Below are 72,089 nucleotides of genomic sequence, written 5' to 3'. Positions count from 1 at the left end.
GTCAGGAGAAACCACCAGACAGCCTCTGTGAAAGAGCATTTGTTACATGCAATGCCTGCTACGTTTACACCCATGTATTGTTGTTTAGCATTTCTCTTTAGAAATTAAAACCTTTTCAACTGTATCCAGGTATGAGACAGAAGGAAATGGACTCCTTCACTTGCTAATTATATTGGGGAAGCTGTATGATTAACCTTGTGGAGGAAAGAAGATAGTGCTGGTACATGGCAAAGCACTGGTAGAACTAACTGTGGATCTTGGGTTTTCAATGGAAGCCACCCTTATTGGCAATTGATTTTTTTTTTTAAATCTTTTTTAATATTTTCTTCTCATGGAAATGTCAGATGTTTTCCAGAGTCTGGGATATAGAGGCTTGATTTATTAGAAAAGGTCAAGAATGTGAAATTTTCCAACTACATTTTTCCCAGTGAATGTGAATGAATGGATCACTGTAGCCAGTGAATTGAAAGAACACAGTTCTACATGTAGTTGCAGTATCAGAGGCCCTTTTTCTTCAGCCTTCAGAAAGAAATTATTTGGGTGTTATTTATGCTCAAAAGATTCCCCATCCGCTCCCCTCTTCCCCCCAAGCTTTTTCCAGTCTGTAGCTGAAAGCTGTGAAAATCTCCACTTTTCATGTAAGAAAAGAAACAGAGTCATAGAACCACAGAGAGGCCTGGGTTGAAAAGGACCACAATGCTCATCCAGTTCCAACCCCCTGCTATGTACAGGTCACCAACCAGCAGACCAGGCTGCCCAGAGTCACGTCCAGCCTGGCTTTGAATGCCTCCAGGGATGGGGCATCCACAGCCTCCTTGGGCAACCTGTTCCAGTGTGTAGGATAGGGAAGAGCTCATCCAAAATAATAATGAATTTAAAAATTGAGGTTTTAAGACAAACCTGAGATGTGACAGTTGTCTAGCCTTGAGTTTGGACACAGGGATGTTGATGCACTTATCATTAAAACCAGATTTCCAAAGAGATGTTTTAAAACAAACAAACAAAAAAAAGCCCCAACAACTCAGAGTGTTTAAAAATAAAAAAAAAAAAAAAGATTTGCAAAAAAAAATCTGTTTTTAGGTACAAGTAATCATTTTCTTAAGAGTCGTTTTGTATTAATTAGTTTATTCATTCTGTCAGGGGCAACTGTTCCTAATAGATAGTGAATGGTTATAGTCGTTAACAAAATAGATCTCTGCCAATGTTGTTAACAATGCTACGTGTGCTGTTCTGACTGGTGAAGGCATACCTGCAGGATGGAGCTAGCTGTATGGAACAGCTATAGCACTAGCTGACCACGCACCATCTTATTAAATCAACAGAAATGATTCAAAAACCTTAAGCAACAGAGCATGCTTACACTCAGTGCCCACCCTGTCAGCATCATTTGGTGCTAACTGATGGCTTCTGGTAGCAGTCATGAAGGATAAAGGTGGCAACAGCACAGACACTGAACCATCCCTGCATTTCAAAAGCAGCATCCCGAGGCAGGATTCAGGCACCTGGTCAGTGTACTGACTTTGCCACATGTGAATGCCTGCTCTCAGCCTACTGGGCTACAGTAAAATAGCAGAAGTGCAGTTGGTTTTTCTTTTGAAAGACCAACCTGTTTCACTGAAATAGTTTTGAGAGAAACAATTAGGTGGTGCTGGGTTGGGACAGGTTGAGTGCTCCCTTCTGTGAGCACCGTGCATGTTGGAGCAATTGAATTGCACAAGGCACCAGTAGATTTCATATGCTGGTTTCACCTTACCCTGAGGAAGACCCTGTTACTGTGTGAGGAAGAAAGGGACCAGAAAACTGCAGCTAAAGCCAAGGGGAAGATCCATCAAAGGCAGGTCACTCAGCAGCTGCAGTGCCAGCAGGTGTGACATCACCCCTGGGTGTGTGAAAAGGAGCTTTCTGAAAACTGTGACACCTGAGAGCTTCAGTATGTAGAGCAGGAGCTGAAGGGAGGAGAATCCTCACCTGGAGCAAGTGGCTAATCAAAAGAGAAGATGGCAAAGCCCACTTTGAGCAGGAGGTGGGGGTGGTGACATCTCCTTTAGTCTAGCATCACACTGGGACATTTCTGATGCAGGGTTGCTTCTGCAAAGGCTATGCTGCAGCAGCAAGGCCCTGGCTGCTGAGAGGAGTGAAGGCAGCTCTGAAACTGGAGAAGCTCTGTGCAGCATCGAGGGCACCATGTATGAACCACAGCAAGCAGGCAGCATGAGAACTGCTTCCCTTCTCTTCCCAAGAACTGGGGCTGCATAAGCACAAGGCACAGAAGTGCCTTAGGATGAATTTGGTTGGATTGCTGGCCACTAGGCTGAGGCTTCTGGTCTCTGGCTTGCAATCCTGAGCCTTGTGACACAACTAGTTAGGAATTACAAGCTGATATCGTGTTATCTTTATCATGTGTTTTATGTTCAAAGCTGAATCGCAGTGTAACATTGACTTCTGGGCAATGATCTCTGAGTAGAATGAACAGTTTGTGACCTATCATCTGTGGCTTGTACATGGAGAAAACTATAGGAGGTATTTCCTACTGGAAATAAATTTTTCTTTCAAGACACAGGCACGATCACTCAAAAGGCACTGCATGATTGTAGTGTGGTCACAGGGAGGTTAGATGCAATTGGTTTTGTCTTGCTCTTGCTAGTGACGTTTTTTATGGTATCATCTTATCTCTGATTTCTTTTACAACATATATACTCTAAGTATATTCTTGAAACCCAGAGGAAAAAATCACATTGACGTATAAATGCTATCGAATGATCTCTGACCAATTATTAATTCCTGGGTAGCAATTGAAACTGTGTAATAATTTAGGTTGACTGGGAACTTTGAAGGCCATCTGATATAAACCTTTATGGAAAGCAGTGTTGCTTTTGTCTCCTCTTGGGTGAAACAGACTGTAGTATCTGCCTAATGCTTTCCCAAATGTTGAGTTGTAATCACACGTTCTCTATTGGCAGTCACGTAGGAGGTTCTGAAGCACCAGAGCCTTCTGAAATAAATATCCACCAGTACCAGAAATAAATATCCCACTATCCCTTGTGGAAGTTACAGAGGGCTGAGCTCTTTCTGCATGACCTCTGCAAGGATGTTGGTAGTGCTGGCATTTGGATAACGCATGGAGACTGCTGTCATACTCTGGAGTTGGAATGGCTTATTTAAGGACTACATGTAATCAGTGTATTTACTCCAAGGTGATCAGCAGGAGAATATAAGCATGGGGCTTGTTTGCTATGAACAATTAAACTGACCTAAGCATCTTCAGAGTGTTTTGAAGCCACAGTGCACTCCAGAGCATCACCACATCTGGTTGGGCGAATTCTTCTTCATCTTTGCCATTGATTAAAACATTTTCCCACTCCTGTTTTTGAATAGGTTTGGAGTTAAAGGGAGGTGTGGCTTAATTTAGTAATCTTTTCTCACATTTGTGACCTGAATCAGAATTCAGGTTCTGACTGGTGAATGGGAAGGTTGTGTAGTTAGTTGTTTCTATTGAGCTACATGATGGAATTCCCTCCTTAGAATCTATTCTTTATTTGCCGTAGCAATATCAGTACTAAACCAGATATAGCATCTATTTACATTGATAGTGTACACAGTCCTCTGCTTTTTTTCTGGTGGATTTTTTTTTTTTTTTTCCTAAGCAATTAGGATTTCCCTTGGATCCTACTTGTTTCACAAGAACATCTCCCCTCATATTTTCTTCATGCACTTCAACTTTCACGTATACCTGAATCTGACAGCTTGAACCTGGGGAGTTCGGGTCATTACAGATCATGAAGTTTGTTTGACCCATTCTAGTTACCTGCTATGCTTTCTCAAGATGCTCTCTTCAGTCAAGAAAGACAGGAAGCACTGAGAGTTTTTGCTTCTATATGTCAATAGAATACTTCCAAATTTGTTTTCTGTAGTTGTTGCAAAGGGATTGTTTCAAGAGTGATAATAAATAAAAAATAGTGGTTTACTGTTTATCTTCCTGAAGCCCTCCTAATAGGTAAAGGCATGAAATGTTGATGCGTATTTCTGTGTGAATGACAGATAACAGAAAGAACCAGTGGTTGTACTTGCTATGCCGAATTGTATTTTTAAAAGAAAAATCTCTAGGACTGAAGAAAACAATGTGATTTGTCATAACAGAAGTTTCAATATTTTTTACTTTTCTCTACCTCTGGAAGTATGACATGGATTGGAAGATGTGGTGCATTTTTTGTTTGCTCATTCCTGTTTTCTTGTGCAAAAATAGTGCAACTGCTCTTTTATCTTCTTTTTTTTTTAATGACTTATTCACAATGAAAGTGTATTTTTTTTTTTTTTTTTTCCCAATTAAGAACTGGCCTGCAATTGTACTGAACCAAGAAAGGATCTCTTTTTGGTGACTATTTTCACAGCAGCACAAAATGAGATATGGCTCTCATGGTCAATGGAAAAATGTTGGGTGGTGTTTGGTTGTGATAAAGCTATAAATAAGCTAATTTATATGATGATTTATTCATGTTCAATTACAATGGTTTATTTATTTATTTATTTATTTATTTATTCTTCTTGAATCCTTGCAACCTTAAGGGCTGATGGGATATTTTGTAAGTCCTGCTGAAAACAGATAGCAGTTCAAAGGGAGAAAATAAATATAGAGTCACATTTCCTGAAATATAACTCTGAAAGAATTCAGGCACCATTCCAGGACCATCTTACAGAAATGTGTCTCTTCAGATATTATCACAATATTTCACTGGGAGTAGTGTGAATACAAAAACAAGCTTTTTGAGTAATGCCACAGCTCAAACAAAGGGTGATGTAATATACTACACTTTCTAAATCGATCTAGGTTCAAATGTTCAGGAGTAATTTGTCTGATGGTGTCAGGCATCAATCTATTCCTTCCTTGGAGCAAAGTTTATTGAAAGTGTGAGCATTGCATTGTTCAATCTGTAGAATTAAGAAAAGACTGAACCTCATTATTAAGACTGCATTGATAAGGAAACTATAATAACTGGAAAGATATCTACTTATTGGTACCTGTAGAGCTGCTGCTAGCATTTTGGTGATTCACAGTGGAATGTGTGGGGTGCTTTATGTGTGTTGGTTACTCTGAAAGCGTGGTTACAAACTCTGTTACACACAAAGTACCTTTCATTATTTTTTTGCTGTCTTTTATCTATAAAGACCAGAAACTGTGGTCACAGCACTCACAGGTGTACTAGCTGATGTTCTCTTGTGTTCCTTTTCTCCTGTAAGTAGTATTGATAGTTTACCTTTCAAGGCTCTTTACTTCTGTGCTGTGCAAAATGACACAGATAGTTATTGTTAGTAAAGGTGACGTGCTGGTAGCAGTAGGAAACCTTAAATAAGCTTACTGACGCATGTGTTTTCTGTGATTTTTTTGATGCATTTCTTCTAAAAAACATCGATTTTGTAAAAACAGTATGAACTACGGAACTGTTATGGGCAAAGAGTAGAAAGAAGTGCAGGCGCAAGCATGTGCAGAGAGGCTGCAGCACAGAGCAGAGCTCCACATGAAGCTGATATCTTCTCCGTTAACCCAGACCTATAGGAGGACCCTGGGAGCAAGCTGGGGCTGCCAGTGTATCAGATAGCAAGTTACTTTAGCAAACATTCATTTAAAAGCCACAGTAACCGACCCAGGGCAGTAATCCTGCAACTAGGCTTCAACTGACCAAGTGCATTCTTCTTATGTGCCCACAGCAGTATTCTCCTGGGGTTCCTTTTCTTTCATCACGGCTTCTTGGTGATGAAGTGGTTGAATGCCCAGACAGTGCTCTCTTAATTTCCAGTTTTCTCAGAGAACATTTTAATGTTTGTAGCTCAGATTTTGAAGGAAAGACAGATTTTGGAATGACTCCTGCAGCAGCCGTTAAGAGGAGAGCATTGGTGTGGCTGCAGTAGGCAACCACAGGCTGAGTCAGTACCATATTTATTTTCCACTCTGATTGATAAGAGCTTGAATCAAGGTATTCAAAGTTCAAATCATTCAAATCGTTCTACACACTAATACTGTAGTTGGCACTCGGGAGTCTGCAAGAGAGTTTAAAGGAGAGTGTGTCTCAACATGGAAATGAAGTGCCCACAAGATGATATAGTTGTGCAGGGAGATTTGTCATGTGGAGAGGGTAAACAAATCTTAAGAACAAGGCAAAAACAGCTTATATTAATGGGCAAAGCAATGCAAAACATCATGGCACTAAGCCTTGCGGTGACAATGATATTAAAGAAGCTCAGATGAGCTGCAAGATGCATGAGGCTCCTGGTTAATGAATGACAGCACTAATACCACAAGGTGTAAAGGGCATAAGTGTGTGTGTCTTAGGTGAATGTGTAAAAACTGTACCAGGTTTTGGAGCTGCTTCTAATAATAATAACTTCCAGCTATTGTACAGGATTCCAAACCCCATCCAGGAGCTTGGGGCCATGCTCACCAACCATCCTCTGGGACAGAACCTTTCCCAACCCCCACCTGACCCTCCCCTGATGCAGATCCATTACCTGAGCATTTATTACATTTTGCTGCCCTATCTGTATATGCTGTTCTGTAAAGCTCATCCTGGAGGGGACACAGTTGTACATCCAGTTTTACATGAGCAAGTGTACCAGATGGCTTTGTGATAATCTTATTAGGAATAAATAATACAGGTTGAATGTTGTTAGGGGCTATCTAAATGTGTATATATAATTTATGAAAATGTATAGTAGAGTATATGTAGAGACAGCATCAGAATTCATGAAAAACCACTTTTATCTAATCAGAAGAGTAATCAGAAACCATCTGTAATTTCTGTATATATACATATATTATTGCCAGTCACTTTGAAGAGCTTCTATGAAATGGTTTCGTCAGCTAATCAAATTACACCATGCCATGATATGTATATTAGTATATACATCTTCTTGCCTCCAAATTCTTGAAAACAAATGTGTTGAGAACATGATGTGCAGGGATACATGCAGGTTTTCATGTATGCTTAATTCTGACTTAGCTAATTAGACCTTATATTCTCACCTTCAAGTGTCATTATGTGAATGAAAGTGACCTATAATTACTGTGGAAGGCAGCAACACAGCAGCTGGGGACACGTGCTAGAGGTTTGCACTAGTGAAAAAGTATGATAAACAAAATTTCTATTACACATTTCTATTTTCCAGCTCATTTTATGGAGCTTCAATAAGCCAATGTGGATATTGCAACAAAATATTAATAGTTGCTCTTTTGTATGTTACTAGTTTTTCATTGTTTTAAGTGGAAACCAGTAACTCCTACTCTTTTTTTTTCCTTTTTCCTTTTTTTTTTTTTTTTTTTTTTTTTTAGATTTTATTATAGACTTAATATAGTTTAAATATATACAGATTCGGCACATTAGCATGCTGACTGCTAAACCATAGTGTCAAGATTGATATATATTCTGGTCTAGTTCCAAATTAATTTCAACGGGTGCAAGAATGCATATAATTAGTGTTGGACACCAAGAATAGGCAGAAAATGAAAAAGTAGCACTTTTATTAACTCTCTGAAATTATTTAAACTGCTTGTGAAAACAGTAGCAGTTTTCTTAACTCAAAGGTACGCTACTGTAGCTAAAATTTGCTGTGCCATCTGGTGCATGAGCACACAAGTAGGCATGAATAGGCCCTACTTGTGGTGTTGCCAGCCTCACCTCTGCTAAAGCAGGCAGAGAACTTGTATCCACGTGGGAAAGTCTCCACCATTATGTCAAAGCCTGTCAGCCACACTTCCTGTGACGAGCTGGGATTGATAATGCTTTTCCAGTTCTGCCCTCTCCAAAAATTTACAGTGTATCTTTTATGGTTGTGACTTAACCCAAGGTTTTTTTTTGTGTGTGTTATTTTTAAAGATATAAGGCTCTAGTTAGCTGTCAGATTAACGTATCTGAATATGCATGCACATTTTCAGGACAGATCTGTAAGTGCTCAGCAGGTGAAATGGGTTTCACCTTAGGGGCGGTTGGGACAGGCATCTGATGGGGCAAGGCCAGAAAGCAGCATGGCTCTGTTGACCTCTGTCAAAGCCTTTGGATTTGCTCACTGGTCTGAAAACAGGAAACTCCTGGTCAGATAGTTTCTGCTAGGATATATCCTTCAGAAATCCTAGCACACAGATCTCTAGTTTGAAGGGTCTCTGCACCCTGATGCTGCAGGAGATGCTGGTGGAGCATTTTGTGCAGTCTGACAGGAGGACAGATGCAGGAAATGCACAAAGAAAGATTCTGGTGATCCAGAGGAATTGTGATGGCAATATGAAAAAATTCATTGGAAAGAGAATAACTTGGAAGACCTTATGCATTCAGCCTGTTGGGCTCCCTTCTATTATTTTAATTCCATCAATCATATCTCACAGAAAAAAACTAAAACTTGGAAGCCTCTACTTTTAAATGGCTTTATAAAAGTTTGGGATGCTTTGAAGAAATAGAGCAGAGGTTTGGCTGATTACAGCAGCGATAAGTACTGAAGGCCTTGGGTGGCTGCTGCCATGACAGCTGTATGTACTGCTTTGTCAAGACCTAAAATAACTCAGCTATGATTGTACTCACTTCTGCTGAGTAGAAAACCAATAAAACATGTAGTGATTTTATTTCCTGGCCCAGACTTACAGGTTGCCATCTATTCAGTGAAACAGTTTACAGTTTGTTTGCAGTTAGAATATTTTCCTTCCTTACATAAGAAAAAAAAAAAAAAAAAAAAAAAAAAAAAAGACAGAATTTACTGTCAATTTTTACACTTTATTGCTGTCTTGTGTTATTGCCTCTTTTTTGGCTCAATAGCAGCCATTATAGGGGTGTAAAGGGAAAACGGTGACTTTTAAAGCACGCACTGCATGTACTGGGCTTTCCTTTTAAGAGTTTATTCTCTCAGTTCCAAAATAGATGTCGTAGTTGGTTCCTTATTGACTAAGATCCCAACCTACGTTAGATAACATTTGTTCTGATTGTCTATCTGCGCTCTTTCATCTCCAGTGCAATAAGCAAGCAAAGAAATCTGAAAGATTATATTTCTGTGAGGAAGGAAGGTACCTAGGCTACTTGAATATTTGACTGAGTGGGTGGTAGAGCTGATAATGTGCCATTGCATGGCTGTCAATGGAGGCACACACCAACTTACTGGCCATGCAGGCGTGAGTGTCTGATAACTTTGCTGTCAGCCAAGCTAGGTGCAATTTGAGTATCGTATGCTGACAATAATTTAACAGTAGGAGCAATATTGCTTGATGTTGTGTATCGAGTGTAAACTGAAATGTAGTGAAATTCTTCTGTTATTTAAAAAGAAAGAAAGTGAGATCTTAGCTCCCAGTTCTTTTAATATAATTTCCTTACATGTCAAATTAGAGCTCGATGTCCCAGAGCATTGTTGAAGCAGGATAAACCAAGAGGAGGCTGAAAATGTTTGATAATACATTACAAAGAGATAAAAGGTACTAGAAAACTTACTATTTGTCTTGGAAGAAATAATTAGAGCAAATTAGTCTAGTTTAATTATTACAGTAATTTAAGTGACTTGTGTATTTTTGCTGTAATTATAGCACCACTAAAGCTGCAAATCCTGAAAAATAAATAGTGCCTTATTGAAGGCAGCTGTTGAGGCAATTACTGTGGAGCTAGCATTGGAGAGCAGTTCAATTCAATCAGGATAGATTGCTAGCTAGTATTTCAGTTCAGCATTTTGTGATACCGATTCACAATATGAGTGCACTTCTGCAAAGGAGTTCCTGTAGGAAACCAGAGCAGCTCTGCATCCTTGCACAGACCAACAACGTGTGCTGCAGGGAAAGCTGCTGGTATCCTTGGTGGAGCAGTTAGCAAGAGTGAATTCATCTCAGCTAACTTTTTATTTCCATAAAGCCACTTTGGTTACCTTCGAGGATATTTTGTGGCAATGAGCAGGGCATTATTTAATAATCTGATTATTTTTTCTTTATGTTGTTTGAGGAATTGTTCTGGCTGGTGAATTGGTTTCCCATCCTGCTGACTGGCAACAGAATTTTGGGGCCTCAGGGGGGCTTGTTCTCAGTCATCAGCAAGCAGTGGTCCCATCTCCCAGAAGCAAAGAAGGAAGCCTATTTTATTTATGTATTTATTTTCCAGAGGCCTTGAAAAAGGTTGTGATAGCCCTAACCAGGTGGTTGCTATTTCGTGCCAGACTCTGACCCCAAAGCCCGGAGATGCTTGTGATGCATAGAAAGAGCATGAGCTGGAACTCTAAGAGAATGCATTTGGTTTCTTTCTCCACATGGCTCATCTACACTATCCTGCCAGGTGGCTTGATTTTTAACTCCATTTCTACTCATTTCTACCCTCGTTTCTGATTTGGGAGGGATGAACAGTACCCACCAGCTTCAAAAGGATACTAATGCTAATCCCCGGTTTGAATCTCTTCTGCTTATGAGAAAGCCAGATGTGATCAGGTGGGGAAGTCACCTAATGCCAAGGCAGCCAGCCCCATTGGTTCTTCTTGAGCTGTGAGACCCATTCTTTGGTGTCTTCTCTGAATGCAGCTGAATGCATTTTACCTATATTCAAGAAATCGCTAGGAGAAAGGAACAAGGGTGAGCTGCAAACTTTTAATGGTTGTTAATGGCTGGGTCTTTGCAATGCAAATGTAGAGACCAGCCTGAACATTACACAGTCAAGTCGGCCTCAGAAGGTACATTCCATGTAGGTACATTCCAAGGTAGGAAATGAAAGGAACGCGTTCGGCTTTTCATTAAATAAATAATAGTCATTTTTTCTACACTACCTCTGCTACAAGCTTCCCCCCCTCGCTTGAGAGGTTTTATGCCTATAAAGGGGTTGTTCTGGGATTTAGATCACTTGATGCAAACATATTCGAAGCCTGCTAAATGCTCTTAAAGAGGCTAAAATGATCTCGGTGTTCGAAGTCCTAATTTTCTGTAAATATACGACAAGTGAGAAACTGAAACAGTGTAACGTGACTCTGGAGTAGAAGTCAGGAACTTAGATACTTTTTGCATTTGCCACCATCAGATACTGTATTTCTTTAAGAAATAAAAGAAAATAGTTGGCTAAATATAGGCCTGTGATGCCTAAGGACTGTATTGTAGAAAGCTGTAAAACTAGATAAGTGGGAAAATAAAAATTGAAACAGTACATAGATTCCAGTTCAAGCTTCAGGTCTAGCAGAGTGGAGCTATTTTTTATGGCACGTGTCTAATGAATTAGAGTCTCCTTTTCAAGAACTGTGTTCTTTATCTCACTGCAGCACACCTTTCGATTGGATTTTCAGGCCTTTAAAAATGCAGATTCAGGGTTATCGTGTTGCTTCCAGTCTTACCCAATTTGCCAGGGTATTGTTCAGTACATTAAATAAAGATTGGAAGTGCTCGCTGACATCAGTCATTAGTGCCTGGCTCTCTTTTTGCAAGTTCCAAGTGCTGCCCTGCAGAAGGAAGGGATAATGAATTACTACACGGGATGTGTTGCGCCTTCAGGACAACTTGCATGAAACATTTTCTCCAGTGCTCCCCATAGGTTTTTCTCATCCCCTCCCTTTCTAGTTTCCCTCTTTGGGGTGACAGTCATACCTGCTGCTATTACTGTCTCATAGTCCTTAATGAAGAGCAAATAAATGGATGTGCTGTAGTGTCACTGAATCACAGTGTCCTAAGTTGGAAGGGACCAATGGAGTTTGCAAAGTGATCCCATCAATTAGTAAGACTTCCACCAGACATTTGAGGTCCCTGACACTGATGTTGCAAAATTAAGCTTGAAGTTTCAGGGTTAACTAATAAATATTGGTCTTGAAGTTTTATTTCACTGAAGGAATTGTTGTGTGTTTACTGTAATGGTGATTCATGGTGATGGCTTTCTGTATCCCAAGAGAACAGCATATGATCTAAATAGATTGGTAAAGCATGTCTACAATTAAAGTTGATGGGAATAAACTGCTGTCAGAGGGAGTAGTAATCTCTAGTGACTGTGCTTAAAAATCATCTAAAAGCTGCTCTTTGCTTTCAAATTCTGTAGTAAAACAGCCAAGTAGGCAACATCTCGTAGGACGATCAGTGTACCTACAGGCCTGAATTTAATGCAATTTCCCTGTAAAGTAAGGAAATTGGAAATACAGGGTAAAAAAGACCATGTACGTCCAAATCAGTCACATATTAGTTTGACTCGCGCTAATGGCCCATTATGTTTCCTCAAGGTACTGCCTGTAGTTCAAAAAGGCAGGAGGTATTGAGATCTTTTGCTTCTGTACTTCAGTGAAATGCTTTCAAATTGAATTATTTTTATTGCAATGGAATTGTTTCAGGAGCAACAAAGGCTAAAATAAAACTTCTTTACGATGAGGATGACATAGCATTGGAACACACAGCCCAGGGAGGTTGTGGAGTCTCCTTCTCTGGAGATGTTCAGGACCTGCCTGGATACCTGGATACTTGTGTGACCTGGTGTAGGGAACCTGCTTTGGCAGGGGGTTGGACTCAATGATCTCCGGAGGTCCCTTCCAACCCCTATGATTCTGCAATCTTGTGATTCTGTGAAAAAAACTCATATCAGATGTTTTTCCTCCTGAAGCACTGCTCACAGGTGAGCATTAAATTATTATTATTTTGTCATGTTTCTAACATGCACAGGCAGAAACAGTGGCTATTGCTGAATATTTTACTATTGCTGAGTGTTTTACTTCTATCTTAGGAGATAATTCTGGATTTGGAATGTCTTTCTTAAATAAGCACAGCCATTTTGTCTATTTTTTGTGTGTCCCTAACTATGGAAGAGTCGTGTTATGTGGTCAAATGTCCAAGGACAGTTTTCTCTTAAAAAGTGAATTAAAAGGAATGAATATTAGAGCAGAGTGTTTTGCTGAGCATATTTTTGACAAAAAGTTCTGATAAATAGGCAAACTTATACGATGATTTAATCATGTTTAATTGTAGCTTTTTCTTTAATCATTGTAGCTTTGAGGTCTGGAGTGTTATTTTGGATGTTCTGCTGGAAACGTATGGTAGTCAAAAGAAAAAGTGAATAAACAGGTGTTTTGTTTTGGTACTAGACCTCAAAGAACATAGGCTGCATTCTAGGACTGTTTTACATAAACATTTCTCTTCAGATATTACAATAAAAGTTAATGGGGTGGTATGATAACAAGCTTTGTGAGCAATACCTGAGACATTCTCCTGTGGATGAATAATAATTTTTCCTTTCTAGTGTCATACCAATTTTGGCATTTTACTTATTATTCTCCCATCGAGATTACTTTACATTCCTTTTGGATATGTATCACCACCTGCAACTTCTTCCAATACATCTTTTCACTTTATGAGGTTCTTGTCAAAGAATCTCCAAATTTCTGTCCTTACTTTTCCTTTTCACACTTCCAATGACACAGCACTATGGTGAAACTATTAGAAAGGACAAAATATAAACGTGGTAACACTGGGAGGATCTTCTCCTGCATCATTTTGGTGATGCTTTTGGGGATATAAATGTCATATTATGTTCCTAATCTTGAAAAACTTTCCAGCAAAATTGCCCCTTTACAGGTCCCTTCATTACAGAAAACGAGATTTCAATAATAGTTACAAAACAGCCTTCTTGGAATAAAATTAGGCAAAATTGCCCCTTTGTCAAAAGATGTAATGTGCTGAATTCATTAGCTTTTGTATTTCCTTCATGACAAATTGGGAGTGCTATGCAAAGTTTTGTATTATTATAGTAACAACTTCTTTTGATTTAATATCAATATTTTTTTTTTTAAATGAGTTTGAGATAATTATATCTGTACACAAAAGTATCACTGAAAAGTATTTTTTTCAACTGTCATAAACTTTATGGACAGTACAAGGTTGCACTGGCAGTCAAGTGATTCCCTCACTTGAGCAAAGTTTGAATGCGTGAGATACGCTGTTAGATCTGTAGTTGGTAAACGACCAATTCTTTATCAGTACTTCATTAATAACAAAGTTCAATATTAACTTGTAAGATCAACTATTTGCCAAATCTTGGCAGAGGGCATGCTAATGTTTTGGGTTTTTTTAGGTGTTTTCCTTAGGATGGTAGTCACTATGAAAGTATTTCCCAGCTTAACTTGGTCTGGCGTAACCCTTAACTCTCCTATTCATTCAAGGACAGAGGCAGAAAGAGCGAACAAAGTCAAATTAAATGCTGTGAAGCATTTGATGGGCTGCCTTTTCTCTTGGTGATGTTTGTTTCTCAACGCTCTGACATCGTGGGTGCAGCTAACAGCCCAAAAAGATGCTTAAGATGCTTACAACAACTGGAAATTATTAGAAGCAGCTCCAAAACCTGGTACAGTTTTTACACATTCACCTAAGACACACACACTTATGCCCTTTACACCTTGTGGTATTAGTGCTGTCATTCATTAACCAGGAGCCTCATGCATCTTGCAGCTCATCTGAGCTTCTTTAATATCATTGTCACCGCAAGGCTCAGTGCCATGATGTTTTGCATTGCTTTGCCCATTAATATAAGCTGTTTTTTGCCTTGTTCTTAAGATTTGTTTACCCTCTCCACATGACAAATCTCCCTTCACAAATATATCATCTCATGGCCACTTTATTTCCATTTTTTATCATTTATTTCCATAAGACACACTTTCCTTTAAACACTCTTGCAAGCTACACTATTAGCGTATCAAATCTTCTTAACACTGAATTTTTTGTCACAGACTGTCATTAATATCAATCAACAGAGTGGAAAAACATGATAGTTACTCAGTATAGGATAGCCTACTGCAATAACCAGTGCTCTCCTCTTCAAAATGAGAGCTGAGCTCCCATCCTGCCTCCAGCTAAATGCTCCTGGCCCTTAATTAACTCCATGCTGCAATGAAGGCCTGAACAGGGTCATGATCTGGGGTGAACTATTCAACCATGTGTCCCATAAAATCAACTGTAGACAATGCAATGCCTCCTATAAGAGAAAAGATAGGTAAGACACAGAGAGAGAATGGAAGGGCAGGAGCAGGAGAATCAGCCAAGCCAAGGAAGAACCTGGTCCCGTTATTTTCATTGTAGTATTGGCAGCCCCCAAAGCTTTGTTCCAAGTCTTGCAATATTTAATGTTTTCATTTAGACTCCCACACAATATTACCAGTGATTATAGGAATATAATTTTTTTGGCTTTTTTTTTTTTTTTTAAGCAAATTGTGGTGATTAGAGAGAAAACTGTAAGAATTATCTGAACAGAAACTTTAAGGGTTTGTAAGGATGGGAGCTGAGCACTTACTTAATACTGTATCAAAATGGGAGCTGAAGAAATTGCAATTCTGGACTCATATTATGCATGTTTTTCAGTTTTTTATTATTAACTCTTCGCCTTTTTAAGATAAAGATCCTAAGCCTTTAATAGTTTTGTTTTGTATTGTGGACATCTATAATTTTTACTGAAAAAAAAACAAAAAAAACCCCACCACCACCACCACCAACAACAACAAAACCAAAACACCTGCAAAGAGTATAATGCATCTGAATAAGTAAGAAAGCTGGTTAGGAATCAGTACATGATATATAGTATTATAATACTTTATAATATAGGTGTATAAGTGTATATATTATAATACAGTATATAATCACGATGGCTTTGCTTTGTTTCCTGCTCAATAGCAGCAAGAAACACAGATGCTGGCTGGAGGACCAGCTGCAGGTAGGGCAAGGGAAGTCATAGAAACAGTGAGCAGACAAGTTTTGACTGAAAACAAAAATACTCAGAGGGGCCAAAACAGTAATTTCATTCAGTAGTTGCTTTCAGAATTGTCTTTTCCTCACTCTAAAGGCATGGAGACTGCCAAGCTTCTACCTTTCAGTAATGCCTTCATTTAATGAGCAGACAGCATTTCTTGAAAAAGTATCTAATCTGTGTTAGGTTAGTTTTACTCTGTGCATTCAGATATTTGAGGAGAGGTGGAGGACCTGAAGAAGTTGGGGGGAATAATGGCATAGGGACAGCTATTGAGCCTTGTGTGCCCATGAAAGCTCTCAGTTATCCCCTTTGGAGCATCCCAGGGATAAAAGCAGAGCAGCTTGGATGTGTTTGAACTTCTGTGTGCCATCAGCATCTAGCAATTAGCTGGAAACATTGATTTTCCTTTTTCCATTTTCATTTATAGGTGGCAAGGGATATCCTAAAATTCATATTCCAGCTGCAGATGACCAGTTCAAATAATTTGCCTGTAGGATGATTTGGATTTCTAAATATCACTAATGCAATCCCATGACTGTTGAAAGAATGAAGAAGACAACAGGTTTTGATCAAATAACCATGTAAAACTTATTTTGGTATTTCCATGTTTTGAAGCATGAATAGCCAGAGAAAATATGGTTTCCTTCAGGCAAGGTTGAAATTCCTTTCTCAGCTGCAAAGACAGATAATGAACATCAACGATGTGTAAGATTTGGCTCTTCTAGGATGTACCAGTTACTAGTTTGAAGAATAGCAGTTACTAATTTACAGATATAACCAAGTGATTTATATTAGTGATTATGGTTCAGACTATTGTGATGCTTGTTCAATTTACAGTGGGTGCTTTTTCTGTTTCTCCTTTCTATCTTCACTAACTGTGGACAAGCAAGAAGTATTATTAAAATATTTTGTAACTGATTTGAGGTCTTATCAGCTATCAGATCGTCACAGGCACATGAGAAGCAAGTTCTGCTCTGACTACAGTAAAATGTTCAGCAGTGATTGCTATATTGCTGTAATTTAGAGATTCACAACAAGTTATTTGCTTGCTTACAATAAGAAATGCAGAATTTCTTCCTCTTTCTACAGTGTACGTTCAGCTGGAAGTGCTATCATTGTAGTCACTATTTTGGCTTTTACTGGGCTGGAGCTTGAAATAACAACTCATAAATAACTCTTGGATTCAGCTTCAGGGTATGTTTGTTGTCTTTGTCATAATTTGTTGGCTCAGAGGTGTTATTAGAACCAGGATTATGGCCCACAGTTTAGGCATGCAGAGACTTACTTAGCTATGAAAGGGCAGAGTTTATACAATGTCTAATTGCATTGATCTTAGAACTAGACATACTTTGAAAATGAACTTCAAGCATGTTCTGCTTCTTCATGACAGTGAAATTATTCTACTGAAGTTATTTCTCTGTCTGGTTAATAAACAAAGTAAAAATCTTTTGGCTGCCAAATGCTATAAAATGAAAACTACTTCTATTTGAGACCAAGTTCTCACACGATGTTATCTCTAACTGTGATGCACTTCAGGAAAAGGAGACAGCTCTGAAGGAATTCGTATCTGTATTCTTCAAAGTCCACTGAGAAAATAAATGTTTGCAATGTATTTCCCAAGGCTTTCTCAGTTCTTTCTCTTGACCATGTTTACATTAATCTCAGTTCAGTACATGATGAACATTCTAGGGTAAGTATACTTTATTTTTTCTTTTTATTTTTTCTTGCTCAGTTCATCTTTAGAATTGGCTACTTTTTTATTATTGTTATCATTGTTTTCTTCTAGATATAGGAAGGTTTTTTTTGTCCTTTTTGGAAACCTGTAACAAGTTGTACAACTTAACTGTGGCATGCCTTCATGCTCAGGTCTGCAGCTGCAGTAACAATCTCCTAGGGAGCTCAGGTAAGACTTTTGCCTAGAAATTTCCATAAAAGAGCTGTCTCACACAGGCTTTCAAAGTCTCTGCTGAATATTGTGTTCACTGAAGCTTTAAAGAGGAGAAAGATGATGCCTATGTTGTGACAAGCATTTGGTTTCTAATAGACATTAATGAACTTTCTGAAAGTATTTTCTCTGCCATCCCTTTCCCTACAGAACTTGGGGCTGCCAGTAGAGGACCAGAGGGTGGTGGTGCAGTAAGCAAACTGTACAGTGAACACATCAGTTGTTCCATGCCTTTACTGATGTCTTAGCAAAGTGCTGAAGAAGTGATTAAGATGTGCAGTGAACTTTTTCAGGTTGAATTCAAGCTCATAATGCTTACTTTGTTTGGTAGTTTTGAGAGAAGATGAGAGGCTTTATCCAGATTTCTATGTCCCCATCTGATAAAGACGATAAGGTACAATACATAAAAAATGAAGAATTATCAACCTAACTTTTCCTCTACTCTTATTTAAACACTTCCCAGGTCATTTAATAATTTCATACCTATCAAACCAGAGAGAGCATGCATTGACTTAGTCTCAGAGTATAAGACAGTGTTGTCTAAACAGGGTTTGCTTATCTGCAGCTTCTGCTTTAACACTGTGCATTTATTCACAGAGCCCCACATAACTCACAGAGCCCCCCATTTTCTCTACAATAGTTGGAAATGTGCTGTAATATTTCACTTAGCACTTTTTGTGGGTTGGGTCTGTTATATTGGAGTTTCTAAAGTCTTATCTTTTTAAGTGTGAAGAGGACTTTATCTATCTGTATCTCTATATAGACATTTTCATTTGAACACTGCAATAGGTCTGTTGTGATTTCAGTGCCTAATAAGATGATTGTGGAGGGCAGGAATATCATCCATGTGATCTGCTTGTTAATTGATGGATGGATTGTATGGTGGGTTCCCAGGAATCCTCGAAGAGCTATGCTGAATTTGGATGGGTTTTCTGCTTGTGTGCATCTGCCTCATTAGTTTGCCAACGTGTCCTGAAATTCTTGGGAGGAAAGTCATTACCAGTACAAGCTGACTTACTGCAGCAGAGTTACAGCAGGAACAGGTTGGGTCTCCTGCCAACAAACCTTGCAGTCGTGTCACACGGAATCTGAGACTCACCAAAATGTTGATTTGGCCAAATTATTTGACTTTTGCTCACTTAGGATATCTGTTTTTGTTCTTTTTCCTCAAGAAAAAGTTAGCTATTACCCTATGTGTGCAAGACCTGTAGTGTTCATATATATGCAGATATATTTAGATAGAAACAATAGCATATCTGTGCCTTGCTGTTTGGAGATGCCCTGTACGTGATCCCTATGTTGCTGTTCCCGAGAAAGAAGCTCAAGCATGGGAGCAGCTATGGGACACTTCAATAATAAGTCTTAATGGAATAGCAGTACAGTGATTCTTTGGAAAGACCAGACCCTATGCAGTTCTCTAGGTAAAAAGCTGCACACATTGCTAATCAAACCATTCTAAGCATCTGCAGAATCATCAACTTCATCATCCATATGGAAGAAAAAAACATGAAGCACACAGATGATGAATGTGGTCTAATCACTACCTGATATCCAGCTAATAAGTAACTGAGCTGGGAGCGGAGAACAGACTATGGGTCTTTGCTCTGAACAGGCATTTGCACTTCAGTACACAGAACAGTGATAAGGACTGATATCTCCTACTGAAGGAAGACAGTTGTACCTTTCAGATCTCCTTTCAGAGAAGGGAGAAGACACAGCTGGCAACTGCCTTGTAATGTGCAGAACGTAAATCAAGCAAGTTTCTTTTTTCCCAGGCTTGGGGGATGAGTATTTCAGAATGGGATTTGCCACAGCTGCTTCTAAAAAGTATTTGGCCTTCTTTATTCCTTGACCATGGCCATGACTTCACTGAAGAGCTCCCATCTGGCTGAAGTGATATTTCAGAGTTGTTTCACCTATGTAAATATTACACGCAGGGAATACAGGAGAACCAGCATGTTCCTCTTGGATCTTTGATAGATGTCCTTCCATGACAGTTCCTGCTTCTTGGATTTCAATACTCCATTTTGACCTGAAAGCTCTGTTGTTGATATCCGTTGTAGACAAATTAAAACACATTAGGCTGGGAAACCTGCTTGGTTAACCCTCTTGAGAGACCTCACTGTTCAGTGCTTTTATGTTCTCAAATTGCACAGAAAATGTGTACTAGTTGATTGATAATACCAGATTGTAGCACTATGAATTCAGGAAAGCACTTAAACAAATGGCTGTGTAGATGGCTGTGTGATTGCAGACATGTTTAAATGAAACACATGGCCATATGCTTTGCTGGACTAAGTACTTTCCTGGAACAACTAAATTCAATTTGGAAAACAGAGATAAACAAACAAGACCTCCAGAATCATTGCTGTCTTCATAATTCGCATGACACTGTTGTGTCTCAGTGTGCACTCATAAAGAAATACATTTTGCAATATTAAGAGGGATGTTAGAATTAGATTTCTAGAGCTTGTTTGCACATGTGCAGACGTACATGGTGTTGTTACAGTGGAATGGAGAGGCTAAGATACCTGAATACCAGGCTGCACGTTAAAAGCAGTCATTGAGAGTGGTGGCATTCATCTGTGTAGAGGAGAATGGTTCCAAGAGAACCATCTTGCCTTCTAAGAACCGACTTGGGAAAAAAAGAGCCATTTACTTTTGTGCGGTCACTTCTCTTACTTGCATTTGCCAGAGGGAAGGGAAATGTTTAGGAAATGGAGTAAATTTATGTTGCAGGAGACACCCAGCACTTACACATTTCTAACGATACAGCAGCATTTGGATTTATTATCTTAAGTAAACTGATACCATTAATTCATTATGATGACAAGAGTCACAGTGATTAGTCTCCTGCATATTCAAGCTGCTAAGTAAATTGGGTACCTTTAAAAATTAAAGTTTTGCTTGCCAACAGGAGTAGCTAGTGAGGATGTTTCAACCTTGAACATTGAAAGAAGTCTCAGCCCAGCAGGAGATCATTGCTTTGCATCCTACCTCTTCAGTCAGGGGCGCTCACTTGAGGTTCTGTCTGCTGTAAGATAAAGTGATTGATTCATCTTCACACTTAGAATTCTTATCATATTTCTCTCAAGTTCTGATGCAATTTGCTATTTTCCCATAAGGAATTTCAGTGGTCACCTGCTTTATCTAGGGCTGTACCCCTCTTTGCTTGTGGTCGTGGCTGTGAGCGCTGGTGCCCTACCGTCACTGTCAAGAAATGGCCATGCTGAGGCTTACAAAGGTTCACAAGCCTTAGCAAGTCGTAGGTCAAGTGCAGGAGTTGAGGGCATCCATCACAATTTGTGAACAATTCAAATCTATCTCAGCCACCTTCACTTGACTGAGAAATAATTTCTAAGTACTCTTAACAGTGTGAACCAAAATGTTTAGTTTGGAAAGTAGAGATTTAATGTCATGATTATATCTGTTGTAACAGAAAGTCAAAATTCAATTAAATATTAAGGCTGCATACTATGATTGAAGATTCTTCCCTGTAAACTCTCTTCTAGGCTAATATTTCGTCTTTCTACTGTTGTTTTGACATTTACTGCTATGATCCCATCAAATCTGTTTATATTAATATTAGCATTAGTTATTCACTGTTAATTACTGAAAATGTTAAATGATCATAAATTTGATTATCTATTAATGATTATTTTAGTAAGTCTTTTTCCTCATTTGAGAACCTTTAATGACTTCATACAATGCTTAAAGCAGAAATGATAGACAAGGAATGTGAAGCATCAAGCGTCTGCTAACAATGATATGAAAAAAGTACAGTAAAGCCATTAAATCATGCAATATGGTCAAACTTATTGGCATTTTATTGCTGCTTTTCTCTCATTTACAGAACCTGCTGAGTGATACAGAACCAAAATATTATTAATTAACCAGCTATTACTTGGCTACGATAACCACAGTAACTAATTTTAGCTCAGAAAGTTTCTGCAACCTGCCTGTAATTATGTATGTGCCTGCCATTGGTAGATTGGTTGGCAAACAATGCAATGAACTGATAACAGCAGAGAATAAAACATTGGTTTTGAGACTGAGCTTTACAACCAGGATCAGCAGATGAAGGAAGCAGAGGGGCTTTAAGGTACGTCATCCCATTTATTCTATCTGTGTTACTGCAGACCTTCCCTTTGCTGCTGAGCCCAAGTCGCACAGCAAAAGTTGCATTTATGAATTATAAATTATAAATCCTTGTTTTAGAAGCCTCAGGTTGTGGAGGAGACCTTGAGAATGAAAAAGCTGAAATACAATGCTGCGGATGTTTGCAGGGTTGTGGGGAGAGTTGGACGAAAAGAATTTTAATATTCTTCTTTATTCTTAATATTTAATATTTTGGTTTTCAGAAAAATAAGCTTTACTTGTTAGGGCTCCCAGCTGATGAGTATTCTGACAATGCTACAGGAAACCCAGAGGAGGAACTGCTGGAATATAATTTTCTCATTGTAGAAACAGGCCTTAAATATGTGCTTTTAACTATACAGGGAAGTGGTAGGTTTTAAATGTGTTACTTCCCTTAGGAGGTAACTATAATCATAACAATAGCTACTAATTTTGATATTAATGGAGAAAATGTGAATAGCACTATGTTATTTTAAAAAGCTTAGATAATAATCACTGTAGAATCACAGATAGGTTTGAGTTGTAAGGGATCTTAAAGCCCATCCAGTTCCAACCCCTGCTATGGACAGGGACACCTCCTAGCAGCTCAGGCTGCCCAGAGCCCCATCCTGCCTGGTCCTGAGCACACCCACAGTGCCAGGGCCTCACTGCCCTCATAGTAAAGACTTATTTTTCCTAATATCTAAATAAATTTACCCACTTTTAGCTTAAAGCCATTACTCACTGCCTCATCACTATATGACTTTTTACAAAGTCGCACTCCAGCTTTCTTGTAGGCTCTCTTTTAAGTAGCAGAAGGCCACAGTAAAGTATCCCCAGGCTGAACAAACCCAAATCTCAGCTTGTCTTCATAGGAGAGGTGCTCCAGCCTCTTTGTGGCCCTCCATACAGGACGGTACATTTATCTAAGTATCAGCTTTATTGTTCTGGAGATTGCTGGTGTTTCTTTACTGTTTTTATTGTCTGTTCATTCTGGTGGCTGTGGGATTTCCAGGAATAAGGGTGGTGCTGGGGTAATAAATTATACTTGTAGGAAATGATCAGCAACGAAGGAAGTGCATTAGATTAACAGTGTCTTTTTTACAAAATCAAACCAAACAACAAGCAAAAAGCCAAAAACTCATCCCAGAAGTTTTTCTAAAGTATTTTTCTTTTAAGTCCTCACTAAAGCTCTTGAGAGTGCTTTCAGGTGCTAGTGCAATGTGCACACATAGCTGCATTTTCTTACTTGGACTAAAAAGAAGATGTTTCTCTGTATTTAATGCTGTTTTATAAAGTTAAATATTCTTAACCAACTGTGAAATGCAGTTGCTGCTGCCAATGTATATCGATCTGCATGATGGAGAACAGTTTTAATTAGTTTTCCTGCTGGTGTGCAGTTCAACATTAATGGTCTTGTGTTGCTCTTTCTGGTGCTTCAGTAAAATGTAAGAAACTTCATAAATAACCTCAGGAGAAAATTCATATTTGCGTATTTAGAAGTGCTTTAGTGGGAACAAAACACATTTCTCAGTGGTTGACCATGAGTGTAATAATGCAGTAATCTGTGTGAATTATCTGGAATAGGAGATTTATTTTTAATCCTAGGATTAGGAGGTATGGTTTAAAACCTAAATAATGTATGAAAATATAAGAACTGAGAACTAATACTGTAGCTTATAGAGTTTTTCAAGCTATTGCTTTTGTTTTTCTCATGCCAATGATGTTCCTCTTGACCTAGATGGGCAAGAGGAAATTCAGTGGCCTGGAAATCACTCTCATTGCCCTCTTCTGCCTGGTGGTGGTGGTGGCCATTGTCCTCATTGTGCTTTTAGCAACAGGAGTACCTGCAGTCAGAACTACAGGTAAGTATTTCTCACCTCCAGGACCAGAGGCAAAATCCTCAATGGTAACTGCTCAGCTCTGCTTGCTGAGATGTTCACAAGTCCCATAGTACTCCTGTTGGAATTGCCTGTTGGCATCATTTAAGTCGTTGTTGAGATTAAACTTTTCAAAGAGTATGAATGTTCAAGAAGGGGGAAAAAGAGTGAGCGTTTCTCTGCTGTGTTTTTAAGTCCAATTAGTTTCAGTGTTGCATTTATATAATAGAGTCACAAAATGGCCTGGGTTGAAAAGGACCTCAAAATCATCTGGTTCCAACCCTCTGCTATGTGCAGGGTCACCACTCACCAGACCAAGCTGCCCAGAGCCACGTCCAGCCTGGCCTTGAATGCCTGCAGGGATGGGGCATCCACAGCCTCCTTGGGCAACCTGTTCCAGTGCCTCACCACCCTCTGTGTGAAAAACTTCCTCCTGATATCCAACCTAAACCTCCCCTCAGTCTGTAACCATTCCCCCTTGTCTTATCACTACCAAACCATGTAAACAGGCATTTCCCATCTTGCTTATACTCTTAAATGAACCTTAAGGTGCGTTTATATGATGCTCTAACTCAAACTTCTTTGGATGAGCAGTATTTCACGGGATGGAGCTCTCATAAGAGCAGTTACACAGCACTATTCAGATGAAAGAAAGCCCTTCTGATTGTAATTCAGCATAAATTTCTAAGGAAGCAGCACAGACTGGATAACAAGACCTACTGAAAACTGAATTACTATATATCTTCACAATTACAATAATTTATGTCACCCATTTGTACAAAAAAAACAAAAGTGAAGCTCTGCTACCTTTATCAGGAATAGTCCTGTGCAGCTTTTCAAAGTTAAGGTAAATCATAGTAGCAATAGCTTAAACTCATTTGAGCCTGTATTCATGGTTAGAGGATCAAGGTGGTAAGAAAGTCAGCAGAACAACTTAATGATAATCCGGATATTAATATATTTTGGAAATAACCTGTTATTTTATTTCCCTAACAGAATTTACACCAGAATGTCCGAACATATTAACAGTGGAGAGAATTGACTGCATCCCGGATCAAACAGCAACAAAGGTCTGAGAACATTATAATAAAAACAATTAGAAAATAGGCTTTTCCACATAAAATCCTATGTTTGATTATGGAAATGTACCTTTTCTCTAACATACTGATGGTCCTCATAAATTTTATTTGTCTGTGAATGCCTGAATACTTCACATATAACTTCTGTATGACAAATTTTAGCCCGTTGTCATAAGGCCAGACTTTTTTCTAGCCACTGCAGCACTTTATTGTCAAGGGTTGAAAACCCCTGTCAGTATACTCCCCAGCAATTTGGCTTGTTGATAAGAGAGAACAAAATTAGGCAAACAAGGAGGGGTTAGAAATACATACTGTTTTTAACAACTTTGCCTAAGCAATTTCTTTTTTTCTGATGGCCAACTGCAAGCATTTACAGCAAAGCATGTTTTAGAAATAGCACATTGAGATTCACTGCATGAGATTTTTATAATGCTGTCAGTTTCCTCTCTGAACTGATCTGAATCTCACTATCTCACTTACTCTCTTTCTTGAATGTAGTCTCTCATCTGAGCAAGCATAGAAAATTCTTGTGGTGGTTGCTATAGAAAGGTTATTTTTGTTAGCTTTCTAATCATCATTAATATTCATTTTAATAATAGATGTTTTCATTTTCTGATGGAAGATGATGGGTGCCTGGCCTCTTTTTTTTCTTAGTAGGGTGCAGCTTGAGAGAAAATATAGTGAGTACATCATGATGTGTGATGCTAATGCCATTCACAGAGATATAAAAATGATTAACCAACCTTCTCTATCTCTCTGTGAATTCCTAGTCTAATTGCAGAAGTGACAGTTGTTAATGATGCTGTCATGCCATGAGTTGTATTATGATATGTAGTTCAATACAGCCTTGCGGGTTAACGGAGTAGTAAAGGCTCAACTCACAGCATGCTTCTCTTCTCTTTGGTTCCTTGCTCCAGGAGCAAGCACACCACGATAGGTGTCATGCAGATCACTTTAATCTTTAATTACTACCTTAGGATTAGCCACCCTATATTAAGCACTACACTTATCACAAGTGAAGAAAATAGTTTTGCTCTGGTTGCAATTGCAAGCCGCACTGTAAATCTGCTCTTCCGTTTTACCCTTTGTGATCAGGAATAATTAAAAACAATCACAATAAAGTCACCAGAAAACAAAAAACAAAAACCAACCACGTCTATAGATGCAGGTTTGAACACCGAGGTTCTTGCTCTGGAATTAGAGGTAAAATAAATGATTCCTGAATCTGCTCTTTCCGTAGTGAATTCTGGGCAGCAAATTTCAGAAGATTAGAGATAAACATCACCTTTAATCTTTGCCCTGAAGAAAGCTGCTGGGTGCATGCATCTCACAATCTAGAGTCCTGTTTTTTCTGCAAGCACTTTTGTTACCCTTCTTCAGGTTTATTCTAGTATTACATCCGGCAGAGCTCTAAAACTACAGGTATTTGACAAGGAAAGGACTCTGTGGTGGTTTCTAATAGTTGTTTTAAGAATAAAAAGCAACTGGGAGCATGATACTTTGCCTGAGCTCAGGTAGCAGCTTAGTGTCTCTCTTGATGTCTTTATTTGCTGAGGTATTCTAGGTGAAGCCTGGGCTTGCAGAGGATAGGGGCACAGCAAGCAAAGAAGTATTTATTCACCAATCACAGGATTGCCAAAGATAAAAATCCTGAGAGAGAGCACACTTTTATTAACTAGTCACTGCCATGGAAAGTTGTTTGGTTTTATAAGACAAGAAGAATACACTAGTAAAAACTAACCTACCATGAGCAGAGCTAGTGCTGTCCAGGACAGGACCTCTGAAAGCTTGAGGGGAGACTTTATTGTTTGTTGTTTGGTTTGTTGTTATTGGTTTTTTTTTATCTTGTTGGTAAAAGTTTGTTTTGATGCTAAGAAGAGAAACATTGCAGTTTGACACATAGTCAAGCAATTCTTTCAGTCCTTGGTGCTGAGTTCAGTGTTCAGAAGCGACCTTGTTTTGTTTCCCACCATACACTGTTTTCTTATTTCCACTATTATTTCTAACGAAGCTTTGACACTTTCTTTGACTTTGTTGTGTGTTGGTATCTAGTACGTTACTTTAATAGAGACTGTGACCACCTCCTATCTTTATTTGCACTAAATGATAGCCTCTGTAACAGCCTTGACAATACCTTTGAATGAACTCTGCTCTTTCTAGTGTCAAGCATAACCGATCTTGCACTCGTGCACTTACTTCCTCATGCAGCAAGCTCCAAGTGCCACAAAAGTACTGATCTACAGTTTACAAATCCACTAGAATAAAACCTATCACTGTATCACTGCCCTGTAAAGTAATTAGTGAAAATATTCAACAATCATACATGAGAAGTAGTTGGGAAAAAGAAAAGGATGTTGATGAAGTTGGGAAAGGAGATGCTTGAAGTGTTAGGTGTTAGGATAAACTGTTGTTCAATATATTGGGATAGTCAGTGGTCTGGGAAGGGATAAGAAGATTGGGGTCATAACTGTATTGTTGATACATAGTCTACTTGGTGTGCTTGGCCCAAACACTGTAGAATAATGCATGAAATTATCTTGAGCTAATAGCTCTGTGAATTTCCTCTGCGTTCTCCTTTGACACTTACACTACATCTGGGCTAGAGCTTTCTCTGTTCAGAGAATGAGGCAAGTAATTGAATTTTCTGGGCTGGGCTCTATAACCTGCACCAGTAGCAGTGGATTTTGGCCTACCTTCATCTATACATATGGACTGTTTTAAATAAATATGGCACAATCAGCAAAAATATTTGAGCAGGAAGAGCTTGTGCAAGTGTGCAGGTGGAAGGAGGGGTCTTGAAGACCTGTGTGTTGGATTTGAATGCCCAGGATCACTGAGACTTTTGCCCTCAGTAGTCCTTGTATCACTTCTGCCCTTTGCTTCCAAGTAATTAATCTGGTTTTCAACATGGGAAAACCTGTGGGCATTTACAGTGATGTGTTACGCAAGTGTAATCTATGAACACAGAACTTGTGCAGACAACTTGTGAATAAGTTAATTTCTAACAGTAAGGCAAACATATTCCTGTTTATTGGAGTATTGAGGTGTAGATTAAAGATTGATGCCTCTATACTGAGTTATATACTTTGAACAGTGGGTTTAATTGCTAGGGTGATTTATGTTTGTTTTTGTAGAAAAAGCGATCATCAATCAATCTGAATCTAAGATTCTATAGAAGCAATCTTAACATTTCTGATACTAGGAAATGACATTGAAATGTAGTTCCTATACATAATGATAAATGATGCATATGTGATGTTTTCCAGCCAGATGTTTACTAGATGTTAAGAAAACCATAAATGTTATCCAGTCCCCAGTGTGTGAGTGTTGGTTAGTCTCTAGTGTATCTGTCACAGCTCAAATGTTTCCTTAATTTTTTAAGTGTTCATTCTTCCTGTGAATCTTCAGGTTTTAGGAGAAAATCATTGTCTATGTGTCTACCCTGAATAAGGAAAAAAAAAACAACCCAAGTTGTTGTTTCTATTAGAATTGACTAAATAGATTTTCAGTGAAAGAGTTTATCTGATAGCAATTGTGACTATGTTTTCTGGTGTTTGGGGTAAAAAATTACTTCATGTGCATTTCAATTGTTGCAGTGTAGAATGTTTATCGTGTAAAATCATAGAATTGTAGAATCTCAAGTTTGGAAAGGACCTACAAGATCATCTAGTCCAACCTTCCTCCCGTTACCATTGCTACCACAAGCCACTAAACCATATTTCATAGCTCCAAAATCAATTGATGTGAGTTTCTCCTGTCCTTTAATCAGAGCATCTGTGAATTGCGTGGCTGCTGCTGGAGTCCCCAGAGTGATACCAGTGTACCCTGGTGCTTTTTCTCTGAAAACCATGGATACAAAGTAGATGGGTCAACAAGATCAACTCAAACAGGTAAGCTGGGAGCTGAGGAACCTGGTTTTAATGTACATCTGGGTGTCTGATTTGAAACAGCAGTGTTTCCATTTGTGTGTTTTCTTTAGGATTTGAGGCCACGTTAACAAGGCTGTCATCACCTTCTCTTTTTGGAAAAGATATCAACACTGTCCTCCTCACAGGAGAGTATCAGACAGCAAATCGCTTCCGGTTCAAGGTTAATCCTTTTCATCTGTTGTTTTAAGGTTTATGTTCTGTATATGGTTTTAAGCAGGCCATTTCTGTGCAGTGAGTTTAGGAGGGCTCCGTTAATCCTTCAGCTGCACCATCGTGCTTCCCACTGAAAAGCTATCAACTCTTCTTTTCTTTGTCTCTGGTTTGCAATGCATTATGAGGGTTTATCACAGTGAGATTTCCTCATAGAGAAATTATTGAGACTTTTAAAAATTCATTTTTTGCAGTATCTCCTTCTTTTCTTCATTGTAGGAAAAGATTCTGGGCCAAATGTTTTATTTATTTCCTCTTTATTTATGGTCTGACCATATCTCTTAAGCAATCTGTTAGACATATTTAGGTATTCTGAAGCTTTATGGAAAGTTCAGCAGTCTGCATAGTGACTATGGGGGTAATGATGGTTTCTGGGGTTGAGCAGGGCTTCTTCAGTTGGAAGCTAGCCTCCTGTGGTGGGTTTCTCTGGAAACCAGGAGAAAACAAAGTCAGATATAAGTAGGGAAATAGTTGAAAATGAGTGATGAAAATGGAAAGAAAATGATAATGAAAATGGAAGGATGAGACTCTGATAGGGACAGAAAGATGCTAAATCAGATTTATGTGTTAATGCTGGAAAATGTTGCAATGTTTTCAAATGTTTCTAAATATATGCAGATTACTGATCCTTCAACACAAAGATTTGAAGTCCCCCATGAGCATGTGGGCTCTTTCAGTGGACCTGCAGCCTCCAATTTAAACTACAGAGTGGAAGTGAGATCAAATCCCTTTGGTATTGTGGTGACCAGAGTAAGCAATGGGAATGTGCTGTAAGTAACACTGGTGTTTTTTTTTTGTTTGTTTTTGTTTTTGTTTTTTTTTTCCTGATGAGCACTGATGTTGCTGGTTTTCTCTGAAGGCCTATGTTGCCTCACAAAAAGATTTGTTGTCATGTGAATAAGGTGTGCCTAAGATGCAATATGTGAGGTACACTCTTAGATATGTTACCTACTTCTGGTCTTTTGACTGATGGATGTTCTTCAAGGACTTCTTGCGAGGCCTTTTGAAATGCTGCAGTAAGAAGAGATGTTGTAAGGGCTTTAGATTTGGCTAGCCCTTCTCTTTCCTTCAGTATTATCAAAATCTTTATAGCCACTTTACTCAAGGAGTATTTGTTATCCAAAGACCTTCCTAGTGCTTCAAATCACAAATACTCTTCATTCCATCTTTTATCTTAGCTGTTACAATCACGCCTTAGCTCTGAATCACCAAACACAGATTGCTCTTTAGATGTATGATAGAATAGTAGTTGTTGCTAGCCAGTGATAAGCTGGTCATGTAATGCTTTAAAATATTTGAAATGCTGTATATTGAATGCTTTCATCCCATTTTTTCCCTAAAAGTAAAGAAAGAAACATAGATCTGGACTAGTTGCATATTGTTGAGAGCCATTAAAAGGGAGGAAGGGTCAGGAAGAACATACTTATTAAATCAAAGAATGATTACCTGTCAGAGTTCTATGACAGTTGTATTATCAATGCTTCAAGATTTATTAAATAGCTATTATTTTCATGCTGTTGTTAGCATTGTTTTCTTACTTAGAATCCCCTGTAATGATTGATTTGCAATTACAGAGGATGCAAAAGATGGACTTATTATTTGGTAGTCCATGACTGATTAAACAGATGTATGAAGGCAAGAATAAATAATCTAGTTCAACAGATCCACACTGAAGCCAGTGCTCTGAAAGACTGATAGCTGTATCAATCTCTTTCATATGAATATAATGACTGTTAAACACCACAATCTCCCACACAAGTACAATCTTAGAAAGTTTGTGATTAAAACTATATAAAGTGAATAGATCAATGGATATTACTTTGAAATTGTTAAAACATACTGATGTGGTTTCCCATCTCAAAGTAAGTCATTTTCTCTGCTTCTGGTGAAAGACTGAGTTTCTGCTGATCCATGTAAGCTCTCGTTTTAATAAAGATGAAAGTAACCTTCAGATCTCGGGATCAGCTTCATTCGAATTGCTTTGTGATTTAAATCTGATTTAAGTCTTAATTACTTTCTCATTCTGATTGTTTCATTTAGAAAACAATGACTGATGGAAAGTAAAGCTACTTCTGAGTGGGGCCAATTTTCTTGCATTTGCTGTGTGGAAATGTTGAAAGCCTCAGCAATGAAAGAGGAAAATGATTAAGATCAATATTAATGAACTTAAGAATTTTGACTGATTAAAAGACCTCTGCCCAGCAGTAGGAATTGCCCTGCTACTCACTCTCCCTGCCTCAGCATTACTCAGATTTCCTCTCAGTTGCCTGAGTAATAGAGTCCCACGTAAGCAAACAAGGAATGGACTTAGCTTTAGATTCAGTCTCTAAATCTCCCCTAATCCTTGTTTAGGAGATACACATTTATAATGAAAGGGATTGGTGAAATGTACAAAATAAAATTAAGAGAGTAAACTTCAATAATGAAGTGGACTTTTACTGTATGGATTCACTATCCAGTGCCACAGATGCTTAGGTGGGAAGCTTTGCCCAAAGAGGTGATTGTGCATGTAGTCCTGAAAGCAGAGGCCATTTATGTGTGAAGTTTCTATAGAATTGAGAGTTATTGCCTGTCTCCTAATCCATGCAAAGGCTTCTCTATCTACTGCAGCTGAACACCATCCTCCCCTACATCCCTCCTCTCGGGTCTCTGGATGTAGACCTGACCTTGCTATCCAGCTTAGCTAAAAGAAGTAGAAACAATCACTGCAACAATTTCTGGTGTAATCCTTTTTTCTTTCCTCCTTACTTTTTTTTTTTTTTTTTTTCAGTTTTGATACTACCATAGGACCACTGCAGTATGCTGACCAGTTTTTACAGCTATCAATCAAACTACCTAGCAGCAACATTTACGGTGTGGGAGAACATGTGCATAAGCAGTACCGACACGACCTCAACTGGAAAACCTGGCCTCTATTCAGCAGGGATGTTGGTCCCTCTGAAGTAAGGGCCTATTTCTTTTATGTTTTATTATTTGCAGGTGAATTCTGGAATTCATACTTATTATGTAGTACCACATTAATATCATCCACTATTTGGGATACTACTTGGGTAATGATAGGACAAGGGGGAATGGTTCTAAGCTCAAGAAGGGAAGGTTTAGATTCGATGTCAGGAGGAAATTCTTCATAGAGAGAATGGTGAGGTGCTGGAACAGGCTGCCCAGAGAGGTTGTGGATGCCATCCCTGGAGGTATCGAGATCAGGTTGGATGAGGCCATGAGCAACCTGGTCTAGAACCAGATCTGGAGGTTGGTGGCCCTGCCTGTGGTAGGGGGATTGGAACTTAGTGATCCTTGGGGTCCCTTTCGACCCAAGCCATTATATGATTTTATGATCCACCAAGCTCTTCCACCAAAACTTGTTAGGCACCCCGTGATATTACTAAAAGCTGGATGGTAATGGTGAAAGGTTTCTGAGGGATAGCTTTTAGAAGCATTTTAATTTTCCTGCTTATGTGAAGTTCAAAATACGTTGCTAAGCATCAGTGTGTGAGTCTTCAGCCTCAGCTGATAAACAATAAGTAACAGTATGTCCTACTGACCAGGACATATGACATAGGCACGTTCAGCTGAGGGCCTTGTTGTTTGGCAGATGTTGACAAAGTTCTCTTTGACAGCTGTTTCTTTAAGAGATAAAACATGTTTTTCAGCAGTTATTTGCATCCATACTCTTTTTCCAAGATGATTTCCAGGACACCCATCTTTTTTGACAATACCAAAAAAAGTAACTTTACATTTGCACTGAGGATTCTGTAGGATTTGGTCCAAGTTCTCCATAGCACTGGTGCACACAGGCACACGGTGTCTGTCAGTTCCTCTTTGCAGTGATTTGCTGACAACATTATAATTTGTAAGCATGCATGGATAAAAATGAAGTGAGGTGCTGATTCAAACAACAGTAGTCATTTTTTGCTTTTTGCTTCTTCCAACTTGACCATCCTCCAATGGTCTTTTTTTTGTACCTGGGGAATGTAAACAATCAAATGTTATATCTATGTTCATTAAAATACTTTGCTTTGAGTAGGGGAATATTTGCTAAAGCTTGTCAGCACTCAGTTGACCTAATGAACAAAAGAACCAAACCCAACATGTTTAAAACTCTACCTGTCTAGCACAGAATTAACATTTAACATGGTTATTGTGGAGAAATTAGTACAGTGCATGAATGAAGGGATGTTTTTTAATGCGATTTTTTTTAAGTTACTGTTGCTCCTTATGTAGTTTATTTATAACTGGCTAATGAGCCTCTGTTTGTCAGTGTTACTTCAGTGCAAGAAAGCAACTATACATATGACTGAAATATTCCCCAATAGCAGATTTTAAAAGGTTTTTCTTTTTTTTCCCTTGAAGGAAATGCACAACCTATATGGAGTTCAGACTTTCTTCATGTGTTTGGAAGACAGCAGTGGAGCCTCTTTTGGTGTTTTCCTGATGAATAGCAATGCCATGGGTAAGAAAACTTTCTCTGTAGCTCCAGTTATTGCAGCTAAATATTTTTTAAAATGATCTGTGGGATTGAGATCAAAGCTGGGGTAATGTAAATGTACATTTTTAAATACTGCTGCATATAAAGTTTTAACATTACCTTCAGTTGTCTGATGGCAGTCACTGTAAGCATTTAGTAACATTCAGCATATGCAATGTAAGCTGTGAGTGGCTCAGAATTAACATGCAGGTTGTATAAGAAACCTACTGGAAGCCTTGTGCGGCTCTGTGCAGATGTGTAGGACACCAGTCAAAATGCAAATTTGTAATGAGCATCACTTGAAAGTAAATGCCCTTTGTTCTCTAGATATAAGCCTACCTATACATGTGCTCATTTCTCTCGAGACTGGAAAGTTGTACTAAAAATTTGAAGAGGAAAGGTTATGTCACTGGATTTGTTCTGATTCTCTTGTCTTTGTTGGATGTAAAGAATTGCAAATATGGACATTTAAAAGAATCATGTCGATACATTACTCCTTCATTGCAAATTTAAATAACGGTTGAGTGTTCCTTGGATATATCTGGTTTGTGTTGGTGCTTTTTTCTTAAAATTTTCCACTTTTCAATATCTGTATGACAAAGTTGCTATAGATTTAGCTGATATTCAGAATTGGTCTTCTGCATGCTTTGTCAGAGTTTGCGGTGCAGCCTGCTCCAGCAGTGACCTACAGAACCATTGGCGGCATCCTTGATTTCTATATCCTCTTGGGGAACACCCCAGAGCAAGTAGTGCAAGAGTATTTGCAGGTATGTTTATTGAAAGAAACTACACATTGAGCAGATCCTTAAAAGCACTTGTTTTCTTCCTTTTTAAAATGTCTTTTCCTTCTTTTTGTGACAGTAGGTCTTTGCTGTGCTATCTAGCGTGAGTCGCTACATGTTTATCTAAGAACAATTGTTAGCATGTCACCAATGTAACGGCTAGCTGGGATTAAGTTGGGGTGTAGATATTTTTACCTGGCCTGCTATAGGCAGCAGCACCTAGAGCCCTAGTTTTGCTGAAGATGCACATGCAGAGAGGATGCAACAGTTCTCAATCTGTACACCCTGACTGAATTCTCAGACTGTATATCCTGACACAAGCTAAAGGTGGTCTAGGTGGAATGACTTTTGCTTCCTTGCTCTTGATATACGGACAAATTATTATTCATATGACAATGTTATAGAACATATTATATATATACCCTTAAGTATTGTATGTTCCTATGGTAATATTAGAGTAAGCAATATTACTGATATGTCATGATCTTCCAGTTGTAAGCTGTCACAGATATTGTTTGTACTTCTTTTATTTACTATTTGTTAATTTGCTAATTTTACTCGTCTGATCAGTGATACCTTGAAGGAAAGAATGGGTGCTGAGGTAACACACACAGTACATTAGTACCACTAATGATTTCTGCTCTCAACATGCAGTTTGTGGGACTCCCAATGCTGCCTTCCTACTGGAGTCTGGGCTTTCAGCTCAGCCGCTGGAATTACGGCTCTCTGGATGAGGTGAAGGCTGTTGTGGACAGGAACCGTCTGATTGGACTCCCTTATGTAAGTTCAGGGTTTCAGGAGGGCAGCAACCCCATTAAGGCAGAGTACTGTGGGAGAAACCACCCAGATATCATGGCTGTGATGCTACAAACATCACTCATTTCACATCACTTCAAATTAGTGAACTTCTAATAACTTATTATGTATAGCCTTCTGGTGTAAGAAGATTTTACACCTTTTATGCAGTGCCATTATCAGAATGGGACACCAGGGGTGGCTTAATTACAGCAAGTTTCACTTACCCAATTTATTGTAATAATTTCTCAGTTACACTTTCCAACTATATTGATTTATTTTCTAGTGTTATCTAGTCCACTGAAATATTTTTTCAATGTCACCTGGACAATTATAGAACCATAGATTATTCTTAATTGATAAGCAAAGGTAAATTACACATTATTTTTAAATAGACTTGAGATGGCTTTAGAGGAATGGCTTAAAAAGTATGAACATACCCTGATTTTATGCTAAGAGTTGAGGAAGGAATGTTTGTATCTATATGGGCATTCTTAGAAGTTGGGCAACTACAAAGAAACAGACGTATGCCCAGGGTCTGATAAAAGGAATGCCAATGCACACATTCATTTGGATTCTGCTAATGTGAAATGTTCAGTATAAAGATGTTTCAGTATAATTAATTTAGATAGTAAGGACAAACGGGAATTGTCATAAGAAACTGCATTTGAAAAAATACAAAATCTTTACCATGTCTTCTCATGTTTAAGCTGAAATCTCCTGTATTTCAGGAAGCTCAGGTTACTGACATTGATTACATGGAAGAAAAGAAAGATTTTACATATGACAAAGTGCTCTTTAGCGATCTTCCTAATTTTGCAACTTATATGCATAACAATGGACAAAAATATATTATCATATTGGTAAGTGATTCTTTTTGCCTGGTAGTACTATCATTATAACTTTTCACAATTATCTTATGCATTTTTTAATATAATGATTACACTTCCTGCCTAACATTCAAGTAGTCTGTAAAAATTGATGGAGTGTTTCCTGGTTTCTAACTATTATTTTTTTTTTCTTAACTTTTTTTTAGGATCCTGGTATTAGCACACAAAATCTACTTGATAATAGTCAATATGGCAGCTACGTGAGGGGGGAGAGTAGGAAAGTCTGGGTCAATGAATCAGATGGAGTAACAACATTAGTTGGAGAGGTAAGCACATTTCTATGAAGCTTAAATGTGGTTGGTTTGGTTCAATTTATTTGGGGGGCTCATTTTAAACTCTCATTTTCTAAGTCACTTCTTCCAGTACTAGCCAGTGAGAACCAAGATGATAAGGTCTCATTTAGCATGTGAATATTTCAATCTTTGATGTTGTTTTTTGAATTTTTTACACTGCATGTTTCTATTTTTGGTAAAATCCTGTTTGATATTAATGTAAGTTTTATGGAAAAGCAAATGTAGATGTTTCATATGGTAGAAGAGAAAAAATACCTTCATTCCTTCTCACCCACTGAAAGCTGATGCAACAAAAATGACATCCTACTATGCCACCTTTGCTTTTGATGATTCACGTTTACCAGAAGGTTTAAGAGTTTTTGAACAAAATCATGAATTTCAGTGAAAGTAAATCTGGGATCTGGAAGTGGTGGCTGACAGTAGTGTCAGTATGGGACAGTAGCACAACTTGGTAGTCAAGAGGGCAATGGACTTGATTCAAATTATTATTTAGGGGGAAAAAACACCGATGGAACTTGTATGATACATTCTCATCTTATTCCAATGCAATTATTAATATAATCTATTTCCCTTTGAATGCTCTAGGTATGGCCGGGGGAAGCCGTGTTCCCAGACTTTACCAATCCAGAGTGCATCAGTTGGTGGGTGGAAGAATGCAGGCTGTTTTATAACACAGTGCCATACGACGGGATCTGGATTGTAAGTGATTCAGGAAAAAAATTGACAAGGATAGATGCTTATTAAATTCAATTAACATTGCATTTGAAAGGGATGTTTCCTATTATTAGTAACTTGAAATCAGTGCATGATGTGCATGTCTTTGCTGTTGGATTTACAATTCAAATTTGGATTTCAATTTTAAATTTGAATTGGAATCACTTATTGCGGCATTTAAATGCTCAGTGTGCTGTTGGCTGCATGATCAGTGTGGTCTGAAATGCTTCAGTGGATGAACCATTGATAAAGACACACATTCCTGTGTATGAGTGCTTTCACACTCCTGGACTCAGAACAGCAGTATTTAGAAATCTGCATACACAGACAGAAAATGTGTCTTTAAACAAGTCCCAAACACAGGGTGTAATGCATCACATCTATAAATCTATGCTTCAGGTAGCTCATTTATTTTCAAGGTAGGACATTGGCAATCATTGTCCCAGATTAGGATCTGGAAAAATCAGACTCGGCAGAAGCCACAGCACATCTTGCTAGTTCCACATTTCACTCCAAACACAAGCTCTCTACTCAGGGTGTTCTCTTGAGATATATGTGGATTAAGGATAGCATATATATATATAGATATATATATACATACATATATATAGATATATGCAAGCACCTCCTGCAGCTTCAGTCTCTGGAGGGATAAAGTGTAACTCTTAACATGATGCTCACCTGCATACTGAAGTCTGTCCAAAACAGAGGCTTGTATTAGTACTGGAATGGCCCAGGTCTGTGTCCAAGGGCTGTCATTCACACCTAAAAGTATGGTGCTAGCACTAAGTAAATACTCCTTAATGGGTAATGGAACGCAACATGAGATTGTGTTAGGAGTGTGTACTTGAGGAAACTTTATTATGATCTACATCTCACTGTTTTTGTCTTGCCTTTTCAGGATATGAATGAAGTATCCAACTTTGTTCAAGGTTCAAATAAAGGCTGTGAGCAGAATGACTTAAACTATCCTCCATTCACTCCCAGTAAGTCCACCTCCTTTAACCATAGAACAGACTATCAGAAAGTACACTAATTATTGTACCATTGTCTACAAGGATGTAAAGTGAATTTCTTTGTTGATCTCATGGATGAGATTTGAATATTAAGTACTGACTTTAAGAAACCTTTGCCATCATATTGTCCAAAAATGATTCAGGAATTAGGCTATAGATGTACAGTGCTTCCTTGCATGGGTAAACAGTTGCTTGCAGAAGAAATCCATCTAGCCTGCAGTTGAAATGCAGTCACTTACAGCCAGTACTTAGTGTGTTGTTTTAATGTCAAATTTGGAAGAAAAATTATTTCCTCTGATCTCAAACACAGATGAAGGTTTCAAACTAAATAAAAAAAAAAAAACTTACCAGTTTTTTTTCCAGTTCTACACTTAAGAGGGAAAATTAGGAAAGGACTACATGTTATTTGCCTGAAAGGTACAAATTTACACAATGAGTTAGCTCTGGTAGACTTTCTTTGCATTAACAGGCCATTAAGTAGCTCCACTGAGGAAATAGGGCTCAGTGAAGACCTTACATGCTTAGTCTGCAACTTTACAGTAAAGCTAGTAATGAATATAAAGAAAGGAGATTCTTCTTACACCATCTTATGCTTCCAAGATTATGCTTGTTCTTGTGATAAAGCCAGCAGTGAGTACATTTGTGCTAAGGTTTAATAAGGGAGGTGCTAGAAAGCATTGGAAATGAATGGAGCCTGTGACTACCACTTAATGACACCTAGGCAAGGATAGAGTATTTGAGTTAACCATTTTATGTTATGCACTGAATAAATTGACACACATTGCCCATCAGTTTACTGAATTCCCCTTCCTTAACAAAGCTGCATTTATAGCACTGTTAGCAGTAATGAATGTCTTCCTTTGATATTTGTGTGTTGTCATGATATATCCAATGCTCAAGAGCAGAAAATAGCACAGATGGAGCCAAGATGAATAAAACTAGCAGCCAAGTGAAGCATTTTGTTCTTGTATTAGTAACAGTGGCCTTAATGTAAGCATCGAAGAGGGAGAAGGGCCTGAATGTCAAGAGTGTACACAACAAAAAAAGGACTGGAAGTATTCATAATCAAAATGCACTTTAAAAATAATGTCTGTTTTTCTTTATTGAAGATATTCTCGATCAACTGATGTTTTCTAAGACACTTTGTATGGATGCAGTGCAGAACTGGGGCAAGCACTACGATGTCCACAGTCTTTATGGATATTCCATGGCCATAGCAACAAGACAGTAAGGAACTCATCCTAATATGTTTACAGAAAGTTTTCAGAAGAATACATGCATTTTTTTAAAACAGGCAAGATATTTCACTTCTAAACAAACCTATTTTCTGGATAACGTTATATTGTATTTAAGCTACTAAATTTGAGGTCAGACATTGCCAATCAGAGATTTATAGAAAGGTTGTCTAAAGTAAATGTCTTGAACTTCTCTAAAAAAAACAACTGCTTAACTGTAAAGGAGCCCAGGTCATGAGAATAATCAATGGTTTAAAATAAGTCAGTATAACTCTGCCTCATATAGAACTAATGATGTCTGAGTGGTCTTTTTTCTGTTGCATAGTTCCAGTCCCCTTTCATTTTCAGAGCCATCGAAACAGTGTTTCCAGGAAAACGAAGCTTCCTTCTTTCAAGGTCTACTTTTGTTGGATCAGGAAAGCACACAGGACACTGGCTGGGAGATAATCAAGCAACGTGGGAACAGCTAGGATGGTCAATACCTGGAATGCTGGAATTCAGCCTCTTTGGATTTCCTTATGTATGAAATATTAGCTTTTTGCCTCCATTCAGAACAAGAGGACAAACACTGCCTTTTTACCTCTGTGATAATCAGTTACCTAATCAAACGCTGTCTATGTAACCATCTTATCTTCTCAATTCTAAGTTAATTTCCTTCAGTGATCTGGTTCTAACCTTTTTTTCCAATGACTGATTTTTATTTTTTTTTTAATTAGAAAATTTGTTTTGATTTCTGTTACTGTATGTTTATGGTGGGACAGATGTGAGCAACAGATATTATCATATTTATGCCAAATCTCTAGTACTACTTTACTCCTCAGCAATGTATGTGAAATACTTTGGGGTTTTCCTATTTATTTTTGCATGAAATAGAAAAATACATTTGTAAGTGAAATGGCCAGACTCTTAAATATTTATATTTGTATGAGTTTGAGCTGTTTTCCTAGTGTTGGGCTATTAGCACCAAAAAGGAAGGTATAAGTTTGGAAGACAAAGGATGATAGGCAGCTTTAGGAAGCAGTTGGTTTCTTTCTTTCTCTTTTTTTTTTTTTTTTTGTAGAGCATCTAGTTGAAAGGAGAAAAGTAGAAATGTGTTGAATGACTTACCCACCCTGGCGAGAAATGAAAGATGAATTGATACATCCCTTAAATTTTAGATTTTGTGTAGAGATTAGAGGCGCAGTATGCTGTCTGCCCAACACATTCTGCTTTTATTTAAAGATTGGAGCAGATATCTGTGGCTTCGTTTTTGACACGACAGAAGAACTTTGCAGACGATGGATGCAAGTAGGAGCATTTTATCCATTTTCCCGGAATCACAACGCTGAGGGATACATAGTAAGTCATTCCTTCTCTTACATTTTTGGTTTCTGCTACCACATTTCCTTTTATAGCATCGCTAATAAACATTGCTATCACTAACAATTAGATTTGCTAACCAGTTTGAATATGGAAGAACCTTGAGATCTCTTAATGAAAATTTATCTCCAAGAGGTTCGGCTCTCAGGGAGGCAGTGGTTTCACATTGATAGCTAGTCTGCCCAAGACTGCTCACTCACTCCTTCTCCTCCCCAAAAAATAGGAGGAGGAAGTATGATAGCAAAAAAAAGGCTTATGGATTGACATAAGGACAGTTAAATGAAATGAAAAGAGAGAAGGGAAAAAAAAAAAAGAAAAAAAAAAAAAAGACCACGTAGGAACAAGGAGAGAAAACTCTAGACATTAGTCTCTATGTGAGCAAGTGATGTTTGGCCACATCTTGAGAAGGAGAGCCTCAATACTTGTAGTAGTTCTTTGAAAAAGGCAGATGCTTTCGTAATAAAGTCCCACTGTTTCTTCCACTTCATCATCTTTTTTTGTTTAGCATGGCACCATATAGTATAGAATAACCCCTTGGTCAGTTTAGATTAGCTGCCCTGATGTTGTTCCCCTCCATCCACTCCACGCTCTGAGCCAACAGTCAATTTTCACAATTGACAGGGTGTTTCCTGCACCATGAAAATAATCTTCTAATATTTATTTTCAGCCTCAGGATCCGGCTGTGTTTGGAGCTGATTCAGTTTTGGTGCAGACCTCCAAGCACTACCTGACCATTCGCTACACTTTGCTGCCCTACTTATACACGCTCTTTTATAGAGCTCATACTCGAGGGGACACAGTTGTACGTCCAGTTTTACATGAGTAAGTGTATCAGATGGCCTTTGTGATAATCTTATTAGGAAGGAAAAATACAGGTTGAATAGGGACTATCTAAATAGCTATATAATTTCTGAGAATGCATATTAGAGTATATGTAGAGACAGCATCAGAATTCATGAAAAACTATTTTGATGTAATCAGAAGAGTAATCAGAAACCATCTATAATTTCTGTATAGATGCATGCATTATTGCCAGTCACTCTGAAGAGCTGCTATGAAATGGTTTTGTCAGCTAATCAAATTACACCATGCCATAATGTGTATATTAAAACACACATTTCCTTGCTTCCTTATTCTTGAAAACAAGTACGCTGAGAACATGTGCATGCATGTAAACACACACACTTTCATATATGCATAATCAATACCGAGCTAATCAGACCTTACTTTTTGACTTTCAGATGGCCTCAGATTTAAAATATTATAATTAAAAATTTTTGCTTGACACTTTTCAGTCACAATTCTAGGCAATCCATTCTTGGAAATACTAGGATTATTGATGATGGTATCTCTCTTCAAAGCCAGTTACTACTCTCTCCTTTCTCCAGGTTCTACTCTGATGAAGGGACATGGGCAGTTGATAGGCAGTTCCTGTGGGGTCCTGGGCTACTTATTTCTGCTGTGCTTGATCAGGTAGGTTTGGCTATTTTCATGTCTGTCTCAAAAAAACTTAGTGGGGAACAGAGACACCAGTCTCAGCTCTTTTCTTCATAGATAGGAAACTGCAGCAAAAATCCCAAATTCACAATTGATATCTCTCCTTTATTCTACTGGTTAGAAAGTACCTTTCAGTTTTTCAGTGACAATTTTGGTATTAAGCTTGAAGTTTATAGCACTGAATGTTATAGCACCTTTACTATTTATGTATTTCCTTCTGAAATCACATACCCTCTCCCTTTTAATATTGACAAATCTGATCCACAAAAATAGACTCATTCATTTCCTGGAGGATCCTGGGATATTTACTCTCATCCTATTCTAGTCTGAACTCTTCTGTCTTGAGCAGGTGTTAAGCCAAGTCATTTGGCAAAGAGAATGCTGATGATCTTGTCTACTAGCATTAGCACAGTTCTTTTTCCAAGGGAAGTATATTTTTGCTAGATTTTGTTAGATTATACTTATTTTTCTGTGATATGGTAACATTGGTGACCTCTCTTTAGACTCCTTAAAAGAATAGATTTATTTTAATTTTTTATCCCATTCTTCACTTATTTTCAGTGAGAGAGCCCACAAAATGTTTTGGTTATTGTCAATATGGAAACTATTGCACTTGCTGCTATTAAATACAACTCCTATTTTCCAGATCTCTATGGAACCAAAGCAATCTGATTTGATATTCTGATTCAGCTAATCTTTGTATCATCTCAGAATGTCATCCAGAATCAACTTCTCTCATGCTATTTTAGCTTGTCTGTGACATAACAAGCAAATGTGGTGTATTAAATGCCTTGCTTTCAAATACATATTTCTTTCTTTGTTGTCCTTTTAGGGTGCAGATGTAATTGATGCATATATTCCTGATGCAGTATGGTATGAGTATGAAACAGTAAGTAAATGCACAGAATACAAAGGAGTGTTTTTCTAATGGTCTTTGTGATAGAGAAAAAAAAATAGAAAGAAAGATTGTCAGCCATGCTTCAAGGGCAGAGACCTAAAGCAAAGCCTACAAGATGGAAACGGTGAGACGAGGGGGTGGGGAATGGTTGAGTAAATGTATGAATCAAAGACACAAGAAAAGATGGAGATGTGAAATGCATGAGATGGGAAGAGGGATTGAACTGAAACTTTAGCAAAACTCACATGTGAAGAAAAGTAAAATATTACAACACATAAGCATGTGCAATTAACTTTCACTAGTCTTGTTTCTGCAAAGAAGTTTCCTAACATTGTGATGACATTGCTTGCATTAGATGTCCCAATAGGACTTTCTGCCTATGTTGACTGAGCAAAACACAACACTGAAATGTGCTGATTTATAACATTACAGTATATTAATAAACTGATGTGCTATTTTTTTGTGCCCATTGGTGCACTTTTTCCTAGTTTAAAGATCTCCTCTAAAAGAATGATTTGGGAAGAATGTTGTCTTAAATCCCAAACTTCACAGCAGTGAGTAATGCAACAAACTCATTCTCTTTTATGTGCCTGTCAATAAAAGGGGGCAAGAATCTCAGAAAGAAAACAATGGACTAGGATGTACCTGCCAGCCGACAAACTGGGGCTCCACTTGAGAGGAGGTTATATTTACCCTATTCAACAACCAGCTACTACAACAGTTCAAAGGTATGCTTCCAAACCAAATGCTTTTATGACTAGGTGAGTGTAAATTCAAGAATGGGTTTAGGACTGTCAGGTTACAAATCAGTAGTAGCCCATCAAATTTAATGCTTTTGCTTTGAGACTTGGGAATAACTGTAAACCATGACTCCCTTCTCCTGCTATTTACATTAAATATGTAGTGATTAATTGAAGGTTTATTTGCATAGCATTTTGTCAGTTTGCCATGTATTTGAATACATTTGCATGAAAGTGAATGGCAGAAAAGGACTAATCTAAGACAAAGTTCTGCAACCCTGCAGAGTGTCACGTTCTTAACACAAACAAGAAGGATTTGTTAAAACTGTCTAGCAAGTGGTTATACATGTCAGACAAGGACTTTCTTTTGATAGCCGCCAGAATCCACTGGGACTTATAATTGCCCTGGATGAGAACAATGAAGCTTCTGGGGAGTTATTCTGGGATGATGGAGAATCCACAGGTGAGTTATTACTGGTGAAATAAATAAACAAAGCAGTATGCTTACAGACTTCCATTCTCCGGTTAGTTTTACAGAGCAAGAATGAGCCATTGAGGACATGGTAACAAACAATTAATAGTGGCTCTTAAGTCATTGGTTGTTCATCATTTTTATGTGGAAAAGTGTAACTGTTATTTAGCTTGTCTGTCTTTTTTCTTTTCTTTTTTTTTTCCATGTGTTCATGTTGCAATGTAACCTTCAGTACATACAGCTTTGGCACATTAGCATGCTGACTGCTAAACCGTAGTGTCAAGATTGATATATATTCTGGTATAGATCCAAATTAATTTCAACGGGTGCAAGAATGCATATAATTAGTGTTGGACACTAAGAATAGGCAGAAAATGAAAAAGTAGCACTTTTATTAACTCTCTGGAATTATTTAAATTGCTTGTGAAAACAGTAGCAGTTTTCTTAACTCAAAGGTACTGTACTAAAGCCAAAATTTGCTGTGCCATCTGGTGCATGAGCACACGAGTAGGCACGTATAGGCCATACTTGTCAAGTTGCCAGCCTCCATAGTATTTCTGAAGATTTAGATGAGAATCCAGTTTCCATGAAATTAAGAAGTACTTCAATCCCTTAAGCTGTTTTTGCAGTATTTGTCCTACATTATATATATTTTAGAGAAATCAGCAAACAGTTTGAAAATATATCTTCTCTAATTCATGTCCTATCATGTCAGCAGTTGGTGTCGAGAACAGCATCACCCTTACCTAATTTCATATTTACTTTGCCCTGTGACAGAGGTCACTGTCTTTGCAAGAGCAGCAGCTGGAGGGAAGCTGTGATCATATTCCCTTCCCTGTGCTCAGCTGACACTGTCAGGTTTTACTCTGGTGGGCATCTGCAGGGAGCAAGGCCAGGAAGCAGCATGGCTCTATTGACCTCTGTCAAAGCCTTTGGATTTACTCACAGGTCTCCTTGAAGTGGAGAACTCCCAGTCAGATATTTCCTACTAGGATATGTACATCAGAAATCCCAGCACACAGATCTCTAGTTTGAAGGGTCTCTGCACCCTGATGCTGAAGGAGATGCTTGTGGAACATTTTATGCAGTCTGACAGGGGGACAGATGCAGGAAATGCCCAAAGAAAGATACTGGTGCTCCAGAGGAATTGTGATGGCAATATGAAAAAATTCATTGGAAAGAGAATAATTTGGAAGATTTTATGCATTCAACCTATCGGGCTCCCTTCTATTATTTTAACTTTATCAATCACATCTCACAGAAAAAAAAACTTGGAAGCCTCTACTTTTAAAAGATTCTGTAAAAGTTTGGGATGCTTTGAAGAAATAGAGCAGAGGTTTGGCTGATTACAGCAGCGATAAGTACTGAAGGCCTTGGGTGGCTGCTGCCATGACAGCTGTATGTACTGCTTTGTCAAGACCTAAAATAACTCAGCTATGATTGTACTCACTTCTGCTGAGTAGAAAACCAATAAAACATGTAGTGATTTTATTTCCTGGCCCAGACTTACAGGTTGCTGGTTTTTTTTTTTTTTTTTTAGAGAAGTAGTTTACAGTTTGTTTGTTTGCAACAAAAATAATTTTCCTGTATTGTAAGGAAAAAAAAAAAAATGACAGGTGCCATCAATTGTATGTCTTCTTTTTGTATAATCATTTGCTTTATGAATCGCTTGTTTTGATTATTTAGAAGATCTAGCTTTGAAATATATATCTACATTCAAGAGATCTAGGAGTACATAAGAAAAAAAATGGAAAATAGCCTACATTTTAGGAAAAGTAGTTTAAATAACGTTTTAGAAAATTTTGGAAAATTCCTGGTCCTACAAAAAAAGTAGTTTAGAAGAACTTTCTAATGTTCAAAGAGAAGATGGTAAGAGTAAAATATAAATCGGTCTGATGGAAATTATAGTGATTACTTAACCTGTCTAAGTCATAAGCTTGCTTTTTACCTGCAAAGTGAAAACATATGGAGAGAGCAAAGCACATCATGTCGCTTTGGACTATATTTAGCCTTAATCCATGTTAATTTACATCTAGTTTACATTCCTTCATTTCTGCAGAAAGCAGATTGCTGGCCAGGATACCAGATCTTAAGGTAATAGAAGTGCTGTGAATAATTGCTCTTCTTAACTTTGCTGGGCCTCAGCTAGAAAGTTTGACCTGTCTACAAATTTCACTCCTCTGGACAAATATAGATAAATAAAAGATCAGAAGACATTGGCCAGATCAGTTACAGGTCTTGTAGTTACAACAAAAAGTTGTGTAATCTAAGTGGGGATATAAGAGGAAATAGCACAGGTATTTGGAAGTCCAAAAAACACTGTTTCAATGGCAAATAACCTTCCATGTGTCCAAGTAGAGAACGGTTTAATTGCTTCCTTTTAGAAATGGGAAGTCCTCTACAGCAAGGGCTAAGACAAAAGTTCAGATAATCTTAAAATCTGAACATGGTCTTTATGAAGAATACAAAATAAGAGTTGAGACCAGTAGTTCGCACACAATTTGCTCAGAGCAGAATGCCATAATGATAATGATGAGTACTTGGTTGGTGACAAAGTCCTAGTTTTCATTTGTTCCTTTCTGTACTGCAAGTTTAACTTCTTTCTTTACCTTACAGGAACAATTGAGAGTAACAACTACATTTACTATGAGTTTACAGTTTCCAATGTAAGTATTCTCTTTTAAATGATCTTATCCTCAGGTTTTATCAAGTGTATAATTAAATGGCATTCTTTTCTTCCTCCTTATTCTCCTCCACTATTTACTGAGGAGCAAAGTGTTTAATACTGTCAAGAGGAGTCATTTTCATCCCACTTAAGTGACAGCATTTTGAAAGTCTTTTATTTGTCTTCTCTTAATTAATTGTAGTATCTAAAGAACTCTCTTTTCACTTCATAAACTGCAATGTTTATTGAGCGAGAGAACTATAAAGCATCAGAATCTTTATAGTGCCAGAAAGAAGGTGGGCGTAGTGTTTGTTAGTCTGAAGACATTGTTAAACTGACAAAACTTGTCACACCTACACTGAAAAAGTGTCTCCAGGGAGGGAGTGGAAGGCCTACATCATGTTAGAACCTCCATCTTCTTCACGATTTGTTTTCTGCTCTGGGCTGTCCACTATATGAGAAACATCGCAAATGAAATGATAACCTTATTTTTCAGAACCGTCTACAAATGAATGTCGTAAGCGGCAGTTATGTTGATCCAAACAACTTAAAGTTTGAAGAAATCAAAATCCTGGGAGCCCTCCAGGAAATAACGGAGGTTTTTGTCTCCTTGAGCAGTGGAGAGCAAATTTCTTCACATAATGCCACCTACTATCCTACAGAGAAGGTAAGTTAGTAACAGGCAAATGTGATTCTTTGAAATCATCTCACCTTGGTTTTATATATTGCAAAGAAAGTGCAATTGCATTCAATATATAACATGCTGCTGCTAAAGGAAAGTATTGAAGGAAATGCTTTCCCACACTAAAGATAGCGCAGAGGTTGCTTTGAACTTGTTATGAATGTGCATTGAACAATCTCTTTAATTACAAGCACCTAATTATCTCTGTTACTGATGCAAAATCAAAATGTTCTTCTGACCACTTGTGCCTTGTGCCTTTATTCCCATGTGCTTCCATACAGTGACGTGGTGTGGGATTTATTAATAATTAATAATTATTTATCATTTGTAGGTTGCTCATTTAACAGGGCTTCAGCTTGAACTGGGAACATCTTACACGATAGAATGGATTCAACAACAGAGTATCAATGAAAGGTTTGATTGTCATCCTGGCATGGATCCAACACGAGAAAAATGTGAACAATTTGGCTGTGTCTGGGATGTAAGCAACAATTATTTTCCTAAACTGATGGGACTGGAACATTTCCAGAATCATAGTTTTCCTTTTACATTGGGTGCAGAGGAAGAAGTAGCCAGGCAGATTAGTCAGACGTAATTCACGTGGGGGCACAGCTATCAGCTGACCTGTACTAGCAGATTTTATTTACTTCTTTGAAACTAAGATAGTTGACAACAGTGTGTTCTTCCAGAAACTGAGGACAAATGTGGTATTCTTTGCAAGGTTGTAAGAAATAATAATAGAACAGGGAAAAATAGAATAAAATTGATCAGCATCTTCAACTGCCTCTTGTGCTTCAAAGGTACCTCAGCCTTAAAGGCTTAATCCCCACTTTCATAGTCACAGAAGCACAATTTAAGATGAACTAACTCCTTTGGATTGCTGCTTGAGGAGTAATTCCCAAATCCATTGGAAATCATCTCATATGCAAACAAAATTGTTCCTCTCTCTATTGATAGCTGTACATCCAATTGATGATATATGGATATATCTCCTAGACATGAACAAAAAAATCTCTATTAGCTACTCCTGAAACAGCAGCATTCAAAATACTGAATGGACTTCACTGAATTTGTTGCACTATTAAGAAGATTTGGTGTGATCTTCGATCTTTGGGCATGTCTTTTGATGTGGAAACAAACTGGTCCTGTTATGGACTCAGTACGTCTTAAATGTTGGCTTAAATTGAAAGATGCTTTAATTTTGATGACAACAGATGAATTAATGTTCATTAGCTGCTCAGGTGTAAGGAGCAGGCACAGTTCAGTTTGAATAACTAGGCAGGACTGATGGTATGCAAAGTTGGAAGGAAGACTAATGTGTTAACCTACATCAGCTCATCTAATCTTACAATAACTAGTTTAAGTTGAATTATAGCAGGAAACTGTGTAATTCTGATCTTGTTCTCAGGAGATCTTAGATAAATAAGGTGTGATTCTCAGTGGGTATTTTAAGGGTGAATCTTATGAATAAAAACATATTCAAGCTAATTGAAAGGTCTAGTCTGGGTCTGCCTTGAATATCTCATGACTCTTGATGTATATTCCTGAAGGCAGGTGAAGGAGGACAGGATTAGAAAGGAAGTTAGTTCTGTGGAGTTCAGCAAACCAAAACTCAGCTGTGTTGTGGGATTGAATTGAAGCTGACAGATAAAGGGAATTTAAATCCATCTTCACTGTCTCACTTGTTGATTTCCTGGCTGAACTACTGGCGCAGTCTTGACCAAATTGTATACAACTGAATTTTAATATAGAGATCTTCGGGTTCTGCATAGTTTTTTGTTGTTGTTGTTGTTGTTGTTCATTAATTGCTTCCCAACTTTTAGTTGTAACAGCCATCAGATAAAATGGGAGCTTTGGATTTCATGCTAGTAGCATAAAATAAAGCTTCCCAGCATAGCTCTCTACCTTGCAACCTATTTCCATTTACAGGAGGCACCATCAGAGCCGAATAGTCCATCCTGCTATTTCATCACCGACAATGCTTATTCAATTGAAGAAGTGGAATACTCCTCATCGGGTTTGGCAGCCAACCTGATCTTAAACAGTACCAATGTCATAGTAACTAATAATTACACTGCACCAATTGCTACGTTACGCTTGGAAGTTAAATATCACACCAACAGCATGCTGCAATTTAAGGTAACGTTATTGAAAAACTGTAGTTTCTAAAATTCTGTCATTAAAAATGGTTCTATTAGTGTAAATTTTCAGTTTTTGTAGACAACTTTATATCATATGGACAATAGCATTGTATCCTTTTAACCACTGTTACTTCCCCTAGGCCACGTCTGTGGGGTGTTTATGTCCCACAAGATTTTACTAGATTTTATAATAAAGTTATAGTAATCAAAGGTATATTGCTAATGTATATGTGTAACATCACTTAAAAACACTGGAGCTAAGGATATTTTCTTAGTGTACAAGTAAATTGTTCTGTAAGCATTATAATGATTGTAATGTTTATTTTTCCATTAACTAATCCACCTGTATTCTAGAATTTTAATACACTATTGGTTAGACCATCGTTTATTACTGTGCATTTGATAAGACTGAGATGAATGTGATAAAATGCACAGAGAGTCAGGTATCAAGAACTAATCCATGTCAGCTGAAGGATTTGGAAAACTTAAAATAGAGAACTCAACAACAAATATATATGTCTAGGAGTTGACTACAAGATTAATCAGAAAGGTATTTAACACACATGCATGTGGCTGTATTTTAAAAAATGTAAAATATTTATGAAATATAGGTACATTGAATTCACATACTTGAATAATTAAACAAGTCATTCCCAATTCATATTTACACCTTTAAGAGTTATTTCCTACCCCAAGTGGGAAAGGAATTGGAGAAAAGATACGTATTGGAGAAAATATTATTCTTGGCAAAAATATTCAACAATTTATTTCATTTTAACCGATCCTAGTTTCTGACACAATAGATAAGTTTTCAAACATTTCCTTGACATGATTTGCTTGGTTTTTTTTTTTTTTTGTTTTTTTTTCCCTCCATAGATTTATGATTACCAGAACGCACGATACGAGGTTCCTATACAATTAAATCTCCCAGCCTCCCCAACAAGTACAGCTGAGGAGCGACTCTATGACGTTTCAGTTCATAAAAAACCATTTGGCATACAAGTTAGACGCAAAAGCACAGGGACAGTTGTGTAAGTTATAGCCCCACCTCCCCTTTTTTCCTTTTCCTTTTCATTATTTTTCCCACCTTTTTCCAAGCCAAAACTTTGTACTGTGTGTTACCTTTTTAAAGTATCAAATAAACAAGTTTTGGTATCCTTTCCATAAAAGATGCTGTTAAATGCCTGGTACAGCTTCATCAGAGACGGCTTTACAGTTGCACTATGCGAGAACACTGACTAGAGGAAGGATGGAGAACGTATACTAAGCACTACCCTTTTTCTCACAGTTGTCCAAGCTTTTCCCCCTTTCACTTGTTGAAAATCCTGAGAAAGAAGCAGAATGTAGACACCTACCAGGACCTCTTATTGGGTAGCTCACAAGTCTCTGGCAGGCATGATATCCTACACGTTCTTAGATTTTCCTTAGGTGTTCAGAGCTGGTCATTTTGTTGGGTCTTGGAACCAGTGTAGGAAAGCAGAAAAAAAAAGTGATGTCTCAGCTAGTTTAGCAGATGGATTTTGGTAAAGTGGTAATTCATAAATTTGAGAGGAGCTGCTTACTATACTATGAACATAGTCAAACACTGGAGCAGGCTTCCTAGTGAGGGGGTTGGTGCCCCAGGACTGTCAGTGCTCAAGAGACATTTGGATAATGCCCCCATTGATAAAAATGCTTTAACTTCTGTTTCAGCTGGGATTCACAGCTGCCTACCTTCACATTCAGCGACATGTTCATTCAGATTTCTACCCGTTTGCCATCCCAGTATGTATATGGGTTTGGAGAAAATGAGCACACCCCGTATCGGCGTAACATGAACTGGAAAACTTTTGGAATGTTCACAAGGGATGAATCTCCTGCTGTAAGTGGGAATGAATCTAACGCAAAGAATTGTTGAGCAGTACTTGAGAGTCCAGAAAACGTCTGCTGGATCTAGACACTTATTAACTACGATCACATTTATTGAAGCTTATGATTTGAATGGCATCTCAATGACAGTGATTTTCTGTAAGCCTATGTTTTGTTTGTGACCAGCAAAACAAATCTCATGGCACTCAAACTCTGAGTTATATGCCAGGTGATAAACTGCAGGCCATTGCTCCTTTTTTTGTGCTTCTCAATGAACTAATCTGAAAGTTAGATATGAATCAGAGACTCACACTGCTTAGCGATTCAATGAGTACTTGGAGAGGTAAATCAGAAGCTTTATGTCTATGCATATACAATATTTGCAGTTTTCAGAGAATGACCTGTAGTAGTTTATTAAAGCTATGACTTCTGGTGTAGATTTCAGAATATCAAAATATAGTGGAATAGCAGTAGAATATCACTAGCATCTCCTATAGATACTTGCTACTTATTTGGGGGGGGGGGGGGGGTTGGAGGGAAATAGGCAAGTTCTGTTTTGGGGAAGCTCTTTCTTATTAGCAAATTTCAAAGATTTCCTATCTACTTGATTACTCTTACAAGACTGGCTCCAACAATCAAGCTGAAAGTAGGTGTGTTTTGTGGGCATGTAGTTTATAGTATATATTTTTGAAGCTTATCTGTTGTAGGTTTGGCAGTAGCGTGTCTCATCTTTTATTGAATTTATTCATAGATGTAAATAGGTCATTGCTTATGCTGTTTCCACTGTAGACAAAATTTTGTTTTTTGTTTTGCAGGACCATTTGAATTCCTATGGTTATCAGCCCTTTTACATGGCTCTCGAAGAAGACAGCAATGCCCATGGAGTTCTCTTGCTTAATAGCAATGCAATGGGTAAGAAAACCCTCACTTTATTTTTTCAGTGCATTTTATTTTTATGTTCAGTGCTTTGTAGCAGTTGTTAATCTAGGCATCCTTTTCTCATTTCTGTTTCCCCATTTCCAGATGTGACTCTTCAGCCAACCCCTGCCCTGACATACCGCACCATTGGAGGAATTCTTGACTTCTACATGGTTTTGGGCCCAACGCCAGAACTTGTTGTTCAGGAGTACACTGAAGTAGGATTCTTACCCATTGCCAATTTGCTCTACTTGTCTGCTTGGTTTTCACTTATTACAACAAATATTTTCTAATTTTCAGCTAATTGGACGACCAGTGATGCCACCCTACTGGTCCTTGGGATTCCAATTGTGCCGCTATGGATACAGTAATGATTCAGAAGTTGCCCAGTTGGTGGAGGAGATGAAGGCAACTCAAATTCCCTATGTAAGCTGGTTGTATTTAACATTTGAGCCCATGGCTGCACTCCTGGCTTCAGAGTATTAAGACCCTTCAAAAACCAAAAGTGAAACAAAAAACACCTCTATCCCATTGCCGTGGTAGATCTCTTTCTGCTGAGTTGCTCTTCAGTATCTCATCTTCTAGGCTGTACCTGTGTCCAGCATTACTCTGTCCAAACAGTTTAAACTGAAAGTGACTCTTTGGCAGATGATCTATAAATATGTATTTTGAAATTGAAATTTCTTTTCTTTTTTTTTCTTAATTGCAGGATGTCCAATATGTAGATATTGACCATATGGAACGACAACTGGATTTCACTCTTAGCCAAAAATTTAGTGGGTTACCAGATCTAGTTATCAAAATAAAAGAAGAAGGAATGAGATTTATCATTATACTGGTTGGTTTTGCATACTGGCTTTCAATTGCAAATTACCAATGCACAATGTATTTGATAGCATTTCTAATCCTGTTTTACCACCAGTTAAAAGGGTATTGCATTCAATTTCAGGATCCAACCATCTCTGGAAATGAAACTGATTATCCTCCCTTCTCAAGAGGCATGGGCAATGATGTCTTCATGAAGTGGCCAAACAGCAGTGACATTATATATTCCAGGGTACTGTTCTTAAAAAGTGTATGACAGTAAAGATATATTGCATTCAATGAGCATCGGGCCGGCCTTGAATTTGTTGGTATCCATAGGCAGACTGCTAATCATAGATTCATAAAACATTCATGCTTGAACGTAAATGATGCGTTGAATGCATATTGTAAGTTGAATTGTTTTCAGTTTGCGTTGTTATTCATAGATGTAGCAGTGAAGAACAGTTTTCCCCCTCTGTTGCTGGTATTCAGTTTATATGCTGGGTGTTCTGATTGTTTCAAAACATCCTTTGTCCTGTAGGTGTGGCCCTTTCTTCCCAACGTTGAAGTCGATGAGTCACTGCCTGAGCAAACCCAAATAGAGGTAAATACTGGTACAGTTTGGCTATTGACTCAAATACAGAGGGAGAAGTAAAGTACAGTATTTAAGAAAAATGTCAGTAAACTAATTTATAATGTCTTGAATAAGATGCAGAAAGTGGCTAGCTCTCTGTTAGTGACAAAAAGGAAAACAAGTGATAATTTTGTGTTTCAACAAAAGTTTTTGGCATCCCAACATTGGGATGCTTTCACTTCTGTATCTTTTCTATTTTCCTACTATTTTTACAGCTCTATGGAGCACATGTAGCTTTTCCAGACTTCCTCCGCAATTCCACAGTAGAGTGGTGGAAGAGAGAAATCGTGGAGTTCTACGACAATCCCACCGATCCCTCAAAAAGTATCAAGTTCGATGGCCTGTGGATTGTAAGTGGAGAAATACATTTTATTTCTGGATTTTTTTTCTCTGTTAGACACTAGCAGAGATCAGCACTTTTCACAGCATGTGTTCAAGTTCAGGAGGTACCTAAATGCTAAATTGCCATTAAATAAAACAAAGAACTAGGCTGGGCAGGCAGGAAGCAGAGTACCAGGCAGAACCTGAGCTCCCAGCAGAAGGCACCAGTTTAGCTCTGGGCTGAACATTTGCACTGCTTCAGTCATGACTTCTTTCTTTTGCTGTGACACTGAACGGATGCAACCAAACAGACTGGCTTTTCTTCTTACACTTTGCTGCTCCCTGTCCCTGCGCTCTGCCTGGTGTGAATATGTGTCAAGCAAGTGTGGAGATGAAGTGTGGAGACTGAGATTGCAGCTGCAAAGTTCCCAAAGGCACCCGCAGTTCTGCTTGCTGTAATTTAGAATTTACTGTGTTTTGTATGATGGAAGCAAATGCGATCAAGATTTGCTCTACATTTTTTTTAGGACATGAATGAACCGGCAACTTTTATGAACGCTGCATTTGGTGGCTGTAGAGACGAGATCTTAAATAACCCACCTTATATGCCTCGTAAGTCTGACCATTCCTTAAAACAGTTTTAGAACATTCTGACTAATATGAAACCTCTTATATGGTATATGCAGTGTAAATGCCTGAAGTTAGGTATATAAAACCACAACCATACCACTAACTTAGCGTCCTTTCTCTTCCAAGGATAAGAGGGCACTTAAATTCCATCTGTTTCAGCTGATAGCAGTAGCTACGTAGCACTTTTCAAACCTGAAGTTATTTTAAACTATTTGCCTTCATATGGATTTTGATACCTGTTTTCTACCTAGGTGTTTTGCTGGAGGCATGGTGGAGAATGTAGTTCCCTTCTGCAGTTTCCTCAGATGAATAATGCAATTAATTAAAATTTTAGAAACATCCCTGTCTCCTTTAATTAGCTTTTATTCATACAGTAAAGTACTTGAAATGCTCAGCTAGCATTGATCTACGCATGACAATAATTTAAATTCTTAGCTTTAAATTCTTTACTTAAGTGCTGATGCAAGATGGTACGAATCAGGAATGATTTTCTAATGTTTTATTATAATAAGCTTGCTGCTTACTGTTGACATCAATATCCTAAAAATTTTCTCAGGAATTGTCAGTCAGTTATATTCAGAAGTAAGCCTTCACCAGCAGCAACACCCCCAGATTTTTGTGTACATGCATGATGGGGCAGATTTACAAAGATTAGCAATATTTTAGAATTTAGGGTATACCTTAATTTTTGAGCCTTTCCAGCTACTAACACACTTACAGACCCTGATGCCTGTGCAGATAGATTGGGGATATTCCATTTCTTGAAAGTGGAAATGCTCTTTTGTAAGAAGCAAGAGACATCAGTATAGATGTCTAAAACAGAGTAAACATCACAGATCATAAGAACTAACAAAAAGTAACTCAATTTGTTACTGAGTCTTCCTTATTAAAAGGCAAGTATTGTTGTTCCTGTTCTGTTAGATTTGGGATCCCGGTCAGAAGGCATAACTTATGAAAGTCCATGCATGGAAGGACAGCAGTACCTGTCAGACGGTACCCCAGTTAGACACTATGATGTCCACTGCCTTTATGGATGGGCTCAAACAAGACCTACCCTTGAGTAAGTGAGATTTGCACACTTTCTTGCTATTTCCAAAATATGTTGCAAGTGAATAATTGGTAAGAAGGGTGTGAGAAACCTGAGCTGCTGGAAAGGATGTGCAGGAGAAGGCAAGGTGCGTCTGCACAGCTCTGAGCTGAGGCCATGCTCCCATAGTTTTGCTATGTAAAGGCATTCTGCTATCGGAGCCAGTTAGAAAAATTTAACTCGAGTTAAGTCCACGCCTGCAGTGCGTCACTTAACTGTCTCTGCAATGGCAGGCCATGGCTTCATTTTGAGCATGGAGGCTTTAAAATCACCAACCCTAAGCAGATGAAGTTTTCGAGGTACTTTTTAAAGACAGTTTATCCCAAGTCTGATATTAAAAAAACTTATTTCTCACCACAAAGCAGTTCTTTGTTTGTCAGTCCCAAGGATTCCATCTATATAAATTTTACATTGGGCAAGATTATCTGCTTTACCTGTATTATTAAATAAAATGATCATGGTGCTGTTTTTTACATAGTTTAATGGCAATTACTCACAACCAAGCATTATCTTGTCCCACTGCATTCACTCACACCCCATTGCCTTTCCAGCAGAGGTTTCTGTTACAAGACCACCAGGGCTGTCCTGGGACAATGCACTGCGAATGGGAGTACTCAAGCCCTGTGCTGTGCTCTTCCTTTATAAGGCAGAAGGAATAATAGGTCTGAACATTTGCATCAGCTCTTGTTAACACTAATTACTAATGATCGTCTCACCTAATTGCTGTAATTAAAATATAAAACATTTTTTTTGTTTGTTTCTAGGTAGTGCTAGGACAGCCTGTTTTATTCCTAGCACTAATGTTGTTCTAGCCTTACACTACATGTCCATTGATGGAAAGTGAATAGAGTTTCTAAGAAAGTTAATTTAAGAAAGGCACTATTATATTCCTTACTGAAAACAACTCAAATAGCATTATGACTTGATTCTGTGTATCGAGTGTGAACTGAAATGTAGTGGAACATTTACTTTCTTCTGTTTGAGATATATTGTTAACAGAGATGACTACCATAAATTACATAAACATTCACATTCTCATACTTGCAACTTGCATAACATTATTTAAAAAAAGGAAAAAAATCTCTGTTCTCAATTTATTCTTTGGTGCTAACCAAAGTAGTAACTGTGACACTGAATATATATGGTAGTAATAGTTTACCTTAATACTACACCATATAAGCAGGAAGACTTTTTTGCATCCAAAAACCCTCAAAGCCTGTAATGTAAAAGCAAGCAGCAGATTGCTACCTAACAATGTAATTTCACTCCTCCATTAGTTAGACAGAGGAAGTTCCTGCATTTTAGCTCAAGGCTGTACTTCGTACTGAGGCTTTTGCAAAGATGTAAAAGCCAGAACCTTCAATAGTGAATCCAGTAACCACTTTGAGGTCTAACTAAGGCTTGGTAACATGAGGAATTGCTTTTCAGGAATACAGGTTTGGTTCAGTCCTGAAGCAGAGAGCCAAGTCAGCAAAACACTGAGCACTTATCCTTGAGAAGCCCTGTGCATGACATACACTTTCTTTACATGCCAAATTTGAGCTGGATGTCTCAGAGCAGTGTTGAAGCAGGGTAAACCAAACTGAAAATGTTTGATAATGCATTACAGAGAAATAAAAGGTACCAGCACACTTACTATTTGTCTTGGAAGAAGTAATTACAGCATATTAGCCTCATTCAATTATTGCAGTAATTTAAGTGACTTGTGTATTTATTTATTTATTTATTTGCTTTTTGCTGTAATTATAGCATCATTAAAGCTGCAAATCCTGTAGAAAAATAAGTAGTGTCTTATTGATAGCAGCTGTTGAGACAGTTACTGTGGAGCTAGCATTGGAGAGCAGCTCAATTCAATCAGTGTAGCTAACTAGTATTTCAGTTCAGCATTTTGTGATAATGATTCACAGTATGAGTGCATGGCTGCAAAGGAGTTCCTGTAGGAAACCAGAGCAGCTCTGCATTCCCACACAGACCAGCAACATGTGCTGCAGGGAAAGGTGCTGGTATCCCTGGTGGAGCAGTTAGCAAGAGTGAATTCAGCTCAGCTAACTTTTTTTTCATTTCCATAAGGCCATTTGATTGCCTTTCGTTGGTATTTTGTGGCAATGGCACATTTAAGAATGGTATTATTTAAGAATCTGATTTTTTTTTTCTTGATGTTTGAGGAATTATTCTGGCTGGTGAATTGATTTCCCATCCTTCTGACTTGCAACCCAACTTTAGGGGCCCCAAAAGAACTCTCCCCTTGCTCACTAGCAAGCCAAGGCCTGATCCATTGCTGCTTATGCCTTGTTTTTGTTTTGGGAGAGAAGAACAAGTTTCACCATCTTCAGAAGGAAACCAATGCAAATCCTCGATTTAAATCTCTTCTATTTATGAGAAAGTCAGATGAGGTCAGGTTGAGAGGTCACCTAATGCCAAGGCTGAGAGGTCACCAATGCCACCTCCAATGGTCCTGCTTGCACTGCGTGGCCCCAGTAACTGGCATGAAATGAAAATGACTACTTTAATACATGTGCTTCTGGACAAGTCCATTTTGGTCATTTCACATCAATCTTTGAAGGCATTTTGGTGTTTCTGATGTGATCAGAGCGCCACCGCTTGTATTTTGTTTTGATACCTTTTAGGAAACTGAACCTGTGCTGCCACATTTAGTGTTCTAAATACCTTTTTATCTTCTTGGTTGTAGTTTTCTGAAAAATATTTTCAACCACTGCTGCAAGTTTTCAGGTACTGCAATAAATTAGTGATGTGCCCTATATACCACATTATGTAGACCTATTATATGTGCAAATTAGGCTACGTTTGTGTTTTCCCACATTCCCACATTCTTCAAATGAAAATCTGCATTTTAGTACCTCTTTGTTTTGCTGGTTTGTTCCTAAACATAGGTTGGCTGACACTTGCATTGATTTTCTACATATATCTGAATCAGTATATTGTCATAAAAAGCACATCTGGATTGGATGCGTACATATTCATGCACTTTGAAATGAAAATATAAGCCCCTATGCTTATTTTCGAAGAAGAGCTTATGCAATAAGTTCTCAGATAACTTATTTCTTCACCTATTTTCAATGTCAGAGCATTGCAGAGTGTCACAAGGGAACGTGGGATTGTCATCACCCGTTCAACTTATCCCAGCAGTGGAAGATGGGCAGGACATTGGCTGGGTGATAACATTGCTGCTTGGGATCAATTGTCAAAGTCTATTATTGGTATGTAGAAGGAAGAGGGTCTGCAATCAGTTTATTTAGTGCAGTAATTCCTTTTCCTTGATTTACTTTCTTTTAGGATGCTCTGATTTTAGCTGAAATAAGCTCTTTTGGCCCTCAGAATTCACAGTCAGTTCCTTATTGACCTCTTTGCTTCTCCACTCGGTCTTGGGATCTCCTTTATTCCTCTACCGTCTTCCTGCTCCTTTTTCTGCCACCTCCTTTCTTGTCACCTCCTGGTGCTGCTGCCCAACATCTCTGACTGCTTCTGACAAATCAGCTCCCGTATCTTTCTGTGGAAGAAAAAACATGACACATCAGAGACACAGTGAAACCTTTTTATTTGTTTCTCATTCAACATTATATTATATATTATCTAGCACAGCTATTAGCATATGAAAGGTGAAAGAAAAACAGCTGATAACACTGATTTTTATTTTTTTTTTCCTTTCAGGTATGATGGAGTTCAGTCTCTTTGGAATATCATATGTAAGCTAAGGAGTTATTACCTAATATTTAATTTTCTTGGTGCTGTATAAGAATTTATGGTATTCCAACTGGATTATTTGTCAAATTTCAGACAGGAGCTGATATCTGTGGCTTCTTTAATGACTCAGAGTATGAACTGTGTCTTCGTTGGATGCAGCTGGGTGCATTCTACCCATATTCAAGGAACCACAATCAGAAAGGAACGAGGGTGAGTTGCAAATTCTTCATGGCTGTTGACGGTTGGGCAATGCAACTATAGAGACCAGCATGAACATTACATAATCCATCCAGCCTTGAAAAAATACATTCAAAGCAAAATAGAAAAGAACATGTTTGACTCTTCATCAAATAAATAGTAATCTTTATTTTTATATTAGCTCTGCCATAAGCCTCCCCTACACCTAGGAAGTTTTATCCCTTCAGAGGGGCTGCTCTTCGGTGAAGATCACTTGAAGGAAGAGTATTCTAATTTTGATTTGAGTGAATACAACTCCTACATATTTTACTCTGTTGGCTATTTTTATTTAAACTCACTGCACAAGGAAGACTGAAACAGACTGCTTGCTTTTGTGGCAAATATTGTTAAAGAAGGAAAACTGACCTTGGTGTTTGAAGCTCCAATTTTCTGTAATTATACAACAAGTATGACTCTGGAGTAACAGTCAGGAATTTAGATACTTTACGCATTTCCCACTATCAGATACTGTATTTCTTTAAGAAACAAAGGAAAATAGTTGGCTAAATGTAGGCCTGTGATGCCTAAGGACCATATTGTAGAAAGCTGTAAAACTAGATAAGTGGGAAAATAAAAATTGAAACAGTACATAGATTCCAGTTCAAGCTTCAGGTCTAGCAGAGTGGAGCTATTTTTATGGCACGTGTCTAATGAATTAGAGTCTCCTTTTCAAGAACTGTGCTCTTTATCTCGCTGCAGCACACCTTTTGATTGGATTTTCAGGCCTTTAAAAATGCAGATTCAGGGTTATCGTGTTGCTTCCAGTCTTACCCAATTTGCTAGGGTATTGTTCAGTACATTAAATAAAGATTGGAAGTGCTCGCTGACATCAGTCATTAGTGCCTGGCTCTCTTTTTGCAAGTTCCAAGTGCTGCCCTGCAGAAGGAAGGGATAATGAATTACTACACGGGATGCGTTGCGCCTTCAGGACAACTTGCATGAAACATTTTCTCCAGTGCTCCCCATAGGTTTTTCTCATCCCCTCCCTTTCTAGTTTCCCTCTTTGGGATGACAGTCATTCCTACAGTTATTACTATTGCATGGGCCTTAATGAAGAGCAAACAAGTGGAGGTGCTCTATTTCAGAGAGAGAGGAATTTGCAGAGACCTCTAGTATTTCCTCAGCTCTAACTTGCCATGCTGATTTTGACACATCTTTGGTAATTACCACTGGTACTAATAGGTTATATGAAGTCATGAGAGTAGAAAAATGGAAGAGATGCTGGATATGAAGTCCCTTGTAAATATTAACAAATTCTTTGACTCATTCTTTGATTGCTGTTCTAAACACAATAATCTACTTTGAATAACAACAATTTCCTATCTTTTAGAGGCAAGATCCTGCTTCTTGGAACTCAACATTTGTGGACATTTCCCGGCATGTGATGAATATCAGATACACTCTGTTACCCTACTTGTACACCTTACTGCATGAGGCCCATGTCCATGGCAGTACTGTGGTCCGCCCTGTGCTCCATGAGTAAGTGCAGCTCCTTTGCCCTTCTTGTCAGCAATTTCCTCTGCAATTTCTGGAGTATGGTCCTCTTAACGGCAGTTTTCTTTTAGTTAAAGCCCTTCTTTTTTTTTTTTTTTCCTATTAAAAAATGCATGAAATGTGAGTATGAGCTGTTATTGTTTAGTGTCACCTGAACAGAAGTAGTTCTCAGTTTTAAGCCATGCAAAATCAAGTATTTGTTTCAAAGGAATTATTACGGTTGGACTGGATGATCTTGTAGGTTTTTTCCAACACTGGTGATTCTGTGATTCTATTTGTACTTATGAAAGCTCATCTTTATCTTCCTGAGGGAGAGCAACAACAAAGTTTTACCTTTTGATAAGATATGCATAAAATAAAAAGCTGGATAAAAACTTTAAGTAAAGTATACAGAGAGATTTTTGCTATAAGCCAGAGGTATGCATGGAAAAGCCTGCATTTCTCTAATAATTTTCACATTAGGGTCTTTATGCATACTTGACAAAGATTAATTATGTATTTAAAAGGAAATTGATAAATAAACGATACATATTTAATCACCTCTCAGTTACTGTTAATACTAAAATAAATATAGACAAGGAAATAGTAGGTACTGAGAATAGCAGATTAAATTACCAGAAATAAATGTCTTGAAGAGGGAACACTTCAGAGAAGTTCAGCGCCCAATGTATAACCAAGGCTCTGTTAATCTGCAGGTTTGCAGAAGAAAAAGCAACCTGGGACATATTTGAGCAATTCCTCTGGGGACCTGCACTGCTCATCAGCCCTGTAATGTCTCCGGTATGTCACAAAGCACATAAGTGCGCATGAAAACTTTTAAATCTCTTTAGCTAAGATTCCTTTTTGCTTTATTTTCCCTAAAATATGTCTCTCTAATTCCAGGGTGCCGTAACGGTGGATGCTTACTTACCCAATGCCCGCTGGTATGATTACCACACAGTAAGTCATCTTCAGAATTCCATGCATTCTTTAAGTGCTCTTCGGATAGCAGCAGAGTCTGAAGCCACTATTTTTCCCTTTTACAAACTTAAAAAAGATGGAAATATTGCCTTCAGTTCTTCTATTGACTCAGTTTTAACCCCTGAATGATGAGCACAACTTTTTTTTATGAGGAGTTGTTATGTTTTAACCCTGATAGGCAACTAAGCACCACGCAGCTGTTCCCTCCCTTCTAGACTGGGGAGACAATACAAAATTTAAGAGAACACATGGGTTGAGCTTAATATGAACAGTTAAATATGCAAAGCAAAAGCTGCGTATGCAAGCAAAGCAAAATCAGGAATTTGTTGAGTACTTCCAGTTGGAAGATAGATGTTTAACCTCTTCCAGGAAGGCAGAGTTCTGTCACACCTAATGGCTTTTTGGGAAGACAAATGCTGTAACTCCGAATGTCCCCGTTCCTCCTTCTTTCCCCCAGCTTAAACTGAAGTTTCTATTTTACCTGAGCAGTCATCTTTCTTCACCTACCATCACCTAGAGTAAAAAAATATATATCTTATAATTTCCTAGTTTTTCTTAAAACCATCAAGTAGCTATGGGATATGTAATAACAACTGCAAAGGAATTTACCTACCAAAAAAAAAAAAAAAAAAAAAAAAAAAAGCAACAACAATGACAGATTATTTCATTCTAAAAAAAAACTTATGAAACAAATAATTCAATAGAAAACTTTTATTTTTTTCTCATGGATAGGATGAAGATATTAATGTTAGGGGAGAATACACAGTTTTATCAGCTCCTTTGGAGCATATCAATCTTCATATTCGAGGCGGTTACATTCTGGCTTGGCAACAACCTGCTAATACAACCTTTTTCAGGTATGATAAGGTAAACTGGAAAACTAAAATACAGTTTTGTGCCATCTTGTATCATTATTATTATTATAGTTTAAAGAAGCTACGTAAGCTTTATGGATGCTTTCTCTCTTTGTTTTCCTCCTAATGATCTCTTTTTAATACTATGGGATCAAGAATGTGACTATTGGAGACCAGTTTCAATGGCAGGCATTATTTCTAATTCTTGAGAGAGAGAAGGAAGGGGAATAACCAATAGAACTGAGGAAAAACTATTCTGTTCTTCACAGCCGGCAAAACCCGATGGGACTTACTGCTGCTTTGAATGACAGTCTGCTTGCAGAAGGACAGCTGTACTGGGATGATGGGGTTCGCATTGGTATGTACGATGTTTCTTGCCATCATAAAATCCCTTCCCAGGTGTGAGGGCGGTGTGACAGGATGCTCAGACACTGCTGGCCAAAGCAATCCCATTTCTGGAGGCCCTATCTCACAGTGCCTTCAGAGACAAAACTCAAATTAAAGCTCCACTTTGGCATTAATTAGCAAACTGATTTTATTCCTGGTTGAAACCACAGAATGCTGTGATTTATAGGATTAATATTTTCTATAAGTGAAATGGTTTCCTGAGCCTAGGGCAGCACGTATAACAAAGATTTATTCTCAAACCAACGAGCACCATAATAGGCAATCTGGAAAACTTTAATTAGTTTTCTCAGTATTTTTAAATCTAAATTGTCTTCAGGAAAGAGATATTTACATGTTGTTTATCCTATCTATGCAGACCCTATTACCCTTGTGATAACAATAAGCTGTTACCCGAAATTACAAGAAGTAACACTGAGTATTGTGGATCTCTGTGATCTCTTTGCAGTAGTTTGGAAAGGCAGCATCTGCACTGCCCATTATTACCAACACTACACTGAGTTCATTTAGTGCTAAATAATAACAGGCTTGATAAGTTACACAACAGTGATTTCAAAGAAGCATCAATATGATCATCTATCATGATCATGTGTAATTGGACAGTGTGTGGAGATGGAGCTGGGAAGTGACTCCCATGCCACCTTCAGTGAGAAACATTTTCTCTTGCCAGTCTCAGATTCCTCCTAATGGTGTTTGTTTGCCTTCTTTTGTGTCTTACCTTGGTCCTCATTCAAATAGCACGCAGTCAACAAGAAAGTATTTCCAATCTAAAAACATTTATTGTTGCAAATACAGTACTGCTCTCTTTACAGATATACAAATAGGAGCATATAAGAGCGCTTCTTGATCTTATTACAATATATAACTAAGCAGAACAGTGAATACATTTTATTTTATTCTTTCTTTTTATCAGATGCATACGAAAATGGTGCATACCTGCTCACATCATTTAGTGCTCGGCAGGTAGGTAATGCTAGCTCAAAGTTCTGAAATAATCACGTTAGGTGATTGTTGCACTTCTACTGATGTTTTCTTTATCAGTTTAGATATCTTTCACTAATATTAGATGACAGACTAGCTCTTATTCAGTAGGGTAAAAACTGTAGAAGGTGTATAAATGTACATCTAAACAATTACTTGGGATTGTAATAACACCCTAGGCAGGCACCCTCAGATGAGTGCACTGATTCCATTCGACCCATACTACAGAAACTTCTTGGCATCCTGTAGAGGACAGTGAGCTTTGCTGCTGTGGCCATGCAACGTTGTAAATCCTCATAAACAGCAGCCTGATGGCAGAGCTGGGAAAGTAACTTCATCCCAGCTGCTTTACTCATGAGCTGTTGTAGTCTCCACTACAACTTGGGGTAGCTTTATCTCTTGACTCTCCAGCATAAAAAATCTGACCTGGATTCCTGGGTGACGGTGAATACGGGTGTTTAATTACAGGCATTTCTGGCATGTTGGTTTTCAATATTTATTACAACTGTCTGAATATCAGGAGTTATATGGACTATTTTTGTCTTTTTTTTTTTTTTTTTAATATTGTAATAGAAAACAGACTTCATTTCATTCATCCACCAGGATGCTAAAATGTCTTACTATTTTATGCCAGCAGTTCTTTCCTCTGATTTTAATTCTGTCTTTATCATATAATTGGACCTTAATTGGTACGAACAGTAGTGTGTTTTGCTAATATTCACCATTTGTAGCTGAAAAGTGATAATAAAATAGATGCGCTTTCTCCTGCTCTTGCAGAAAGCTGGTAAGAAAATGCCCAATTAAAGAGAACTTGAATCGACCAACAACTAGAAATGCTCACACTAAAATAAATAGCCTCACCACGAATGCATTAAATATGCTGAAGTGTATCATAGCACATTTTTATGGGCCCACACAAGGGCTGTGAACCAGCTGACAGCCTCTCTGGGCTGCTTAACATGACATTTGGAGACCCAGTTGTGGAACTGAGATGACTATAGAAAAATATATGCCCATAATCTATCTAAAATCACAACAACTGATCCAGGAAATGCTGCCCCCACTTCACACTTGCATCTCATTAGGTCTGAAATGAAGGGGTTTGCAATCCATCCTAGATATTTTCGCATTGAGAAAGGCAGTTTAAAAAAATAATGAACAAAAAGACATCTGAACATCTTTGAAACATTAAGAGACTTCTATTTTGTATTTGCTCATAAACATTTATCTCCCTTCTCACAACCCTTTCCTCCTCTGAAGACACATTTCTACTTGGGAAGTAGAGGGGCTCCCATGACCAACAGTCCATAGAAGCAGAGAAGTCTTTCCGCAGGATCTGATAGGTTTGGGCCCTACCCAGAACCAGAATCTGTTCAATAAAAAGTCTGAAATGGTGGCATGGGCATGCAGAATGACGAATTAATGTCTTTGAATCTTGGATCAGGCATAGCAGAGGCTGAATGAAGAGCTCTCTGTGCCAAAAGAGGACAGTTTTGTCTGTACAGCTGTCATTTCACACATGGAAAGGGAGGAAGGCAATTGACTCAGGTGGAGTTGGACCAGTTTAATGACCACATCTTATTCGGTTCTTCTTTCCTTTCAGAATCGTTTAGAGATCAAGGTTGAGCATCATGGTTACAGTGATCCAAACAACCTGATGTTTACTGAAATTAAAGTCCTGGGTGTGCCCACCAGCGTTCAGCAGGCAAATGTAACACAGAATGGTGCGATAATTCCATCAACTCACGTGCTGTCATATGACAGCACCAAGCAGGTGAGATGCTGGTTATGGGGTAACGACACCTTCACAACTGCAAGTGTGCTTTTAAACCTCTGGAGACCTAGCTGCCTTTTAAATATATATTATTTATATGTGAATATTTATATATGCCTCAGCACTAAAAGGAACAGAAGTACAAAACCTATGTAGGTTAAGATAACCAATGAGAAACATACACACACACACACACACACACACACACACAAAAAAAAAAAAAAAAAAAAAGGAAAGAAAAAATTCTTGTAATCCTTCTTGAAAATCCACTGTACTCTGACAAATGCTGAAGAAAACCCAAATGACATACCATCAAGGTATAGTTACTAATTTTGGGTTGTTTCTTTTCCCTCGCAGGTTGTGACTATCACCCAGCTTCAACTTCATTTAGGACAAAGCTACACAGTGCAATGGAGTTAAAAAGCCTGCATGATAGCATCAGCCACGTTGCTGAATTTTGTCATTGTTTTACTGGCTTTCAGTTTTTATCCTGCCACTTTGGCATCTTAAAATGCATTGTACTTTAAAAACATATTATATTCAGTTCTTATCAATGTATTATGTGTCTAAGAGAGACAGGGTTGAGTATTGTTGAAAGCTAAGTATAAGCTCTCCATATAATTAAAATTTTATGTTTTAAACAGTATTGCACATCAATGTGTCATCTTTCAAAACGGAAATCTGAACATAAAATTCTGCGTTTTCTTTAAGAAGAATTTCTGGCTGACTTCATGCTTTCTCATTTTCACAAACAGGTTGTTCAGCATTCTGCATGCAGCCGGGGCGTAACTCTGCCCGCACTTGACTTCTGTCCTCTTGATTTTAACTCTCCCCATGTAAGCACAACTACTGAGATGTAGTTAAGGGCAGGCAAAGTAAACGCTTTCAGATTTTTGGATTTAGCTTGAAACAGTGTTGCCAGTGGCTGACGTATAAGACACTGACGACCTGTGACAGTCATTCAAATATTTTGTATGACTTCAGACAGACATTTGTTTTCCCCAGTGCTGAAGTTGCAAAATTAAACTTGAAGTTTCAAGGTTAACTACCAGACGTCAGACTCCGAGTTTTGTTTCACTGAAGTTAATGCTGTATGTTTACTATAATAGCGACTCGTGTTAACAGCTTTCTGTATCCCAAGAGTGCACCATATGATCTAAACAGATTGGTAAAGCATGTTTACAATTAAATTTGATGGGAATAAACTGCTGTCAGAGGTAGTAGTAATCTCTAGTGACTGTGCTTAAAAATCATCTAAAAGCTGCTCTCGCTATGAAATTCTGTAGTAATAGAGCCAAGTAGCCAACATCTTATAAGAGGATTCATGTACTTGCAGGCCTGAATTTAATGGAACTTCCCTGTGAAGTAACCAAATTAGAAATGCAGAATAAAAGAAAAACCCTATAAGACCAAATTCACCATTTTTAATGAATATTTTTGTTGAGAACAAACTCCACACTCTCTTGAGCTAGTGATGGCCAGCTGCGTAAGTAAGCAAAGACATCTCCCATTGCTGCAGAGAGGAGACATGCAGATTACCCAGCCTTTGACCCATTCCCTGTACTGTAATGTGCTATCATTTTGCACCTGCCCAACTGATGTGGAAAATGCCAGGCACAGATAAAGGTTTCCAAGATCTTATTTGTATCTATTTTTTCTTCTTTTTCTATTACTACATTTATTTGGGGAAGTTTATCATTCTGTTTTCTTGGCTTTGTGAGGGCTTGTCAGAGCAAAGCTGAATGTTAGCTGAACTCCGTGTGTCTGGCCTACAGGGAAAGACTTTTACTGAATCCCCAAGACAATAATTCATCAGGAACTCATTCAGATTGAGAAACTGGAGCTTGAAATGTGTGTTGAGTGCTCTCTGTTGTGTCACTTCCAAAGGACCCAGGCAATGAGCTTCACTACCTGTGGTTCGTACATGCGCAGGGCTCAGAATAGCTCAGAATAGCCCACAGCTCAGTTCAAGAATGGAGCCAGATCATGTGTTTATCAGCTCTACATGCATTATACACATAAAGGGCACTAAACCTCACAAGACTATAAGCTCATTATGCTTTCTCCAGTTGGTTTCCTTCTACCACATATTTTCATCCTAAGGGTCACAAACAGGATGCATGTTCTGGATTTCCAAGTAAAAGTCATTTTGTTTTTACAGATTTATCGACTCTCCCTTTTTAATTCCTATTTAACTGAGAATACAGAGCATCTTCTGGCAAGGAGTTTAGCAATGCTCCTTCTCGCGAAGCAGTTGCAGGCCCACTTTCTCGTGTTCAGAGGAACTGACACTTTTGTTTCATTTGGCATCACTCTCACAGTGAAACTAAGCCTATTTAACACTGCTCGTACTTGGCTGTCACTTTAAGAAAACAGTCTGCCTTGCTTTCATTGCATTTGGTTTTTCATTAGTTAAAGAGGAATTAGTGACAGAAGACTGTCAAGGCATAATGAGTTGAACAGTAGTCAGCTGAATCTATTCTTTCTGTGTCTTAGAAGCACAGTGGTTCAGAGCATGCATTCACTGTTACCAGTCTTCAGAACCTTTCCAGGCACAGTTCCTGGGCAAGAGATGAAACCTGGTATATAGGAATTGCTAAGTCATGAACTGAACCAATGACTGAACACCTGGTAAAGGGACACAGCCAGCCCTGGAAGTACAGGTGAAAGCAACTCATCTGTGTGACTGGAAGACATAAAACCAGGTTTCTCCCCTCTCCCAGCCTCATTTAAGTTCTGTCTGCTACAAGGGAAGGACCTCTACCTCTGTTTTGTTCATCAAGTTTGGATCCTTGGGATAGGTAAGGAAATCTTTCTTTCTTTAGCCGGTTTGTGACTGTTGCCCTTTTTTGGGTGACTTAGAACTGGTTATCTGCCTTTGCCTTTCCCTATACCTGAACAGCAATCACGGATCAAGAGGAGCTGTTTCTGCTTAAGCAGAAGAGTTGTAAATCTTTTCTACCTTAGCAAACTGAGATTTCTAGAATTAATAAGTCATCAAATTATATAGCAAAATAATACCAGACTGGATAAACTCGTGCACAACTGGCCCCTAAACCAGTTAACAAAGAATATTTTTTTTCCAATCTCTTTTCCCAGCAGATCAACTTTTGACTCTTTCTCTGAATAGTTTGACTTTCTAGCACTTAAAATAAATAAATAAATAAAAAACTTGTACAATACCATAGCAACATCCTGAGGTTAGATGTAATCCTGCTGTCAGTTGCAGTACATTCTGCTAGAAAATTCTTACTGAAGGCACAGCATCTTCCATGGAAGATACGAAGTTCTTTCAAAAATCTTGCTGAACTGTATTAGCTGCTGTTCTGGGTGTTCTGGATATACTTAAAAAATAAAAATAAAAAATCAGAGGAAACTACACTTGAAAGAAGTCATAAATATATTTGGTATATTAAAATTTTTAGCACAATTTTTCCTAGTATTAAAGCACCAGAGTACCTTATGAAGAGCGCAGGGAAGACTAGGTTCTGACTTCCAAGGGATTAATAGTGCTAAATGCCCAACAGACTGCTGGAAATTGGGAGTGCTGATCAAAACACCACTTGACATGCATCCTGATCAGAAATTGAGACTGAATGTGGCCAGAAGTGGGATACTGGGCAACATGGCTCCCTTTTATTTATAAAGAGCTCTCCATATATGTAATGATATATGAATATTTACATATGTAAACAAATATGTATTTATATGCATATGTATACGTTTTATTTCATTAGTAAGTGGAGATCTACATTACTGAGTTCTTTCTGTTTATTTTTTGCTTGAGCTGTTTTGTTTAGGAATTTTTTGGTATCATGGTGGCTACAATAGAAGACAGTAAGATTAGACCAGGGCCTTCCAGGTACATACTAATACCCATCTTCTGTCTCTGACATGGGTCATAGCATGAGTACAGTTTCATTGACTAGACTAAAAGAGAGGCAGCTTTGAGATTGAATCAAGGTCAAGTGACAGGCTGATGGGCATTATAAAACTGTGTCTCCTAGCTGTGTGACTGGGAGAACTGATCTTTTAAATTTTTTCTTAATCTTAGTATGTAAAGGGTATGGGAAAGTGTTTGTGCACAGTCTTGGTAATGCTGAACTGATTTTACTTAGAAGGCTAGAATATGTATAAATCATGGTTTCAGGCAGGTAAATGAGAGTGTGGAAGTACCAGCCACCTTGTCAGTGTGGAAGGGAAGGAAATAGATAAAACCAATTAATTCCACCATTGTAATTCCCCAATCAGTCTGTTCAACCTTTTTTTGCTGTGTCACCTGCTTGATCTTAGTAGGTAGTGAATGTCACATCGGTTCAGAACATAAAACCCAAAGATTAATCACAGTGACTACAAGTCCATGTCCCCCTTTTCTGTCTAGTGGTTTTGTTTCAGGTACCCTCAAGCAAATGCTAGTGCATCAGTACCTTTGATTCCCTGCATCAGAATTCATTTCTCTACCACGTTCACAATTTTAACAGCGTTAAAGGCTTTCAGACGTGGGATGAAAGAGCTAACAGCTACACAGAAAGGTTTCCTCTCGCAGACAATTTTCTCTTTACAGAGTTCTTTAAAAATGCAGGTTTCACAAAAAAGTTGATTTCACAAAAAGGTTGCTACATTCTCTTCTCTTTATGTTTTCTGTGTTACTTTATTTCTGCATGTTAAAGGTGGCTGCAGAGTCGTCATAACCATTCAACCTAATGGCCAGAGCTCTGAGTAGAGGATCAGCAGACAGGATGGAGACAGCTTGCAGCAAAATCTATTCTTGGCATAAGGTATTTGGATACATCAGAGAGGATGAGGAAAAAAAATAGCTAAGTACAGCAACTATTCTTAATGGTGGTTGTGCAGATCTCCCCAGATTAAGGTCATACTCTTCTGAAAGATGAACAATTGTGTTATCACTATAAGAGAGCAGTTGGGTACTAAGAAAATATCCAGGGAGTACCCCTCAGATTTTCAGGTACTGGTGGATAATCCTGACTACATTAAAGAAATTAAATACTTTCTTTCCCACCTGGTTTTATGCTTACTGTTGCACCAGCAGTGGTTTCAGAAAAACCCAAGTTCCCCAGATGAGCATGAGCCATGGGCCAGCCATCACAAGACTGATGGAGGTCCATGGCCGTTCCACTGGTGGACAGAACATCACCTCTGCAATGATGGGCAGCACAACCCTCAGCACTACATATTTTAGACACAGTTATCAATCCCTCCACCTGTCATGGAGGAGATAATGACAAGACTGGCCACCCTGTCTGGCCTTCCCAGAAGTACTGTTTAAACACCTTTCATATGGTTTTCCAAATGCTGTAAAGCCCTGCTGGTTATGTGCCAGGCCAAGGTAGGGTTTTTGTTGGGATTCCCTTCTGTCCCACTGAGAAATCACTGCTTGTGGTCTTTGAAAGCAGAGAAATGGCAGAAGTGTGTATTCATTTCAACCTTTTTCCTGCCTACATCTGAAACCAAGCGTACTGCACCTGTGTGCAGTCATCTGTGAGGTTCATGTTAGTAATTTATCTTTGTATTTTAAATATGGTTACATGGCTGTAATAATTAGTGCTATTCAGAGTTAATTACCTTTCTAATGCTTTGAAAGTGGAAGAATCCAAGGATTCCCCAGCAATAAAACACATGAAGCACAAGCTTGGAAATAGCTTGGAGCTTTCTTCCTAGAAATCATAATGTGACGAATACTATTGTGGTGACGGGTGTGTAAATTACATCCTTGCCAGATGAGTGGCTGGAGGACGTTTTCAGAGGAGTGCACAGCAGTAACCACGGGGTAAGTTACCTTAAACACATTCTGACTGAAAACCTATGGACACTGCAGCAAAATAGCTGTCTTAGCAGGATACTTGGGGGTCAGAACCTCAGCCTCCAGGCTGCAGGGCCAATTCCTGCAGTGTCACACCTGACATTATTGCTGTTTGGGGAGATGACAG

The 72,089-nt window shown here is 38.2% G+C and overlaps 1 protein-coding gene across 1 annotated transcript; it reads left to right on the top strand.

Annotated features, from left to right (window-relative positions):
• The first annotated feature begins 17,508 nt into the window (after positions 1 to 17,508).
• On the top strand, positions 17,509 to 66,787 carry SI (sucrase-isomaltase). Its single transcript, XM_042881149.1, has 49 exons — positions 17,509 to 17,592; positions 21,488 to 21,736; positions 23,492 to 23,615; positions 24,627 to 24,700; positions 28,479 to 28,599; positions 28,689 to 28,798; positions 29,467 to 29,618; positions 31,619 to 31,790; positions 33,199 to 33,298; positions 33,968 to 34,080; positions 34,750 to 34,875; positions 35,622 to 35,753; positions 35,927 to 36,046; positions 36,659 to 36,772; positions 37,689 to 37,773; positions 38,913 to 39,030; positions 39,387 to 39,558; positions 40,260 to 40,376; positions 41,065 to 41,219; positions 41,786 to 41,870; positions 42,727 to 42,783; positions 43,396 to 43,520; positions 43,907 to 43,995; positions 46,621 to 46,670; positions 47,166 to 47,336; positions 47,683 to 47,832; positions 49,281 to 49,490; positions 50,369 to 50,523; positions 51,185 to 51,353; positions 52,156 to 52,252; positions 52,364 to 52,476; positions 52,559 to 52,684; positions 52,968 to 53,096; positions 53,208 to 53,315; positions 53,604 to 53,666; positions 53,912 to 54,046; positions 54,545 to 54,629; positions 55,569 to 55,707; positions 58,819 to 58,952; positions 59,404 to 59,438; positions 59,530 to 59,646; positions 61,004 to 61,152; positions 61,863 to 61,947; positions 62,050 to 62,106; positions 62,860 to 62,984; positions 63,251 to 63,339; positions 64,300 to 64,349; positions 65,971 to 66,141; positions 66,499 to 66,787. The coding sequence occupies exons 3-49, from the start codon at positions 23,492 to 23,494 to the stop codon at positions 66,559 to 66,561; spliced, it is 5,436 nt and encodes a 1,811-aa protein (XP_042737083.1). The 5' UTR covers positions 17,509 to 17,592; positions 21,488 to 21,736; the 3' UTR covers positions 66,562 to 66,787.
• Positions 66,788 to 72,089: the final 5,302 nt, after the last annotated feature.

Source organism: Lagopus leucura, unplaced genomic scaffold (assembly GCF_019238085.1).
Source record: "Lagopus leucura isolate 7727_CA_CO unplaced genomic scaffold, USGS_WTPT01 Super-Scaffold_100029, whole genome shotgun sequence".
Taxonomy (NCBI): Eukaryota; Metazoa; Chordata; class Aves; order Galliformes; family Phasianidae; genus Lagopus; species Lagopus leucura.
The sequence above is the reverse complement of the archived record's forward strand: the minus strand, read 5'-3'. Positions and strand labels throughout refer to the sequence as shown.

Coding starts and splice junctions, on each gene's coding strand:
- SI (XM_042881149.1), top strand. CDS start 23,492: ATGGGCAAGAGGAAATTCAGTGGCCTGGAAATCACTCTCATTGCCCTC. Junction 39,559..40,259: donor GCCTCTTTGGATTTCCTTAT/GTATGAAATATT, acceptor TTTTATTTAAAG/ATTGGAGCAGATATCTGTGG. Junction 47,337..47,682: donor CCTACTATCCTACAGAGAAG/GTAAGTTAGTAA, acceptor TATCATTTGTAG/GTTGCTCATTTAACAGGGCT.